Source organism: Labeo rohita, chromosome 25, assembly GCF_022985175.1.
Source record: "Labeo rohita strain BAU-BD-2019 chromosome 25, IGBB_LRoh.1.0, whole genome shotgun sequence".
In the NCBI taxonomy this organism is placed as follows: Eukaryota; Metazoa; Chordata; class Actinopteri; order Cypriniformes; family Cyprinidae; genus Labeo; species Labeo rohita.
Genome location: NC_066893.1, coordinates 11,409,303 through 11,480,637, shown reverse-complemented (window position 1 = coordinate 11,480,637; position 71,335 = coordinate 11,409,303). Strand labels below are relative to the sequence as shown.

At 35.0% G+C, this 71,335-nt stretch overlaps 6 protein-coding genes and 1 long non-coding RNA gene across 15 annotated transcripts in view; 2 read left to right on the top strand and 5 right to left on the bottom strand.

Moving 5' to 3' along the window:
* Positions 1-8,706, top strand: part of arid3b (AT rich interactive domain 3B (BRIGHT-like)) — a 41,285-nt gene extending 32,579 nt beyond the window's left edge. Inside the window, exons 7-9 of the mRNA XM_051098908.1 lie at positions 4,529-4,834; positions 4,922-5,011; positions 6,822-8,706. Of these exons, the coding sequence (XP_050954865.1) occupies positions 4,529-4,834; positions 4,922-5,011; positions 6,822-6,982 (557 nt within the window). The 3' untranslated portion in view covers positions 6,983-8,706. The remainder of the gene's footprint in view (positions 1-4,528; positions 4,835-4,921; positions 5,012-6,821) is intronic.
* A 6,280-nt stretch (positions 8,707-14,986) lies between these two features.
* Positions 14,987-34,494, bottom strand: LOC127156331 (myosin-11). Of its 5 annotated transcripts, none has more exons than XM_051099090.1 (24): positions 34,391-34,494; positions 32,496-32,718; positions 32,025-32,288; positions 31,871-31,935; positions 29,488-29,767; positions 29,263-29,360; positions 29,009-29,132; positions 28,771-28,896; positions 27,172-27,297; positions 26,990-27,094; positions 26,641-26,829; positions 26,303-26,532; positions 25,242-25,509; positions 25,050-25,142; positions 24,761-24,880; positions 24,598-24,671; positions 23,178-23,262; positions 22,987-23,077; positions 20,709-20,791; positions 20,531-20,632; positions 20,387-20,427; positions 17,006-17,072; positions 16,722-16,913; positions 14,987-16,002 (listed from the first exon to the last, which is right to left on the bottom strand). In XM_051099090.1, exons 3-24 carry the CDS (start codon positions 32,196-32,198, stop codon positions 15,907-15,909), a joined length of 2,829 nt encoding a protein of 942 aa, XP_050955047.1. In that variant the 5' UTR covers positions 32,199-32,288; positions 32,496-32,718; positions 34,391-34,494; the 3' UTR covers positions 14,987-15,906. The 5 variants fall into 5 exon arrangements, with proteins under 5 accessions (XP_050955047.1, XP_050955050.1, XP_050955049.1 ...); XM_051099093.1 differs by having other exon boundaries at positions 16,722-16,880; XM_051099092.1 differs by having other exon boundaries at positions 29,263-29,357.
* A 140-nt stretch (positions 34,495-34,634) lies between these two features.
* Positions 34,635-37,411, top strand: etfbkmt (electron transfer flavoprotein subunit beta lysine methyltransferase). The gene is made up of 3 exons (XM_051098973.1): positions 34,635-34,985; positions 35,129-35,259; positions 36,940-37,411. Exons 1-3 carry the CDS (start codon positions 34,696-34,698, stop codon positions 37,293-37,295), a joined length of 777 nt encoding a protein of 258 aa, XP_050954930.1. The 5' UTR covers positions 34,635-34,695; the 3' UTR covers positions 37,296-37,411.
* Positions 37,412-37,567: 156 nt separating this feature from the next.
* amn1 (antagonist of mitotic exit network 1 homolog (S. cerevisiae)) lies at positions 37,568-42,733 on the bottom strand. The gene is made up of 7 exons (XM_051098972.1): positions 42,522-42,733; positions 42,291-42,420; positions 42,086-42,215; positions 39,951-40,168; positions 39,462-39,518; positions 37,883-37,994; positions 37,568-37,798 (listed from the first exon to the last, which is right to left on the bottom strand). The coding sequence occupies exons 1-7, from the start codon at positions 42,608-42,610 to the stop codon at positions 37,725-37,727; spliced, it is 810 nt and encodes a 269-aa protein (XP_050954929.1). The 5' UTR covers positions 42,611-42,733; the 3' UTR covers positions 37,568-37,724.
* Positions 42,734-44,848: 2,115 nt separating this feature from the next.
* On the bottom strand, positions 44,849-50,129 carry si:ch211-106e7.2 (uncharacterized). Its single transcript, XM_051100297.1, has 3 exons — positions 45,362-50,129; positions 45,212-45,271; positions 44,849-45,040 (listed from the first exon to the last, which is right to left on the bottom strand). The coding sequence occupies exons 1-3, from the start codon at positions 50,097-50,099 to the stop codon at positions 44,880-44,882; spliced, it is 4,959 nt and encodes a 1,652-aa protein (XP_050956254.1). The 5' UTR covers positions 50,100-50,129; the 3' UTR covers positions 44,849-44,879.
* Positions 50,130-58,456: 8,327 nt separating this feature from the next.
* Positions 58,457-66,289, bottom strand: nfybb (nuclear transcription factor Y, beta b). The gene is made up of 7 exons (XM_051099001.1): positions 66,179-66,289; positions 64,485-64,581; positions 63,525-63,658; positions 60,886-61,083; positions 60,656-60,734; positions 59,032-59,111; positions 58,457-58,950 (listed from the first exon to the last, which is right to left on the bottom strand). Exons 2-7 carry the CDS (start codon positions 64,579-64,581, stop codon positions 58,918-58,920), a joined length of 621 nt encoding a protein of 206 aa, XP_050954958.1. The 5' UTR covers positions 66,179-66,289; the 3' UTR covers positions 58,457-58,917.
* A 1,407-nt stretch (positions 66,290-67,696) lies between these two features.
* On the bottom strand, positions 67,697-70,898 carry LOC127156367 (uncharacterized). Of its 5 annotated transcripts, none has more exons than XR_007825742.1 (5): positions 70,407-70,898; positions 70,109-70,191; positions 69,768-69,817; positions 69,085-69,582; positions 67,697-68,444 (listed from the first exon to the last, which is right to left on the bottom strand). It is a non-coding gene; the product is annotated as an uncharacterized LOC127156367 (long non-coding RNA). The 5 variants fall into 5 exon arrangements; XR_007825743.1 differs by having other exon boundaries at positions 69,461-69,582; XR_007825741.1 differs by lacking the exon at positions 67,697-68,444 and having other exon boundaries at positions 68,752-69,182; positions 69,461-69,582.
* Between the last annotated feature and the right edge of the window lie 437 nt (positions 70,899-71,335).

The window sequence follows — 71,335 nt, the reverse complement described above, 5'->3', positions numbered from 1 at the left end:
TAAAATATATTTAAAAATGTAATTTATTTCTGATTCAAAGCTGAATTTTCAGCATCTTTACGCCAGTATTCAATGTCACATGATCTTTCAGTTTTGTAGTGTGCATCTAACTGTATTTACTAAATGTGGTCTGGCATATGTAAATACACCTGTTAAAAATATTCTAGCTGTACAGTGAAATTTACATTTAATTGATTTCACTGTTGAAATACATATATTTCATTGAATTGTCACACTATACTTAAATCAGTTTTAATGTTGAATAGAATCAAACCAAAACCAGGCAGGAAGTGTATGTAGGAAATGAAGCAAATTTCCTGTGATTGGGGGAACTCAGAGTGTAAAAACCATTAAGAGACTGCATTTTCCTGTGAGGCGCTGCTGACAGCAATAAACCTCAAGGGCCGAAGTAAATGAATCACTTATCCTGATGTGTAATACAGGGAACTATGTTTGCGTCAAAATATCTTGCTTCACAATTTCACCAAGAACAAATTAATCCCCAAGTTGACTTTTTCTATTGGATATTGATAGCCAGTGGGCATACTAGCAAGTAGCATTTTAGCAAAATAGTTTTTAAGTCTGGTTCAATAGACTGCAACAATCACATTAATTTTCGCCATAGGGGAACTGGGTCCAGCTGCATAAACTTAGATTCTGTTTTAAGACAGTTAGGGCACTATGAAATCCGTTTTATTTTTTGTACAAATTCCATTTGAATTTTTCTCTGTTTGAATTTTTCTGCACTCCTTTTTAATGGTTAATTAAATGTTATTAGTCAAAAGGCATGTCTAATTAATTAAGATCAATTTATTAAAAGTTTAACAAAAATTACATATTTAGGCCCTTATGAAATGTTTTATTTTTGCCCACTTTGTTTTATCTGTTCTAGCCTGTCTAATTATTTGAATGCATAAAAACAAGTTTCATTTGTTCTTACAATCGCCCTGTGAAATGTTCTCAAAAAGAAATCTCAGAAAGTCAGTGTTTCTGGTTATTAAATTAAGGCATAAAGCATTCGTTTCATTTAACTTTTAATGAAAATTCTTATTTTTTTTTGGTAAATAAAGACGATTTACATATTCTTACAATTAACATTACAAAAAGATATGATTATTCCTTAAAAATAAGGTTTTAATAATTTTAGTAGTAGTATTACATACATTCTGAACAATAGTAATGTATTCCTGCCTAAATGTCTTCACATTAAACCAAACTTTTATTTTGACAGTTTTGCGTGTGTACCTTTAAATTTCTACTTGTATATGATATAACGGTAGTTTTATTGAAATGAAACTGTAAAATGCTCACAAAGTGACTCTCAGAGCTGCTCTGGAGATGTTGTTCATGTATTTATGTCCTCTTTTAATGAGACGTACACTAATAACACCACAGGTGTCGCACGTATTTCAGTACGAGCAGTAAACAAAACCGCGCGTCTGTGCCATTTTTTAACAGAGACACACAGAATTCATATTTAAATAGCCGTTTTGCAACTTACTGTTTACAAATATTCCATATCCTTTGGCGAGCTGTTTCGAAATGCCGAAATGAACTTTGTTTTGGCCTGATTTTGTTCGAAATTACGTCATATCAGTTCATTCTTCAATTTCATTTGAAGTGTATCAGGGTCTTTACTCACCCTCAAGCCATCCTAGGTGTTTGACTTCCTTCTTTCAGACGAATGCAATCACAGTTATATTAAATATAAAAAATGTTCTGGCTCTTCCAAGCTTTATAATGGTAGTGAATGGCTGTCGAGAGTTTGAAGTCCAGTAAAGTGCATCCATCCATCATAAAAAGTACTCCAAATGACTCCAGAGGGTTAATAAAGGCCTACTGAAATGAAGCGATGACTTTGCGTAAGAAAAATATCCATATTTAAAACTTTATAAATTGTAATCTCTAGCTTCCGCTCTTGTACAAGTGTTCACGAGAGAGTGTTGTTCCAGTGGATGTTCCAGATTATTTGATCCCCTGCTGATTTTGTACATTTGCCCACTGACAAAGAAATGATCAATTTATAATTTTAATAGTAGGTTTGTTTTAACAGTAAGAGACAATAACAACAAAACAATCGAGAAAAACGCATTTCAAAAAGGTTATAAATTGATTTGCATTTTAATGAGTGAAATAAGTATTTGATCCCCTATCAATCAGCAAGATTTCTGGCTCCCAAGTCTGTTTTATACAGGTACCGAGCTGAGATTAGGAGCAGTCTCTTAAAGTGAGTGCTCCTATTCTCAGAATCAGATTCCAAACTCTCCACCAATGCCAAGACCAAAGAGCTGTCCAATGATGTTAGGGATAAGATTGTAGACCTACACGACCATCGTCAAGTAGCTTGGTGAGAAGGTGACAACAGTTGATGCGATTTATTCACAAAAGGAAAAAAAGCAAAATAACTCCTTCGGTCTGGGGCTCCATGCAACTTGTCACCTCGTGGAGTTTCAGTGATCATGAGAACTGAGAAATCAGCCCAGAACTACACAGGAGGATCTTGTCAATGATCTCAAGACAGATGGGATCATAGTCGACAAGAAAACAATTGGTAACTCGTACATGAAGGACTGAAATCCTGCTCAAGAAAGCACGTGTACAGGCCCGTCTGAAGTTTGCCAGTGAACATATGAATGATTCAGAGGAGAACTGAGTGAAGGTGTGGTCAGATGAGACCAAAATCAAGTTCTTTGCCATCAACTCACCTCATCGTGTTTGGAGGAGGAGGAATGCTGCCTATGACCCCAAGAACACCATCCCCACCATCAAGCATGGAGGTGGAAACATTATGCTTTGGGGGTGTTTTTCTGCTAAGGGGACAGGACAATCGTACCGCATTAAAGGGACGATGGACAGGGCCATGTACCGTCAAATCTTGGGTGAGAACCTCCTTCCCTCATTGAAAATGGGTCATTGACACGGCCAAGGTAACAAAGGAGTGGCTCAAGAAGCAGCACATTAAGGTCCTGGAGTGGCCTAGCCAGTCTCCAGACCTTAATCCCAAGGAAAATCTGTGGAGTGAGCTAAAGGTTTGAGTTGCCAAACGAAACCTTAATGACTTGGAGAGGATCTGCAAAGAGGAGTGGGACAGAATCCCTCCTGAGATGTGTGCAAACCTGATGGACAACTACAAGAAACGTCTGACCTCTGTGATTGCCAACAAGGGTTTTGCCACCGAGTACTAAGTCATGTTTTGTGAAGGGGTCAAATACTTATTTCACTCATTAAAATGCAAATTGGTGTATAACTTTTTTTGAAATGCATTTTTATGGATTTTTTTTGTTGTTATTCTGTCTCTCACTTACAATTTTGCAATAGTTCACCCGAAAGTTCACCCCATGATTTACTCACCCTCAAGCCATCCTAGATGTGTATGACTTTCTTCTTTCAGGCAAATACAATCAGAGATATATTTAAAAATGTTCTGGCTCTTCCAAGCTTTATAATGGCAGTGAATGGGTGTTGAGATTTTGAAGTCCAATAAAGTGCATCCATCTATCATAAATAGTACTCCACACAGCTCCGGGAGTTAATAAAGGCCTTCTGAAGTGAATCGATGTGTTTGTGTAAGGAAAAATATCTATATTTAAACTTTATAAACCATAATCATAATCTCCTCTTAGCTTCCACTAACTAAACTCGGGTGAGAATATGCTAGTCTCGTGAGAACCAAGTTTTGTGTACAGCAAAGAAAAACCAATCTCCTCTTGGCTTATATTAAAATTAAAATGCAAATCAATTTATAACTTTTTTGGAAATGCGTTTTTCTGGATTTTTTTTTTTATTCGCTCTGTCACTATTTAAATAAACCTGCCATTAAAATTATAGACTGACAAACGTACAAAATCAGCAGGGGATCAAATTATTTTTTTCCCCTACTGTAGGACGTAGGTGTACAGTAAGCTCTGGTAAGAAGTGATGAATGCAGAAGTGCAGACGAGAGCAAAACAAAGCACCAGTCATGAATTAGAAGTTCAAAACGAGGATTTGTAAAGAAAAATGTTAGAGGATTTTAATATAAGCCAAGAGGAGACTGGTTTTCCTTTGCTGTAAACAAAACTTGGTTCTCACGAGACCGGAGTAAAGTTTTAAATATAGATGTTTTTCTTACACAAACACATTGATTCACTTCAGAAGGCCTTTATTAATCTCCCACAGCTGTGTGGAGCACTATTTATGATAGATGGATGCACTTTATTGGACTTCAAAATCTCAACACCCATTCACTGCCATTATAAAGCTTGGAAGAGTCAGAACATTTTTAAATATAACTCCGATTGTATTTGTCTGAAAGAAGAAAGTCATACACATCTAGGATGGCTTGAGGGTGAGTAAATCATAGGGTAATTTTCACTTTCGGGTGAACTATTGCTTTAAATAACCTGTTTAGATATGGAAGTACTATGTTTCATGTTGGTGTGAGGCAACAAAGCATGTGATGGATTGTACTGTCAGGAATAACATTATGGACGTGATTATAGTAACAGATATAATACTAAATTTCAAATGTTTTGTTTTCATTTCTCAGTCCCAGAGGACGGTCCAGCCTCCATGTTGCCAGGTCGTCTCCCCTTAGCGCTGGCTCTTGGGCATCAGCAGCAGCTGGCACGCGCCGCCACCCTGGAACAGCTGAGGGAGAGGCTGGAGACCGGCATGGGCGCCGGAGTGGTGAACGCGGGGGCCTCCGCGCTGGAAGGGCCCGAGAGGAAGATGGCGCGTCTGGCGGAGGAGCAGCAGAGGCTACTGCAGCAGGCTTTCCAACAAAACCTGCTGGCCATGGCGTCACAGGTGAACCCCGCCAACCTGCGGATGAACAACGCCACCAACACCCGTGGTGAGTAATGTGATGTTTTTATCTAAAACGTGTTCAGTGGCTTAGAAAGTAAGATGTGTGTCACTGACGTTTGGATTTTGTTTTCAGAGGAAAAACAGGACCTGTCTCTCAGCATTTCTTCGAATGGATCTGCTAGCATTACCGTGTCTGTGGAGGTCAACGGGATTATTTACTCAGGTGTGTATTATTGTATTTGTGCACGTGTGGGATTGTCCAATTTTGTATAACGTGTTTAACCTCAGGTTACTCCAAAACCCCCTTTCTATTGCTTTGATATAATTCGACTCTCGTTGAAAAAACTGCCAGTGCATCAGCCCCTAAGACTTAACGTTTAATTCATTCCTACAAAAAAAAAAACAAATCAATCTTAGACTGAGATTTGAATTGTATGTAAGCATACTCTGGTTACAGATAAAATACATTTCAACACTGGCAAAAATGTATTTTATTTTAATAACCCAGCTGATTAAACACTTTAAAATTTGAAGCAATCCAATAAAATTAAAAAAATCTGTCCATTTTTATTATTTTTTATTCCCAACATTTTATTTCTGCTCTAGGTTTTCTTTTATTTTTATTTTTTTTAAATCTAGCAATTTTACCTGGCATTGAATCAAGACTGTGATTTGAATAGTATGCAAACAGACTGTTTATTTTATTTTATTTTATTTTATTTTAAATCCATAATAAAGTTCGGTTGCCACAAAAACATTTTTTATTCTCATTTAGCTCATTAAAGTACTACAATAACTACAATTAAAACTTAAAAGTCACATTTACCCCAATTTTTAGTTACGCGGCGTCAATATAAAAAATATACAAATGTAATTGTAAAAAAATTTCTGGCTTCCAAAAATTTTATTTTTTGTTTTATTTTGAAATATGAAATGTGACACCATGGTCACTATGGGTAGTTTTAGTTGTTTATTTACACAGCGCAATATATAAAATATACAGACAAATAAAATTTGAAATAAATTATTTTATTTTGTTTTATTGCAGGCCTGAATTTTTATTTTATTTTATTAATTTTATTTTATTTTTGGGGGCCTGAAATGTGACACCATGGTCACTATCGGTGGTTTTGCCAGATTTATTATACTTAACAAAAACTATAATAAAGTTCAGGTGCCACAAACAATTTTCTACACATTTAGCTACTTAAAGTACTAAAATAACTACAATTAAAACGTAAATGTACGTGGGGCAGTATAAAAAATATACAGACGAATATAATTTTAAATAAATTATTTTGTTTTATTTTTATAAAAAAAATTTTTTGGAGGCCTGAAAATTTGTTTTCGTTTTATTTTATTCCATTTTGTTTTCCTTTATTTTATTTTGTTTATTATATTATATTATATTATTTTATTTATTTTATTTTATCCTTGTGTTCATTTTGATAACTCAGAGTAATAGTTTTATGTAGCTGATTAAACACTTTAAAAATTGAAGCAATCCAGTAAAATTTAAAATCTAACATTTTGGGATAAGTTAGGGCTGTCCTCATTTTTAGGGTTTTTATCACAATTCTTTTTTTTTTCTGCATTTCATTTCTGCTCTAGTTTTTTCAAACTGACAATTTCACCTGGCATTGAATCAACTCAGGTTTAGTTTTGTTTTTAGTTTTTTTTCTATTTTGTGAGATATTATTTCTTTTAAAATAACAAACAGTTTGCATGTTAATTTTATTCTTGTGATTGTAAAATCTGAATTTTCAGCAGCAATAATTCCAGTTCTTAGTATCTCATGATCCTTCAGAATTGCTGATTTGCTACTGAAAACAGGAAAAAAAAAAAAAAAAGTTACTGCTTTTATAACATTTATAGTAATTTTAATACTTTTATTCAGCAAGGTTGCATTCAATTAATCATTTTCCTAAAATTAAAAAAAATACTGACCCCAAAATTTTGAACAGCAGTGTATAATACATAAATATTTCAGTGTTAAGTAAATTAACGAATGCATTTTTCAATACTTTTTACAGGATCCTTATATGCTCAGAAGTCTGTAGCCGTTCCCGCCGCTGTCACAGCCATGTTCCCAGGCCAGACCTCCACCCTCAGTCCCGGCATCCCTTCATCCTCCTCCTCTTCCTCCTCAAAGGGCCCTGACTCTGTGGAACCAGCCACAGGAGTGTCACCCTAACAATCACCAGCTCCCTAAACCAAACATCCAATCAGTCCAACCCAAACTCCAGTCTCTCCTCAGAGCGGCGCGAGCCGTTCTGCCCTCTAGAGGCGACGTTGCAAATCACGATCTCCGCCTCCTGCACAAACCGCAGCTGTGTTTTCCTTCCAGTAAAGGGAGGACCACACACATACACACTCTCGTACAAACTCATCAGCTGTTAAAGCTCATCACGGACCCCAGCGGCTCCTTTCCACATGTTTTCTCAGGACTGAGAAGTTTTTAAAGATGTTTGATATAACCGAATACCTCAGCTGTCTTAATCTCAGTGCTATCGTGAGTGGAAACACAATCTGCAATCACGCCTTTCATAGTGGTTCGCTCACTGATCTGCGAAGCAATCGTGGCATGATTGAAATCTACTTCTGCCAAAGTCACATTCGTGAGGTTGTGGTATGACTTATTTTTTGCTGTCTATTAATTCTCTTATTTAAAGTTTGCTGAATTTACCTCATCTGCAGTGAATTGAAAAGACTCAGGATCGATTGTGATACTGCTGTGTTGCTCTTTGACGGATTTTAAAACGCGCTCCAATCACGGTCGAGCGTCGCAAAGTTGGTTTGGTAAGAAAAGGGGTCACGGAGATTGTTTTTCCTCCTTTTTTTAAAAATTATTTACTTGATTTTATTGTTTTCTATTTCCGTTTTTTAGTTTCTAGATACAGAAATATTATTATGATTTGAAAAGAGTTTTGAGTTTGAAATTGCGTTTTACACAGCTGAGAGGTTTTGGTTTTTTTGTTCTTATTTAGACATATTTACAGACAACAGTTTGGTTGAACAATTTTTCTCTACCTCAGACACAAGACAATGTATGGTTGAAAAGAAATTACGTGGACACGCACGCTTTGTGTCGCTCGTGTCAGTCATTTCTGTGCGTTGGACGATCATGTACGGGCTCGTGAATACGAGAGCCTCGATTTAATGTGCTATTCTTGCATACGAGTTCTTTAAAAACAAACCAGGTCACGGAAAAGCAGGATAACGTTCAAATCGGAAACGATTGGATGTTTTTTATTTTGTATTTTAATTGTTGAACTTCAGACCTCACGTATCTTTCCATATTGGAAAGCGAGTTTCTCAGGAATTTTTTTTTATTTTGTTTTTGGGTTTTTTTTTCTTCATAAAATTTTGACTTCAGAACCTCCTGAAACGAATGACACTAGATATGACTCGGTCAGCGTGGGACTGAAATAGCTACCTCAGTCAGGATTTACCTCGGATGTAGTTCAACCGGCTGCAGTGCGTCACTGAAATACTGCAAAACGTCTCTCAGGTAATGAATTAGCTAAATACCTCAGTTAATACGGCAGTGCGAGATGAGATTCTTGTTTGAAGATTTTACAATGCAGTATCTCATATCCATGAAGTATTGATTATCATATACTGTCTTCCATTACACTTCCAGTAGCAGTCGAGGCTTGTTGGCTGGTTATGTTTACGTACTCATGCCGATTTAGCCTCGTCGACGATTAGCTTGACATTTTAGCCGTTTATAATCCTGCGTTTGCTTGACCCTGGGACCTGCTGGGATACGGACACTTTTAGTTTGTTCTGTTTTTATTTCTATATTCTTCAGATGACGACATAGCTGAAAACCAAAGACCATGTGTTTGTTATCCTCTTTGATGACCTCACTGTATAAACACATGCAACTTTACACGATGAAATTAAAGTCTGATCTGATGCAAGATTTGCTTTGTTTTGTGTTTTTTCTTAGTCTGTGTGTAAAATATGACTAAAATAAAAATCTGGCAACTCACATTTAACACAATATTATTTATTTAATTTTTTTTAAATAGTTCAAAGTCTGAAATTTTAATTTTATTTTAATTTTGGATGCCTGAAATGTAACAATCACATTTCAGGCCTCCAAAAGTAAAATAAAACAAAACAAAAAATAAAATCACATTCCAAGCCTCATAAAATAAAATAAAATAATCACATTTCAGGCCTCCAAAAATTAAATCAAATCACATTTTAGGCCTCCAAAAATAAAATCACATTCCAAGCCTCCTAAAATAAAATAATCACATTTCAGGCCTGCAAAAATAAGATAACAAAAAAATAAAATCAGATTTCAGGCCTCCAAAAATTAAATTATATTACATTCAATTAAATTAAATTAAATTAAATTAAACTCAGTTAAGTGAAAACACATGTCAGGCCTCCAAAAGTAAAATCACATTCCAAGCCTCCTAAAATAAAATAAAATAATCACATTTCAGGCCTCCAAAAATGAAATTCAGTTAAGTAAAATTACATTTCAGGCCTCCAAAAATAAAATAAAATAAATGAAATGAAATGTGACTGAAGTCATGAGGCCTGAAATGTGATTGTTATTTTATTTTATTTATTTATTTTCATTTTTGGAGGTGTGTTGAAGGCGAAATGTGTTGATTTGATTTGGTTTGGTTTTTGGAGGCCTGAAATGTAATTATTTTGTTATATTGCATTTATTTTTGGAGGCCGAAAATGTCTTTATTTTATTTTATTTTATTTTTGGAAGCCTGAAATGTTTTTATTTTATTTTATTTAGTTTTGGAGGCCTGAAATGTTTTTATTTTATTTTATTTAGTTTTGGAGGCCTGAAATGAGACACCATGGTCACTATGGGTGGTTTTGTCAGGTTTATTATTGTTAACAAAAATTATAACAAAGTTCAGTTCCTAGAAAATATTAGCTACTTAAAGTACTAACTCAAATTAAAAATTAAAAACTGACATTCAAAAAAACCCTGATATATTACAAAAATAATTCAAATATAACAATAACTACTTTAAAATAACAGGAAAGATGCAGTTCATGTCTTAAAACACCAAGAGGCAGTGCATCAATCTTTTCCTTTCATAATCAGATGGTTATGTCCACACCTCAATCTAATTGAATCTGATTTTGTAGATCTGACTTCATATTCCTTAATAAAGCCTTTGATGACTGATGAGCAGAAGTGCATGTAATAATAAAATGCATGCATATTAACATCTATATCTGCTTAAAACAGCAATTCACATTAACAGACTAGAGATTTTGATCCACGCGGAACTCGCAGTGGATGTGACAGATGCTGTTTTGCGGGGGAGGTGGGATGGGATTGTACTGTTGATGCCCTTTTAATAGGCACAGTGTTGGACACATGGCATAGTTGTCCTTGACCTGTCACCAGTATAGTGTCTCTTCTCACCATCTCTGGCGTGTCCCGCCCCTGTCCTGTGCAGGACCACCCTCTAAACTCATCTCAGTCTCTCACCAAGGGAGTCAGAGGATTATACCCTGGATATAATCAAAAGACAGATGTAGGAGATGAAATACCACAAAGAATCAATGGGATTTTGTTTGGACTGAATGACAATTTGGAATTTGGAAATTCTTCGGACAACCTGATGAATGGTATTTCACAGCCAGGCTTGCTGATTCACCTTGGGAAACTGATATTTTGACAAAACACAGACTTGACGAAATCAGTTTTGATGTCTACCTAAGAAAAGACACAAGTGTCCTGTAGAATATTTGAAAGAAACCAGTCGTTCAACCCTAGAGATGCATACAGATGAGAGATCCTGCTTTGACTAGTGGAGTTTACAGTTCTGAAGTTATCTCTTTGGAAATACATGATGTTATTTCAGAAGGTAAAGATGAAGTGAAAGCTCCGGTGTCCCTTGGTTATTATGCCTACTGAGGAGGAGGAGAACTCTGGGCAACCTGTGTGGCAGTCCGTCCTACTGTTTGGCTGTAAAGGAATGATCGAGGGAATCATTGTCCTCTTGTTTCTCTGGCTGCTGGTTCAGGTGCTTTTCACAAAGCAACATGAAGGTATGGTAGACCTAACCTACTAGCACACTTGAGATGTGAAACCAACCATTATTTTGATTATTTAGATTTCAGATATAAGTAGTGCAGTTCACGTCTAGTTTTTATTGTTCTGTTACAGAACACTGACTTTATGCGGATTAAATAGTTTCCTTTGTTTGGGGATTAGGACTTAACAGTTGTTCCGACATTTGGAATGATACAGATTAAAATGCTGTTCCTCTGTCTCTTCAGTCCACTTGCAGATTCTTTTGAGTGTGGGTTTGGTGGTCCTGTGTTTTTCCCTTATCCTGGGCTGTGTCATTTGTTGGTTAAAGACCAGACGCAAACCACCTGAAGATAAGACTGTGGGGACACCCTCTCATCCTGATTCTGTGGATCACACAACTGTAGCAGCTGGCCCTTTATCTGGAACCACAATTACCAACTTGCAGTACGAGGAGCTGGAAGGAGAGATTCAAGACTATCCATCTGCTTTCGAGAGCTCTACACCATCAGACGAAGAGCTGACTGCTGTCTCTGGGGTTAACAAGTCATGCTTCCAAATGAGACGACTCAGTTCTCCAACAGTCTCCATGGCCAGTGGCCGCTCCTCTCTCCCCTCTTTCCCAAGACTTAGTCTTCTAACAAAGACCCGGAAGGTTCTGGAACGGCACTGCAGTGTGGCTGGAGATAGTTACTCATTTAGTGAACATAGAAGGCTCACTATTCCCAACCCACGATCACCCTGTGCCCTTTCTCCACTTCAAACCCAAGGTCTACTGCAGGACGAACCTTTAATTCCTAACTATGGTTCAAATTATTGCAGTGAGACCTCAGATCCCTTCTTGCACTTCACCCTGACCTTCTCTTCAACACAGAACACACTCACTGTATCCTTATTGGGTATAACCGGTGCAGTCTATTGTCTAGAAGAAGTGACTGTCAAGGCTAGGCTGCCCCCAATTTACCCTGGACCTCTGGATATATCTGCCCAGGATTACAACCTTAGCTCGGGACTCTATAAAAAGAACTTGGTGATCAATGTCGGATCTCTAGAGGGGCTTAAGAGTTGCATGCTTAGGCTGGCCATCTTCATGCAGGATGATCCAAAGACATCCCTATTTGAGGAGCTGGAAGTTTGCTGCAGTAGTCTGGACTGGACACCAGATAGGCCTGTCAACTGTGTTAGACAACTAAGGGAAGTTGTGGACAAGTCCAAGAAGGACACTTCATAGCTCTTGCTATGAGACTAGACTGTCTTAAACATCAACCCAGACAACTGAAATACCTACACCTCATGTTCTCTTTCAAAGGACAAGAGTTGCTCATTTTTTATTCAGCATGTTCAACTTTAACTGGATATGAACAATGATGTCCCTCTCAGAATAACACCTCTCAGGAATCAAAAAGAGGTCACAAGGTTGTTGGTCAGCTTTTCATCTTGTTGCAGTACCAGACTGTGGTCCATTGGCTTACTCATTCTGAAAGCAGACAATCTTACCAACTAGACTCCAGGTGAGATTACAACTCACTATTCTCACCCTCTCCCAAATGGTACCCTTGGCCTAATATCAGTTGGACTGTTAGCTATACAAGTTTAAAGATCACGATGACCACACTGAAGTCCAGACCAGTGGACCTCTCAAAACGGGTATTGAGAGTACTTAAATAGAACATCATCTACAATTCTGAAGGGCCAGAGTTTAGCTCTAACTTTAACCCTGTCCTGGAGGGCCAGTGTTCTGCAGAGTTTATCTCCAATCCTAATTAAACACACCTCAACCAGCTAGCCAAGGTCTAACTAGGCATGCTTGAAACTTTCAGGCAGGTGTGTTGAGGCAAGTTGGAGCTAAACTCTGCAGGACACCAGCCCTCCAGGCCTGAGTTTGGAGACACCTACCTTAACCAAACGCACCCAAACCCAAAGTTAATCAAAGTGTTGAAAACTACCCGCAAATAACAACAGGGAGATAAACTGGGATTGATACTAAAGTCTGTAAAACACTGCCCTTCCCAGGAATGAAGCTGAAGAGTCTTCTCTCTGAAGAGTCTTCCACAAAATTAAGAAAATGATAACCTACTACAGTGTATAACGGCGGCCAGCTGATAAGAGCTGTGCAGGTAAACCTTACTCCCCTGATCTCAAGAGGCACACTTGCGACTGACACTAGAGGTTGCAGCCTTTAGTGTTTTTGTTAGTGTCTGCCTCCCATTCTAGCGGTTTTAAGTCCCGCTCTAAACGGGATAGTTAGGAACAGAGGGGTTACATTGGTGCCATGACCCAGATGGGAGTGAGGTTTATGGGTGAGTGTAACAGAGGCCAGCTAGTAAAAGGTCTCACTCACCTGATCTCAAGAGGTGCAGATCATGTTGAACACTCTGAAGTTTGAACAGCAGACCTCTCAAGTTGTAGAGTCTTATCTCTTAAGAGTCTTCTGTAAAATTATAAACAGGCTACCCTACTACTGGGGTAGCCAACTCTATGTAACAGAGGCCAGCTGTGCAGGTTAACCTCACTCCCTTGTTCTCAAGATGCACATTGAGACTTCAGCATCCTTGTTAGTGTGCCTGCCTCCCATGCAGGCGACCTGGATTTGAGTCCAGCTCAGAGCAGGCCGGTTAGAACCGAAGGGGTTAAATTGTTGCAATGACCCAGATGGAAGTGAGGTTTAGGGGGGTGAGTGTAATGTAGGCCAACTGGTAAAAGCTGTGCAGGAAACCTCACTCCCCGGTTCTCAAGAGCCGTGCTAGCAACTGACCCTAGAGCCTGCAGGCTTTAGAGTGCTTATTAGTGTGCCTGCCTCCCATGAATGCGACCCTGGTTTGAGTCCTGCTCAGAGCGGGGCGGTTAGGACTGGAGGGGTTAAATTGGATGGGAGTGAGGTTTAGGGGGTGAGTGAGTGTAACGGAGGCCAGTTGGTAAAAGCTGTGCAGGTAAACGTAACTCCCCTGATCACAAGAGGCGAACTATCAACTGACCCAAGAGGCTGCGGTCTTTAACGTCCTTGTTAGTACACCTGTCTCCCATGCCGGAAACCTGTGTTCGAGACTTGCTTGGAGCAGAGTGGTTAAGACCAGAGGGGTTAAATTGGTGCCATGACCATGATGGGAGTGAGGTTTAGGGGGTGAGTGTAACGGAGGCCAGCTGGTAAAAGCTGTACAGGTAAACCTCACTCCCTTGATCTCAAGAGGTGCACTAGCGTGTTAGCCCAGAGAGGTTACATCTGCTCCTGGGTTTACCATCCTGCAGAGTTTAACTCCAGCCCCAATCAAACACACCTAGATTAGTTAATCAAGGTGTTAAGGATTACTTGAAAATAACAAACAGGTGTATTTGAACAGGGTTGGAAGTCTGCAGAAAGTAGACCTCCAGGAGCTGGGTTGGTTATCCTTGTCCAGACTTACAGACATTTTCTGTCCCAAATCCGGACAAAATCATTTTATTATTCAGAAGGGTACAAGCTAGTATCAGTGTGCCCTTTATCCAAGGCCATAGTGTTGAGGGAGTAGACTTCTACCTAGCAGTTTTTGTTAATCATATCACCCAAATGTGAACCTGAAAGAGGAATGAGCTTAGCATTTGGGACATGGCCATTAATAGGCATAATTCCATTTTTGTGTTTGAGTGGGGTCAAAAATAAAACACACTACTTTCTTCCAGTTTTAAATTCTGCATTCACCAAATTTCACATAAAAACTCACACAAAGCTTAAAATGTCAAGGGGTGCCATATTGTCCAAATACAATGCAAAATAGTTCCAAGAAAACTGTTTAATGTCCTGGAAATGCAGGAAAGCATATTGCACCACAAATCCTTCCTATCAGATAAATGAATGCATTTATCATGACAGCACGCCTGCCATATGCATACAGCGTGTCCAGCTTACATGACTGTTATGTAAAAGCTAGAGGATTTTTCCATCATAAACTAAGCCTAAATATTTGCTTTTAATGTTAGGGATTAAACGCTTGTCTTACGAGAGTCAAGATCCACAGGAGATCAGCCTATTTTAATGACATTGTAGTTTAATCCCCCTCCCTCTTCAATCCTTCAGACAGCAGTTACATCCCTTTCATTTCAGACCTGCTCAAACCTCAGCAACGGCTATGGCCATGAGGTCATTTACTTGTACAGCATTTGTCTCCATAGATAACACATATGAAATCTAATGGTGTTACATAATTTGTACGACTGCATATTAACACTGGTTTTGATATTTAATTACTCACCCTCATGCCGTTCCAAACCCGTCAGACCACTGTTCATCGTCAGATTACAAATTACATTATTTTTGATGAAATCTGAGAACTTGACCCTGCACAGACAGCAACGCAACTGACACATTCAAGGCCCAGAAAGGGAGTAAGGACATCATTAAAATAGTCCAAGTGAATAGTGGTTCAACAGTAATGTTATGAAGCTACAATCTTCGTACATGAGGGTGAGTAATTAATAACAGAATTTCTTCATAATGCATATTTTGTGAATATTTCGTCTTTTTCTTTTGGCAGAGGGGCACCTACTCAGTGACACTGGGCATGTTTGTGTTGGTTTGAAAGCCAAGCAGAAACTACGCAACATCATGTTTTTCAACCATAAGTGCAAAATGAAAAGCTGACATAACCTCAAGTCTGACCCAACCATGGACAGAAATTAATAACCTTTATTATACTGGCATTCGGTATGCTGTTCATGTTTTGGACATGAATATCTTTAAATAATATATAGAACTAAATAATATTACTATTACATTGCTGTTGTAAAAACTCAGTACAAATGTTTGTATCAGTGAACTCGAATATCAAATAAAATAACCTCTGACTGTATTCAAAACAATAAAAAGTTAGTATTTATGGGAAAAGTGATCAAACTGATAAATAAAGTCTTTCATATGACATCATGTTGGATTTTCGTGTCATTTAAAAATTAACAATAGCGAAAAACTGGCAACATGCCAGAAAATTAGTTTTTTAATAGCTTAGCTGTACTGTATAATTCATAATGAATATGATGAATGCTGCATTTAGTAAAGTCGTCAGTGCAGTATGAATGGATTTTCATCACTCCAGAAGCTGGCTCCCCTCTCCTCCTCAAATGGACCCTTCCGTATCTTCCAGCTCTGAGTCACAAACCTCAACCTGCCTTGCATGGAATGTTCCATCACTGCAGCCCAGGGGAAATCGGTCCTGTTGTAAGTTTGGTTGAGGAGAAATTACTTTGGCTGGACCAGCAAGACAGAAAAGAAACACAGTTACACCACAATAAATGACTGCTAACATCCTGAGAAACTAAAATAATAGGACCCTACACAAATTTCCAAAAGTTGAACAATCAAATTGACCCCTAATTTCTATATATAATTGGACTGGTTACACTTTTCACCTTTAGATCTCCCACTGCTGACATCTGTGAGGGAAGTAAGTGTGGGACATTTCAACATTTCATTTTTTTTTTTTTTAATTCACCACGTATTAGACAGGGTTCACTGATTTTAATATCGCACCACAGCGCTAAAGCTGTTTATCCAATTGTAGTTCTATTTTAAGTGCAACATCATTCAAAACAGGGTTTCTGATGTGTTTTATCCCCGCTTCTGACCACATCTCCACAGACGCCCTCCTGCAACCCTAAAAGCTGCTTATGTGCCCCTTCATCCCAGCATGCTCTTCGATTAAGACAAAATGTGAAATCAGGACACTCCAATTAGAGTCTAAGACTTGATGTGCTTATACATGGAGTTGTTTTGTTTGTAAAACAACCCTCTCTATGTAAGATATCACAGATTTTAATTGCACGACTATGAATTAGTCTTAAACTATTGTAGAAACAGAACAATCATCAAATATCTTATTAAAATATGAATGGTAGTGGAGGGTTTTATATAGGTTTTACCATCATAACATACCTGGATCGTCTTGTTGTGCTTCTTCAGGTTGGTTGGCTGTTTCTGCTTCTCCCCTTCCTCTGACCTTTTTGAGCCCCCATGAGAGACAGGGATCTGGGATGAAGATCTCTTTGCTGCCCCCTGCTGGAGTTCTTGCTCCAGTTTCTGTGTTTTTCTTCCCTGATGGTTTAATGTGTCAACAGTATTCCAGTTCTAAATATGTCACACAGCTGTTATTAATTTATGTATTAAAAGGCCAGAAGTATTCACCCCTTTAAAATGGTGTAAATATAGGAGATGCTTACCTTAATACTTGTATCATTTTGAACGCCGTTTTCGACCAACCCAGATGTTCTTGGGAACACTGGAGACCTTAGTAGTAGAGATATCACATACGTAAACATTTTGTCAAATGTCAATAAAACTTGATTTACGGGCTTCTCTCCAAGGTGCGTTTTAATGTCTGCCCCTGTCAAACGTGAATTATGACACTGGGAAAATTCCGGTGTTCCCACCCCCACTCCTCTTCCTGAGCCTGGATTCATGCAGGTCTATTGAGTAAGAGTTAGCAGCAGGGCTACTGTAGTTAACTAACACTAAAACCATAAAGTTTACAAGGGGTTCCATTAGTCAATGTTAGTTAATGTATTAAGTAGCATGAGTGAACGTTGAGCAAAACATTACAGTATTTATTCATGTTTCTTAATGTTAGTAAATGAAAATGAGTCATTCATTGTTAGTTTACAGTGCATGAACTAATCTTAACAAGCACAACTTTAGATTTTAATAATGCATTAGTAAATGGTGAAATTATCATGAACTAAAATGAATAAATTCTGTAGAAGTATTGTTCATTCTTCGTTCAGGCTAACTAAAGTAGTTAACTAATGTTAACTAATGAAACTTTTTGTAAGAAGATTTTACAATGTGACATTTGTTAACATTAGTTAATGTATTAACTAACATGAACGAACAATGAACAATACATTTATTACACTATTTATTAATCTTTGTTAATCTTAGATAATACAAACACAGTCGTTCATTGTTAGTTCATGTTAGTTCACAGTGCATTAACTAATGTGAACAAACACAACTTTTGATTTTAATAATGCATTAGTGAATGCTGAAACTAAGATTAAAAAATGCTCTAGCAGTATTGTTCATTCTTAGTTCATGTTAACTAGTGTAATTAACTAATGTTAACTAATAAACCTTATCGTAAAGTGTTACCACAATAACAATAACAAACACATTTCTTACTTGAAGTAAACGTTAACATACAACAACACATTTTTTTTAAAAATTCAGCTAATTAAGAGGAAAAAAAATCATTTTTGTTTAGTTTAAATTGATGTACTAAAATAACTAAACCCAAAAACTATTTTTATGAAACTGAAAAAAATGAATGACAAAACACAACAAAATTATTACAACTTTTATTAAAATTAAAATGGAATGGAAAATATAAGAATAAAAACTAATTCAAAATATTAATAAAAAACTATAATAGAATCTAAATGATACTAGAATTAAATAACAAAAAAAAACCAACTAAATATCTATAGCTAGTTAGCTTGCTAAATAAATAAATAAACTTTTTTTTTCTACACCAGAACTGTTTGTTTTCAGTAATAAGTAGGTAACTGAGTAAGTAACCCTTACGAAAATTAACCACGGGTTACTATAGTTATACCATGGTAACCACAAATTAATCATGGTTTTGCTACGCTAACCATAGTTTAACCATGGTATTTGAGCTAAAACTGTAGTTATACAATTGGTAATCAATACGCGAAAAAAAAACATGATTACTACACTTTTACTATAGTAAAACCATGATTCATTTTCATAAGGAAAATAAATAAATAAATAAAAATAATATTGGTGTCACAAAAGGATTTCGTAAAGTGACATTCTCAAATATCACTTTCAAATATCTTCTTTTTTTGTTACCTGAATTCTAATGACATATCAGTCCTTTATTCCCTCAAAATTGGACTTAATAACTCGCTATTGCGAGTTATATCTCACAATTCTGAGAAAAAGTCAAAATGCTGAGAAAAACATTCAGAATTCTGACTTTATTCCTCGAATTCTTGTTTTATTTCTCAGAATTTCGAGTTTATATCTCACAATTCTGATTTTATAACACAATTTGCAAGTGTATATCTCACAATTGTGAGAAAAAAGTCACAGTTGTGAGAAAAAAAGTCAGAATTTTGAGTTTTTATATTGCTATTCTGACTTTATTTCTTGCAATTGTTTATATCATGCAATTCTAAGAAAAAAAGTCAGACAAACAATGCCGCTCTCACACTACACATCATGTTCTCACACAGTGAAAAAAACATTGTGGAGCAAAGAGGAAACTGACAACACGCCGAAAAAAAGCCAGAGCAGGTTACTTCTGGTATAAAACAAGGTCTCGGCTTTAAAATGTTGTCTTTTTTTTTTTTTAAAAAAGAAATTTGAATAATAAATACTGTTTTGTGGCTCTTTAATAGTGTTGTAACAGATCACTGTATTGCCTCAGTTCAAGCAGCACACATTAACCGATCATCTTTTCATATATTTACTTACAGCATGAAATAAACATGAATGAACATCAGAACGTATTTTATTTAAATCGCAGAAAGACGTCAATTCACAACATTTTTCAGGTTTAAGTCCACTAAAGTTAATCTACTTTGCTGTCTGATTTGTTTGTCGTAATTTGTTTGTCGATTTAGCATTGTGATTGGTCAGATCGCCTGTCAGTCAAACTCTCTGCAAACGGTCAATTCTGACTTTATAATATATTATATTTATCTTACTATTCTGAGAAAAAAGTCACAATTGCAAGAAAAAAAAGTCAGAATTGTGAGTTTTTATCTCAAAATTCTTTTATTTCTCACAATTGTTTATATCACGCAATTCTGAGAAAAAAAGTCAGAATTGTGACTTTATATCTTGCTATTCTGATTTTATTTCTCAGAATTGCAAGTTTATATCTCACAATTCTGACCTTATAATGTGCAACTGCGAGTTTATATCACAATTTTGAGAAAAAAAGTTACAATTGTGAGTTTTTATCATGCAATTCTTAGAAAAAAGTCAGATTTGTGAGAAAAATTCGCAATTACCTTTTTATATTTTTTATTCAGTGGCGGACATGGGCTTCCATAGGTTAGCAGTCAAACAAACAAACAAATTAATAAATATATTATTGCTGTTACAAAAAAACATTTTTTGTTAATACAACATTCTCAAATATATCTTTACTTTTAAATATTTATTTAGTGTTTTCTGTAACAGAACTACTGGTTCTCAGTTAAACTCCAAATTAAAACATTAGGTAGTCTTTTCCCTTCCATTTTAATTTCAAAAACCTGAAGGACCTGCTTCAATTTGATATAAGGAACAATCAATAAAAGCAGTCAAACAAACCTCGACTGATCATGATTAATAATGTGCTCATTCAGTGTGTCTGACTATCCATTTCATCGACTCACTACTATTTTCTCCATAGATTTTCAGTTGGGAACAGAAGGAGGGGGAGGGGAGAGTGATGGAGCCTCCGAGTCTGGGATTTCCCCACTGTCTCATTTTTATATAGGAAGAAGCGGAAATAAACCCGCCTTGGGGAGGAGGATAATGAATCAAACTGACTGACAACTGACAGAGTGTTACGCTGATTGACTGACCTTTCTCCACGCTGCTCCCTCTCTCTGAAAAGACTTTTCAGCTGGAGCACAGAAAGGAGACACAAACAAGCATAGAGAAGTAAATACTATTACATTTTTTGTAATTAAGTGTTTAGGAGTTTTACTCTGCACACGGTGTAGCACCTGCTCTGTGACCAGCCTCCTCTGTTGGTTAGGATCTACAAAGTCTGAACTGACAGGTTTCTGTTTTTTAGTCTCTGGTGGAGATTCTTTCTCTGTTTTATCCTATGGAACAAAATTTGCGCATTTATTAATGAATGAACACACTGACACACATGTGCAAACAAACATCAGTCAGTACCTGATAGAGAAGTTCAAGATCCTGCAGTTTTTGTAAGGCTCGGTTTCTCTCCTGCTCAAGCGTTTCAGCTCGCCTTCTGCTTTCTGGAACCACAACATAAAAGCTGCTGGGTCATTCTATAATTAGGGGTACATTTAGAATTTGACAATGTGAAGAAAAGAATTTATTTTTTCCCAAAAACCCAAACATGACCTTACATAGCTGCTTTGAAACAATCCATATTGTATAAAGTGCTATGTTAATAAAGATGATCTGTAGGAATATGTGCATAAAATACCATCTATGTTTGTTACTGTCCACCATGTTACCTTTACTGGGTAACACAGTTGACAGGTAACTTAGTTGACATTTTTAGTGTTTTGGGCCTAAACTCAACATGGAAGCCTAGAACTACTGAGCATATGGTATGTTTAGAAATATAGTTTTACAAACAAAACATAAGTTTTAGCTAAATTGTCTTGTTAAAATTTGCAGCAATAATACTTGGGTAACACTGTTGACAGTCAATTAATCCACTCTTGACACTATTCGGGGAAAGAGAGAGAACATAACTTCTAGTGTTTCATCCATGTGTGAAATATTATCATACTGTGCAAATTATGTGAGAATGGGACAAACCATTTCTTTCTGAGGCGGGTTTTCTAGTGGGCAACTTAGTTCACAATGGTTTTTCGGACACAAATAAAACAAGTTATATCACAATAAGCACTTCTTATTTTTGAAGCACACACCCAAATGTCTTGATAACCTAATCTAACTGAAGGCAAAACTGAAATTAATTTATATTTGAGGTCATTTTCATGCTTACATGCAGAGTAGAATAAGCAACTTTAAAAATCGGACAGCTGAATACCAGAGATGTGTGATATGGACATCATTTTTGAACAAAAGATATGGCTTTTTCAACATACAGTAGTGTGATTCGGAAAAATATAATTTTGTACTAGAAAATTTTGCATCAGGGCTTTATATTGTTATTAAAAATATACTCCACGGACATGAGACGTATCCACAATTACAGAACGACCCTGCTGTTCATGCTAACATTCCTGTTGTACAAAATGTGCATTATTCTGTTATTTTGGTAGGAATGTTTTTCCAGTTCACAAGGGGGTGACAGAGTCACCTACTTAAAAAGCTGTGCTTTTAAACAGCTATAAACATGTCAACAGTTTCAATTTATTTTAGTTTCAAACTACTGCACCTTTACAGCAGATCCTAATGCTAATATGCTACAAAGCACCTTCTGGTGTAAATACTATACCAACGTACGCTGTGTTTTAAATTCTGACACTTCCCCGTTGAAAAAAAAACAGCATATGCTGGTTAGGTAGGTTTAAGCTGATCCTGGACCAGCACATAACCAGCTAAGAACCAGCATAAACCAGCAAAGGACCAGCTAAAACCAGCATCCCAGCATCAAATCCTACCTAACCAGCATATGCTGTTTTTTCAACAGGGTTTTCAGAACACAACAGCATGTAAAATCGTTCTAGAGATGGGACAATACGTCGATTTGTGGATTGATTCTGAAATCTTCTGAATGCATCGCCCTTCTCTTGAGGGGTATATAACTGCAGCTTGGAGATCTCCAAATGGGGGCGGGAACTCCAAAACAGGGTGGGTGCTTCAAAATAGGGCGTGGCTTCCTCCCTTTGACAGACAGGCACATGACACGCATGCGCAATTGACTTTACCCCCAAACCCCCCCCCAAAATCCAATGGGAAAAGTCTTTGCGTGACGAGACCCCGCCCCATTTTGGAGGTTCTGCCCACTTTTGGAGTTCCCGCCCCATTTTGGAGATCTCCGGTCTGCAGTTTTATATACTTGGTTCTCTTTGGAATCGATTCTGAGCTTAGATTTTAACAGCAGACGGCGCTTGAATCTAGTTTTCGGCTAAAGTCATGTAATTTCACTTCGGCTCAGAATGCTTTTATGACGCATGATTATTGTAAACACAGCCCATTGTGAACACCCTTGTAATTTGCTTCAACCTTTTCAAATTGTATAAACGATTATTTTAGGTTCAAGTGCGTGTAAGGATTTGGAAACAAGCAGAGCACGGCTGTTTCTAAAGCAAGCAGTGCCATCTGCTGTTCAAAACTAACCTCAGAATCGATTTGAGAAAGAATCGCGATGTGTTCGGAAAATCTTGAATCGATGCTGAATCATTTCTCGATTCGTGTTGCAACAATTTATCGTCCCATCTCTAAATCGCTCTATTAATGTTTTATTAATTATGATACATTTTTGGCCTTTACTCAGTTTAGTAAATACCTTCTAACAGGGTCTTTACTGACACTAAGTCCTCATGACTGCATTCACTGTCCACTTCCTCTCGCAACTGCAGGCCTTTATGTCCAAAAATCTGCCGGGGGTAAGAAGCACACAGACATGTGATACTGAAACCTCGTCAGATTAATCTGTTCTGCCGTGAGAAAGTTTCAACGTCACAGCTGTCGCTGTACCTCCTGCTCCAGGGCAGATATCTTGATCTGAGCCTCTGCTTTCTCTGTTATCCTCTGTATGTCCAGATTCTTCAGATCTTGATCCCTGTGGTAGAAAGAATAAAAGAGCTGATGACATGAAACCTGTCATACAGTTTATTGTTCTAAAAAGGAACAATAAGCAGATGTTTCCGGTTTTACTAGTTTTTGAAGCACTGGATGGTCACAGACCATGACTGTTAAACCCCCAACTGGAAATAAATGGTGTCCTTTGTCCTTAAACAGTCACATGCATCATTCATTCAAATATGGCCGTTATTTTTTTTATTTATTTTTTTTTTTAGCCAACATTGGCTATATGGATATTGATATGTTACATATATTCAATCCGTATATATGTGACCCTGAACCACAAAACCAGTCATAAGTAACACGGGTATATTTGTAACAACAGCCAAAAATACACTGTATGGGTCAAAATTATTGATTTTTCTTTTATGCCAAAAATCATTAGGATATTAAGTAAAAATCATGTTCCACGAAGATATTTTGTAACTTTTCTACCGTAAATATATCTAAACTTATTTTTTGACTAGTAAGATGCATTGCTAAGAACTTGATTTGTACAACTTTCTCAAATATCTCAACCAAATATTGTCCTAACAAACCATACATAAAAAGCTTATGTATTCAGCTTTCAGATGATGTATAAATCTCAATTTCAATCACATATTCAATCAAGTCACATATATAGATAAAAAATATTTGCAAATATACTTTACATATATATATATATATAATTAAAACAATTCTGTTTTAATATTTTCACATTGACAATGTAATTAATATTCTATTTATTAAAGCCAAGTATGAATCTCATCAAGTTAGTGTTTTTAAGCATTTTACATTTATTCCAAATTAATAACTCAAGGCATTAACAATTTAAACAATACATTTTATTTGTGCACTTATGTTCAGCTATTCTTTTTAATGGTTAACTTTTAGCTATTTTTGAATTTTTCAGATCATCAGTCATCAAAGCTTAGTAAATATTGGTCACAGACACTGAGATTTACTTACAATTTTTACAAAGCGGATTATTCACTAAAAACTCCCAAAGATCATATTTTCATGCCATTTTAAGTCTTATTTTGACGTAACGAACACAAGAGGCGGGATTTATTGCATAAACCAATCACAGCCAATCATAACCAGTCATATCCAATCATATTGTGATGGAGGCATTGCCTGTTAGACAATGTTTCTTTAGAAAAATGAGTGATTTATACACTTTTTAATGTTATATTATGTATTATTGGAACTGTTTTATCTCTGTACTACGAATTTTTTTGTCATCCAACATTTTGAGGAGACACTGCCTCCCTTGCCTCCTCTGAGGAAATGCTGCGAGTAGCAATGATTGTGAGTAAAATATACATACTTTTCTTTAATTTCCTGATCTTTCTTTCCCAGAAGCTGCTTCAGCCTCTGGACTTCAGCACTCTGTTGTGCCACCTGTTGTGCACAGTTTGAAAAATCATATTTCTGTCATTGCATCAATCAACCAAGATGACAAAGATCTCTGTCAGGTCTGCACGTCCTACCTGATCACGAGCAGACTGCAGCTCCTGTAGCTGTTCCTCCATCTCAATATCTCTGATCTTCAGCATGTCCCTCACCTTCAGCAGCTCCACCAACTCTCCATTCATGTCTTCAAGAGACACCTTGGACATGATGTTTTTTAACATTAAGAGGTTAAAAAACATTGTTTGACCTACAAGTTGACATTGTGACCAGGCAGCTCTTTAAATGCATATTATATATTTAATCATAAGGGATTTTTTGACCTTATTTGAGATAAGGATGGATGTAAACAAAGAACAAAGGACATACAGAGTTACTCATGAGTCTCTGCTGTACATGGCTTTGGTCCCTTTCAGGCTCTATCTGTCGCTTGCAGGCATCTAGTGGCACTTCAGGCTCTCGCTGTAAGACAACATAAAGATATACTAACATAAACCACAGCAACACACTTGCCAAAAGTCAAATTAGACCAATGGGCCAAAAAATTAAAACGAAAGTTACGTTGTCATTCCCTCGCTGTTGACTCTTGAGCTCATCAAGTTCTGTCTGTGTTGAGCATAACGTCATCGCCACATCCAGCCATCTCTCGTTCCAGTGAGCAGCCAGTTTCTTTAACTCCTCCTTTTCCCGCTCAAACCCCGCCCTCATTAGCTGTTGCTCCTCCTCTTTGTGCTTATGCTCCGCCTCTAAGATTTGGACTTTCTTTTCCAGGTCTTGACATTTTAATCGCAGAGTCTGATTTTCTTCCTCTAGATTGTCTTGCAGTTCTCTATATATGAAATTAATAACCCGGATCAGAGCCAAAAAATCTGTACAATCAATATTAAAGGATTAGTTTACTTCCAGAATAAAAATTTCCTGATAATTTACTCATCTCATCTCATGACATTCAAGATGTTCATGTCTTTCTTTCGTCAGTCGAAAAGAAATGAAGGTTTTTGAGGAAAACATTCCAGGATTTTTCTCCATATAGTGGACTTCAGTGGGAGGCAATGGGTTGAAGTTCCAAATTGCAGTTTCAATGCAGCTTCAAAGGGCGAAATACGGGCGTTATCTAGGAAAACAATTGGTCATTTTCTAATAAAAATACAAATTTATGTACTTTTTAATCACAAACGCTTGTCTTGCACTAGCACTAGTCGCATCTGCAACTTTATGCCATTCCACTGAGACTATGTAATAATGCAGAGCTAGTGCAAGATGAGCATTTGTGGTTAAAAAGTATATACATTTTAATTTTTTTGGAAAATAACAATTTGTTTCGCTAGATAAGACCCTTATTCCTGTGCTGGGATCGTGTAGAGCCCTTTGAAGCTGCATTGAAACTGCAGTTTGGACCTTCAACCCATGATCCCCATTGAAGTCCACCATATGGAGAAACATCCTGGAATGTTTTCCTCAAAGCCCTTCATTTCTTTTTGACTGAAGAAAGAAAGATATGAACATCCTGAATGACATAGGGGTGAGTAAATTAGAGAAATTTTTATTCTGGAAGTGTACTAATCCTTTAATAATCATTTCCACGAAACACTGAAGTTAGATAATGGACAGTAGTGTCTGACCTGTGCTGGCAGCATCTTTCTCCCAGCTCTATCATCTTCTCGTGAAGTCCATCATCAAATGTTTTCCTCATTTCCTCTTTCTCCCCTATCAGCTGCAATCGCTCAGTCTCCAGTGCTGTAATCTGATTGGTTTGTATCAGTTTCTCTGCCTCCAGCTCGTGTAGCTGGTTAAGGGTCACCTGTAGTCTCTCTGTAGCCTTGGTCAGATCTGACGACAGCTTTTCGTTCAACTGAAATCCCAAAGCATTCAGAAAGTTGTTCAGAATACACCAAATAATGAAATATTTATGAATGATGGCATATTTTGTATACAGATTTGGAAAAGAGTGACCTCTGACCTCTTTAATGGAAAGCAGCTCTTCCTTCATCAACACGGTTTCCTTCTTCTGTTTGCTGGCCTGGCTCTTAGCTTGAGACAGCTCTGAATGGAGCTCACACATCTGCTCACTGAAGCCTTGTTTGCTCCTCTGCTCCATTTGCAACTGTAGATCCAAAGCCTGGATCCTCTGATGCAGCTCTGCTTTCTCCTTTACAGATATAGAAGGGTCAGTGTTTATACCGTATATAAAACATCTAAATCAGTGCTTCTCAACTGGAGGGCTGTGACCCAGAAAAAGTCAAGGACAGAATAGGGAATCAATGCTAAAAGCTAGTAATAGTAAATTAATATGAAATGTGATGTCAGACCTGGACAAGACGGTCTTTGTTCATTAAAGTTCCGGATAGTTTGACCTTTAAGTCATTTAGATGGTCTTCTAGCCTCCGGGTTTTGGTAGAAAACAGGTCTTTTTCCTAAGGAAGGGAAATAATATTTTTGTCTGGAAAATAATGAAATATTAGAGAGTGCAGAACAGTTTTTTTGGTCATACCAGCTCCATTTGTCCCAGACGGCTGCAGGCATCATTCAGCTGGTCCTCTAGCTCTTTCTGGGCCTTGATGGAGCTACTCAGTCTTTGTTCCAACTGTTCTGCTTGGTTAATGGCCTCTTGCTTACTCTGTGTAAATGTTTACACACTTTTTAAATCCAAACTTAAAAAATTCTTAGCAAAATCATAGATTTTTTTGTGCATGTAACTTCAATCACAAAAAAAGTAAACATTTAAAGGAACAGTTCACCTCTAAATGTTTTTAATTTTATTTTTTTATGTTGTTCCAAACGTGTATGACTTTTTTGAACAATGTTTTATTGTCATAAAAGTGTTGTTTTGAATCAGAGTTAATTTAGTATCATTTATATACACTATTTTTATCTTTGCAGGTATCATTTTCATTCTAGTTTGATATTTAGTCATTTTGTTATGTGCCGTTCAAATGTTTGGGATTTTTAATGTTTTTAAAGAATTCTCTTATGCTCATTAAGGCTGCATTTACTTGATCAAAAATGCAGAAAAAAAAACAGTAGTACTGTGAAATATTATTACAGTTCAAACTAATGGCTTTCTATTTGAATATATTTTAAAATGTAATTTATTCCTGTGATGTTAAACTGAATTTTTCAGCATCATTACTCCAGTCTTCAGTGTCACATGATCCTTCAGAAATCATTCGAATATGCTGATTTATCACTTTTATTATCAATGTTGGAAACAGTTGTGCTGCATATTATTTTTTTGGAACCTGCGATTCTTTTTTCAGGATTCTTTGATAAATGAAAAGTTAAAAAGAACAGCATTTATTTAAAATAGAAATCTTTTCTAACAATATAAGTCTTTGCTGTCAATTTTTTTTAGCACTTTAACACATCCTTGATGAATAAAAGTATTAATTTCTTACAAAAAAAAAAGAATACTGGAGTAATGAAACTGTAGTAATGATGCTGAAAATTTAGGTCTGCATAACAGAAATAGATTTTTAATTAAAATATTTTATAAAATAATTGTAAAATATATTTACATAGAAAATAATTATTTTACGCTGATATTGTAAAAAATTACATTTTTTTTTCTGTATTTTTGATCAAATAAATGCAGCCTTGATAAGCATAAGAAACTTCTTTAAAAAAACATTAAAAATCGTACTAATCCCAAACTTTTGAATGGCAGTGTATATAAATATATATGTATATATATATTCAGGTTTCATTTATTATTATTTAGTTTTAATTCAGGTTTAATGTTTACTTATTTCCACCTTTAGTGTTTCAGTTTAAACTTATTTCAGTTAACATTTTAACAGTCAACATTTCTAATTTTTATTTAGTTGTTAATGTATATTTTACTGTATTAATTTATTTTATTACATTTTTTTCAATTAACAAATTTCTAAAACAGTATTAGCTGACAACAATAGCCTCATTTTGGAACCTATAGACAAAAATCTTCTGTTGTGTTTCATGTAAAAAATCATACAGGTTTGGAAAGACCTGAGGTTGAGTAAAATTACTACATTTTCATTTTTGGGTGAATAATTTCAATTTTAAAAAATACATTTTTATTTTAATATGCAATTATTTAAAAAATTGGTTTAACCTCTTCAGAGGAGTGGAGCTGTCTCAGTGCGCTGTCCTTCTCATACTCCAGGTTATCTGTTCTCTCCTCAGCTTCTCTGAGAGCTTCTCTGAGCTTCTTTATCTCCTTCTCAACCTGCCTCTGTCCCTGATGGAAGCAGCAGCGTACAAAGCCTTCTTTAGTTCGAAAGTATCAAAGCTTGTTTCTAACGCAGTTATTGTTATTGTGATTATGTAACGTTTTTTGTCATACACAATACCTCTTGGAGGGTTTGGTCTTTTGCAGCGGGCAGAGTTTTGTTGAGAGGGTTTGGTGATGTGGGTGGAGATCTTCTCTCCAGGTTGGACCTCATCTTCAAAATGTCCAACTCAAGCTGCAGAACTCTTTGTTTACATGGAGTGAATTAAAGATTAATTAAAGACAAAGTTCAATTAAAGACAAACAAGGAAAATCTAGTCAAAATGTGAGAATTTTTTCAAATTTATTCCATGCATAAGCGCCAATTTAACTCACTTGTCATGTAATTCCCCTCGACGGCGGCTTTCCTCAAATCGACTCAGCTCTGCAGCTTCCTTGTCTTGTTCAAGAGCACTCACTGCTTCAGACAGCTGCTGTGGAGGAGGAAGATCAACAGCAATGAGGAAAAAAACTGTACTTTGATATACCTTTTCTGTCCCATCAAACTAAACACAATTGCACAATTCAGTGTCTGCAGATCTCAAACTGTTTAAACTGTACCTTGTGCTTCATCTCCAGAACATTTGAGATGCTCTGGTTTTGTTGAAGCTGAGATCCTTTGGTTTTCAGAAGGTCTGTCTGAGCGTCCAAGTGACCTCTGGCCTCTCTGAGCCTCTGGACGAGCTCAGCCCTCCTCCTGCTGCTTTCCTCCAGAGCGGCTCTGAGCTCAAAGTCCTCAGCAGAAGAATGTGATCGCGGAGCTCCTTCTGGAGCCAGACGGGATGTAGATGACCATCTCGTCATACCCAAAGGGTCCCTGTGTTTCTGGCTGCCAAGAGTGCTGGTTCAGAGAGATGTCGATATTTTAAGAGTTTAAATCAAAAGTTTACATCCCCCTTTCAGAATCTGCAAAATGTTAATTATTTTACCAAAATAAGAGGGATCATTCAAAGTGCAGGTTATTGTTTATTTAGTACTGACCTGAATAAGATATTCCACATAAAAGATGTTTACATATAGTCCACAAAAGAAAATAATAGTTGAATTTATAAAAATGAAGCCGTTCAAAAGTTTACATCCTCTTGATTCTTAATACTGTGTTGTTACCTGAATGACCCACAGCTGTGTTTTTTGTTTAGTGATAGTTGTTCATGAGTCCCTTGTTTGTCCTGAACAGTTAAACTGGCTGCTGTTCTTCAGAAAAATCCTTCAGGTCGCACAAATTCTTTGTTTTTTTGCATTTTTGTGTATTTGAACCCTTTCCAACAATGACTGTATGATTTTTAGATCCATCTTTTCACACTGAGGACAACTGAGACAACTCATATGCAGCTATTACAGAAGGTTCAAACACTCACTGATGCTTCAGAATGAAAAACAATGCATTAAGAGCCAGGGGGTGAAAACGTTTGAAATTTGAAGATCGGGGTAAATTTAACTTCTTTCGTTTTCTGAGAAACATATATCTTCTGTAGCTTCTGAAGGGCAGTACTTAGTGAAAAAATGTACACATCTTTATTCTGTTCAAAAGTTTACACCCCTGGATTTTAATGCATTGTTTTTCCTTCTGAAGCATCAGTGAGTGTTTGAACCTTCTGTAATAGTTTCATATGAGTCCCTCAGTTCCACAGTGTGAAAAGATGGATCTCAAAATCATACAGTCATTGTTGAAAAGGGTTCAAATACACAAAAATGCTGAAAAACCAAAGACTTTGTGGGACCTGAAGGATTTTCTCAAGAACAGCAGGCAGTTTAACTGTTCAGGACAAACAAGGGACTCATGAACAACTATCTCTAAACAGAAAACACAGTCGTAGATCATTCAGGTAACCACACAGTATTAAGAATTAAGGGGGTGTAAACTTTTAAACGGGGTTATTTTTATTAATTCAACTATTATTTTCTCTTGTGAACTATATGTAAACATCTTTAATATGAAATATCTTTTTCAGGTCAGTACTAAATAAACAATAACATGCATTTTGTATAACCTCTCTTATTTTGGTAAAATAATTAACATGTTGTAGATTCTGAAAGGGGGAAGTAAACTTCTGACCTCAACTGTATCATTCATCAGCTGGACAAATTGTTGTTCCTCTGTGATGTTACCATTGTGGTGTGATGACTTCACTATTCTAATAGTATTAGAATGAGTACTAAAACTTATTATTATTAGTTTTATTATTATAATTCCCAATAATCCCCAAGATTTCCTTACCCTCAGCCCATCAAAGATGCAGATTACTTTGTTTCCTCATCAGAGCAGATTTGGAAAAATTTAGCATTAGATTACTTGCTCACCAGTGGATGCTCTGCAGTGAATGGGTGCCATCAAAATGACAGTCAAAACAGCTGATTAAAACATCACAATAATCCACAAGTAATCCACACCGCTCCAGTCCATCAGTTAACATCTTGTAAAGTGAAAAGATGCATGTTTGTAATAAACAAATTAATCATTAACTTTGAACCGTTGCTTCTGGACAAAATACTAGTCCTTAATCCATAGTAACATTTCCTCCAGTGAAAACCTGTTGTTTTCTCACATCAAAATCCAACAACATATTTGTTTAGAACTGTTCCCTCCTGATTCAGATTACTTTTACTAGATAAAGCAATATTATATAGAGGACTTGCATTTTGTTCGGAAGTTAAAAACATCTTAATGATAAATTTGTTTCTTACAAACATGCAGCTTTTCAATTTACAAGACATTAATTGATGGACTAGTTTTTGTGTAATTTACTGGATTATTGTGATGTTTTTATCAGCTCTTTGGACACTCATTGTGATGGCACCCATTCACTGCAAAAGGATTTATTGGTGAGCAAGTGATGAAATTCTAAATTTCTCCAAAAATTTGTGAAGAAACAAACTCTAAATTTTGGTGTAAATTATGAACAAATTTTCATTTTTGGATGAACAATTCCTTCAAAGCACTAACCTTGTGCTGATTTTCGAGCGGTCAGTCGATCCAGATAATCCTACACAACTCCATGCTGGAGATTTCTGAAAGGACCGTCATATTTGTTACAATCTTGTAAAAGATTATGAATAAATGATTTGTTTTGATCCCCAAAGCTTCACTTTGTACATACCTGAGGTTTAAAAAGAGATCTACTATCCCAAAAGTCAAGATCCGGGAGAGCGAGGGGACTTAGAGACTTAAGAGTGCTCCGGAAAGATCTACGGCCCAGGTCAGCGTCCCATTCCTGATCACTCCAGAATCCTGAAGGTGAAAGGCTTCTTCTTTCTCCTCTCCAGTTGGCCATATTCAAAAGTGAGCTGAGATACTGTGTACTCAACTGCAGATTGTCCTACCCTTATACGAAACTATTTCACACGACCCAGATAGTTTGAACCTAGCATGTCAGAGTGACACAACAACATGGAAACAATGTCTAATATTTATTTGTTGCTATAATCTTTTTAAGCTTAGTTACTTGACAGTCAAGCAGCATCTGTGGCAGTAATTATTCATAGTGCTATTAACTGAGATAAATGTGCCACTAATGCTGTCTGTTATTACGCATTATTAAGTACGTAATTACCAAAACAACAAAACGTACCTTTTGTATCCTTGCTTATGGCTGTTTTTCCTCCTTCTGTTTTGATTTCATACACACTCAGTACTTCACACTCAGTCAGTTTCCTTATTGAGTATTCAGTGCTGTTGAAAGAGAAGCCTTGGCAGCAGGTATCTATGGTGACTGTCATATACAGGACGCTGAAAGTGTGTGTCCAGCCCACCTCTTCAGTGAATAATCATTTTGTGAGCTCACAGGACTATTTCTGGAAGGTATGATTACAATGCTGAAGATTTAACATGTACCTGACAGAGTACTGTAACTGGTCAATAACAACAATGGCATAAATTGTTCCATGAAAATTAATTGAACCAATGTATTTATCCATAATTGTCTGATAATTCTGTAAATTAGTAAAATTATCATTTTAAAAATATTGAATTTGAAATACAGTTTAGACACACCTTGCAGAATCTGCAAAATGTTATTTATTTGACCAAAATAAGAGGGATCATACAAAATGCATGTTATTTTTTTGTGTAGTACTGACCTGAATAAGATAATTCACATAAAAGACGTTTACATATAGTCCACAAGATAAAATTTTAGTTGAATTTATAAAAATGACCCTGTTCGTAAGTTTACATACACTTGATTCTTAACACTGTGTTGTTACCTGAATGATCCACAGCTGTGTTTTTTTTGTTTAGTGATAGTTGTTCATGAGTCAGAAAAATCCTTCAGATCCCACAAATTCTTTGGTTTTTCAGCATTTTTGTGTGTTTGAACCCTTTCCAGCAATGACTGTATGATTTTGAGATCCATCTTTTCACACTGAGGACAACTGAGGGACTCATATACAACTATTACAGAAGATTCAAACACTCACTGATGCTCCAGAAAAAAAAAAAAAAAAAACATGACTTAAGAGCTGGGGGGTGAAAACTTTTGAACGGAATGAGGATGTGTACATTATTCTTATTTTGCCTAAATATCTTTTTTTTTTTTTTCATTTAGTACTGCCCTTCAGAGGCTACAGAAGATACTTACATGTTTCCCAGAAGACAAAATAAGTTAAATTTATGCTTATCTTCAAATTCAAAAAGTTTTCACCCCCCAGCTCAGTTAATCATGGTAACCGGCTCTCATCCTTTTTCCTTCTGAATCATCAGTGAGTGTCCCTCAGTTGTCCTCAGTGTGAAAAGATGGATCTCAAAATCATACAGTTATTGTTGGAAAGGGTCCAAAACACAGAAATACTGAAAAACCAAAGAATTTGTGGGACCTGAAGGATTTTTCTGAAGAACACCAGGCAGTTTAACTGTTTAGGACAAACAAGGCCTCATGGACAACTACCACTAAAAAAACAGCTGTGGATCATAACAACTGTGTATTAAGCAACATGATATTAAGAATCAAAGGGATGTAAACTTTTGAACGGCATCATTTTTATAAATTCAGCTATTATTTTCCCTTGTGGACTACGTGTATACGTCTTTTATGTGAAATATCTTAAACAGTCAGTACTAAATTACAAAAATACAAGCGTTTTGTATGATCCCTCTTATTTTGGTCAAATAATTAACATTTTGCAGATTCTGCAAGGTGTATGTAAACTTTTGACTTCAATTGTATACCATGGTAGTACCATATTTAATAAACGTAACATTTACCATGTACCTGACAGAAATAATAATCGGTAATTGATTATTATTATATATTATTTGAAGTGCAGTAAAAATAGACCTAAATTAAAAGGCTGTCAACACAATTAAAGGAAAAAAAGGAGGAAAAGAACAAAATAAATAATTAGCTTTAGTACTATTTCACACAAAACAAGGAATTACCATGGTAATTTGATATATGCGATACACTTCTGTAGACTGTACACTTCAAGAAATACATTTTTTTAAACGAGTATATTTTAAAAACGTTACCTTGCTAACGTGTCCCAAAAGAGTGGTAACGGTAATTTGGCAAATATATTATCCTTTAATATCATCTTAGTTGTTATTGATTCCTAGTAAGATGTACTATTATGTTCCTTTACTATTTACAAAGTTCAGAATAAAAGTTTTAAAACGCTGCCAGCATGTATTTTCAGTTGAGCGCTCTGATTGGTGGGATTACCTCGGTGGCGTCGCAGACGTGCCCAGCCAGTCTGCGCATGCGCGACAGACATGTGGAAGAAATGTAAATAATAGGAGCAGGAGGTCATTTGACTCGTTTAAACATTATCGATATGTACAGAGGAATAATCCCGTGTTTCCGCGGTCGGAACAGTTTAAACGCATTTCAAAGAGGAATGTGTTGTTTAATGCGTCGATACGTAACAAGGGCCAGATCAGAGGATGATATAAAGAACTTCATTATAGACAACACAGAAATAGTGAGCGCCCAAAGTTTAACTCCAGAGATTTCTTTAAGACTCTTCACCCCCACCTGCCGGTTCTGGACGGAGAGACCTGAGTTATGGCCTTTTCCTGATCCGTACTGGGCAATATATTGGCCCGGTGGACAGGCGCTGGCTAGGTAACAATGTTTAGTTAACAAAATACTACTACTAATAAAGGCTATGATGTATTTTGGGCTAGTTACAATAAGATACGTTTAGTCTACCTGCGTTGTTTTGACGTTTTTATTAATAATCCAGCTCTGTGGACTGTTTTTCTCAGGTATCTCTTAAATAATCCCGAGGTGTCTGGAGGCAGAAAGGTGCTGGATCTCGGATGTGGTTGTGGAGCATCAGCCATTGCTGCCAAACTCACTGGAGCTTCCCATGTTGTTGCCAATGACATTGATCCAAGTGAGATTTGTGTTCCTGTTGCACCTCACACCTGAAATAAGAACTATTGTAATTTGTGAAATTCTTTATCAAAAAGTTTATCAGAAATTCTTGGTAAAGAAATCTAGTGTAATGTACTGCAACAATTCCTACAGTAAAAAAAAAAAAATTATATTATTCAATTTATTATTATATTATTATTAATTTATTTAATGTTTTTAACAAACATAATTGATTCAATAGAAAAAATCCAATAAGGTGTATATATTAAGTAAAAAGTACTAAGTAGTACTATGTATTATTATTTATAAATCTTTTTTTTTTTTTTTTTTTTGTGAAGTCATGAATTTAGATTTTTTTATGGTTACTCTATTGCCATTTTATAAGAAGTTATTTTCAATAATAACCTTTACACAGCTATAATGGTCTAAAGCAGGGTTATTAAACTACATCTGAAGCATCTTTATTAAAAAGTTTATAAAAAGTGGAATGTCTAAAATCTACAACCTACATTTAAAATAATATTTCATTTACATTTATTTTCAGTGTATTTTATTTATTTATTTTATGTTTTTATTTAATCATTAATAGAAAAAAATCCATTATGCTGTATCATTAAGTACTAAAAGTATTATTATTATTTATAAATCTATTATCTATTATTTATTTTATTATTTATTAATTTATAAAATTTATTTTTTAGTTATTTTATTTATTTACTCCATTGCCATTTTATAATATTTAATATATTTAATATATATATGTACATGTGTATATATATATAATATAATGATTCTTTTTAATAGTTCTTTTTAATAATAACCTTTACAACAGTTACAAGGGTCTAAAGCAGTGTTATTGTAGTTTTTAAAACTGAAACTAGTAAACTATGAGTAAACAAAAGATGATAGCATCTTTATCAAAAAGTTTATAAAAAATTCTTAAAAGAAATCTAATGAAAATAAAATAATTACAATTAAAATAAGATTTTTTTTCCATTTATTTTTATATATTTGTTTTATTTTATTTATTGTTGTTAACAAAAATAATTGATTTAATCATTGATTTAATAGAAAAAAATCTATTAAGGTGTATCCTTTAAGCAAAAAGTATTAAAAGTATTATTATTATTTATAAAAAAAAAAAAATTATATATATATATATATATATATATAGATCTAACTTTTTATGGTTACTCCATTGTTCTAAGGGTCTAAAGCAGGGTTGTTATAGTTAACTGAAACTGAAAATAAAGCCATTAATAGATGTTAACTGAAATAAAAATAAATAAATAAAAATAAGTTGCCAAGGCCTCATTTCACATTCTAATCTAGTTTAGCTTGATGTATTAAAGGTTCATGAAACCCTGGACTACTTTTTCTGAGATTTTAGCAGAGGTGTTTGTATTGCACATCATAGATGACAATCTCAGTTAGCATCTGTTAAATTTAATTGTTGGAGAAAACTGGTTAATTTTGAGCTTTTTTGCGCTATTTTCATCTTCCGGGTTTAATATCTACATGTGCTGACGTCACAGTTTGTGTGTGTATATATATATATATGAAAGAAGGGGTTATAATACTGAGGGGTCCTCTTTTATTATTTGTCAAATTGGCACATAACTTCCTGCATGTTGGTTACACCACGCTGACTGACAAACAAGATTTCTACTATTAAAATTGCTTTGTTTTGTTATTGCAGTTGCTGCCGTTGCCACAAAAATGAACTGTAAACTGAACAATCTGGACCCTTTACCTTGTGTGACAGACAACATGATCGGCTCAAAACCCGACGACTGGGACCTCATTCTTCTCGGAGACATGTTCTACGATGAAGATCTGGCTGATCGTCTGCATAAGTGGCTTCAGACATGCATAACCACACATGGAACACAAGTGCTTATCGGTGACCCGGGACGGGCTCAATTTGAAAGCCACGACATCAGAAAATTACTACATAAACTGGCTCACTTTGAGCTGCCCGACTCGGTCAAAGAGGAGAACTACGGACTAACAAATAGCACAGTGTGGTGCTACAACTACAAACCTGATCTATAACAGCAAATGTATGGAATGCATTCATGTGTAAGTATGCTATGGATGTCAATAAAACATTTTACATATATATATAGTATACATAAATAAGCATATTCTGGAGCAGATTACTGTTATTTCATACGTGTGTTTTTATTTATTATGTATTATAGTACAGTTGAAACACAGAAAATGAAAAGTAGGAAAACAAAACAATTTTACAGAAATATATTCATAAATATTAAATTACATAATGCAATTAAATTACAATGCAAACACGAAAAAGCTGTAAAAATGCATTGATTTTATCTTCTTTTTTTTTAACCAAACACTGACGATTTGTTTAGTAAATCTGACAAGGATGATGCTTATCTTCCTTGATAAGTGCATTACATTTACAATAATAAAGTTGATGTGCTGTAGTTGATGTACCGTAGGTGATCATTAGTCATGTCAGTACACAGTCCAGGACACTTGTTGGATCTTGTTGGGGCCAATAAGGTTTTGTAGTGCCTCCCTTGATTTATCTATTAAGAGATGCATAGATGCACTGAAACTTCATTTTTAGACAAAATGTATGTTGCATTTTATATTAGGGTCCATGTGAGTACCTGTAATCAGGGGACATCCATGGAAATTAAAAATTCTGATGTTGGCGCAGTTTGCAAGAACAGCAGTCACAGCAACATCAGTCAGATTGCGACATCGTATCATCTGTAACTCCTGTAACAAGAAATCATTCATGCAAAATAATAATTAGTGTTGTTTATCATTTTAAAAAAATTACTAATTGTATTTTTTTTTATTAATCCTGATTAATTGTTATCAGTCTCACCTAACTTTAAAGTTTTTAAATATACTTTTATATTGCAATAATTTCACATTCAGTCTTCAGATTAATGCAAAAACAACATTAAGACGGTATGTTTTTTATGACTGAATATTACTGATTCAGTCATAATATTGACCGAATATTATCAATTTCTGGATGTCTTTAGGAAATTGTTCTTTTTTTTCTTAATATTTAGCCATTGACTATAGCCATTCAACATTACTGTATAACTGAGAGCTATCGATTTTAACATTTATTAAACTAAAATCCATTATTTACCTGTGCCCTTCAGAATGTAGGAAAATACAGAATTGGAATTAAGTTATCAAACACTAAATACTAAATTAAATATAGATGAATCATTAAAGCTACAAAAGTTATTGATTTCCTCTTTTTTTCTTTTGTTCTTAAATTAACAGACATCACAGCAATGGGTTATTAGCTTATTTGGCTGCTATAACTTTAAGAGCTTCCGCTGCTGAACGTGACACGGATCTGACGCGCATGCTCGTATTTTCATTCGCACTTTAATATGAAATTATACAGGGTACAGCATGTGCCACCGTATTTGTGTGCACAACTGAAAAGCGCATGGGCCACAAGTACAGTATAATGGCTGACAGGACAGGTAAATTCGTTTTTACTGTCTCAAGTGACCCTGGACCACAAAACCAGTCATAAGGGTCAATTTTGTGAAACTGAGATTTATACATCATCTGAAAGCTAATGTATACAACTATTTGAAAATCTGGAATCTGAGGGTGCAAAAAATTATTAAAAAACTAATCTAAATATTGAGAAAATCACCTTTAAAGTTGTCCGAATGAAGTTCTTAGCAATACATATTACTAATCAAAAACTGAGTTATATTTACGGTACAAAACATACAAAATATCTTCACGGAACATGATCTTTAATTAATATCCTAATGACTTTTTGATATAAAGGAAAAATGTATCATTTTGACCCATACAATATATTTTTGCCAATTGCTACAAATATACCCATACTACTTAAGACTGGTTTTGTGGTCCAGGGTCAAAAGATCTTATTAGACCACAGTTCAGTGTTGTTCTACAGAAGAACAGGTGCCGTGGAGTGCTCATCTGAAATTTGATGTGGTCGTAAAGACGTTCTGCGACTAAATAAACGCACTTCTTGTCAAGAAAAAAAGAGACAGAAGCAGCAATTGTGAGCGGGGTGGCCAACCCTAACCCTGACCACCGTTAAATATTTTTAACGCCGTTAATTTGGAAAAACTAATTGACTGCGTTAACACGCTACTTTTGACCCCACTAATAATAATAATACAATATTAAAATGGTCTTAATGAAAAATTTAAAATGAGTATGTTGTACCTTTAGGCTGTGTGAACAAACTCCAGTTGCAAGTCCAATGACTCCTTGATCAGTTACCTTTAAATAGCGTGAATGTACAGGTAGTAAATATTTGGTGAAAAAAAAAAAAAAATTGATTTTGGTATATGCATTACCAGTCAAAGTTTGGAATAATTATGACTTTTTATGTTTTTGAAATAGCACTCTAATGCTCACCAAGGCTGCATTTATTTGATTAAACATAGAATAAAAAAGTAATATTGTAAAATATTATTACATTATCAAATAACTGATTTATATATGGATCTATTTTAAAATGTAATTTATTCCTGTGGTGCAAAGCTGAATTTTCAGCATCATTACTCCAGCCTTCAGTGTCACATGATCCTTTAAAAATCATTCTATTATGTTGATTTGAAGAGACTTTTTTCAAAAACATTTAAAAATCCTAATTATTCCAGACCTCTGACTGGGTAGTGTACAATATGCTTCCAAAGCAAGGTAAATTACCTCTGTCCCAGAGAAGTAAATGCTGTGCAGCATCCTGCAGTTCTCCCCCAGCTCCAGTAGGGCTCTGTCACTGAGAGCAGTGCAGCCACGCAGGGAAACCACTTCTAAACATTTGCAGTGTCGCGCCAGAGCTTGAATCCCTGAATCTGTTACAGCCGTGCAGCCTGTGAGATCGACTACCTGAAGATAGGGGGACCGGGATGCCAGCACCTCTAGACCTTGGAGAAAGAGAAATACAGCAAAAGTTGAAGTCGTGAACAATTTAATTTGACCAACAGTGCAATCATATATATATTTAAGTCTAAAATGTATAGTGTGAGTGTTAAATTCGAAGATAACGGGTAAACTGATAATAAGAGAGCCTGACAATTGCTTTTCTGTTTCATTATTAGTCAAGTAATAAGTGTACTTTCATTTTTAGTATATATTGGTTGGAAGGTTTTATAATACTTTTGAAAGACGTCTCTTTAAAATACAGTACTAAAAATACAGTAAAACTGAAATATATTTAATATTTAAAATAACAGTTTTATTATACTTTAAAATGTAATCTATTCCTGTGATCAAAGCTACATTTTTTCAGCATCATTACTCCAGTCTTCAGTGTCACATGATCCTTCAGAAATCATTTTAATAGCTGATTTGCTGCTCAAGAAACATTTAAACATTATCATTGTTGACAGTTGTGCTGCTTAATATATTTGTCACTTTTGATCAATTTAATGCAATATTTCTAATGTTTACATATATTTTAAAATACTAAATATATGCATTTAGCTCTAGATAGATTTCTATCCAATTATTAGTGACCTTTTCCAGTTGATCATGATTAATAAAGTTGAGTATAACTAGCTTAACTAATGTTTCATAAAATTAAAAATATTATTAATAATTAATCCTCTAATATTTTCAGGTTTAACCATGGGGACACTGTTATTACACTACCAGTCAAAAGTTTTTAAACTGTAAGATTTTTAACATTTTTTAAGTCTTTTCTGCTCACCAAGCATTTACATTTACTTGATACAAAGGACAGCAAAAACAGTAACATTTTAAAATATTTTTACTATTTAAAATAACTTTTCTATTTGAATATATTTTAAAATGTCATTTATTCCTGTGATCAAAGCTACACTTTCAGCATCATTACTCCAGTCTTCAGTGTCACACGATCCTTCAGAAATCTTTCTTATATGCTGATTTGCTGTTCAAGAAACATTTTTTATTATCAATATTTAAAACATTTAAAAGGATTCTTTGACATAGAAAGATCCAAAGATCAGCATTCATCTGAAATAAAAAGCTTTTGTAACATTAAACACTATACCATTCAAAACCTTGGAGTCAGTATAATTTTTTTGTTTTGTTTTTGGGAAAGAAATTATAAAAATACTTTTATTTAGCAAGGATGCTTTAAATTGATCAAAAGTGATGTTAAACACATTTATAATGTTACAAAAGATTTCTATTTCAAATAAATGCTGTTCTTCTGTACTTTCTATTCATCAAAGAAACCTGAAAAAAATCAGCTGTTTTTAAATATAATAATAACATGTTTTTTTTTTAATCAGCAAATCAGATTATTAGAACGATTTCTATAGAATCATATGACTGGAGTAATGATGCTGAAAATTCAGCTTTGAAATCACAGGAATAAATTACTTTTAAAAATATATTCAAATAGAAAACGGTTACTTTAAATAGTAAAATATTTCACAATTGTTCCATTTTTGGTGTACTCTGGAATACATAAATGCAGGCTTGGTGAGCAGAAGAGACTTCTTTAAAAAATGTTAAAAATCTTACTGTTCAATTAGTGCATTTACTCTAAATACCAATTTATTCATTTATAAATAAATTTATTAATAGTTGATTGTTGATTCTTCAGTTAATCTTTGTTATTTTAGTACTATTTAAATTCTATTATAGAATGTATTAATATTTTGAATGTATTATTATTTTCAGCTTTTACTTATAATATCTAATATTTATATTTTGTTTCATTTCTGCTTTATTAAATTTACCGAAAACATTTTTAATACTTTTACTTAACAATAAAAACATTTGTTAATTTGCCAACTATTTACTATCACAAATGAACCACCATAAACAGCACTACTGTGTTAAAATAATACCCTCAGATGTGATATCTGCACAGCCTCTTAACAGTATTGTCCTCAACTGTGGGCAGTGGATTTGCTGAAGCGCAGAGTCTGACACCTTGCAGTTCTGCAGATCCAGTGTGTGAGTTCCACTGTGCACGAGCTGAAACACAAATCAGACACATGAGCATTAGATATTATCATCATCACAAATGCTCTTGGGATGGGGACGCGTTACCTGACTGATGTTGGAGTCGGTGACCGTGCCATAAGACATCATTATTCGTAATAATCTGTCTTTAACGGCAGCAGGCAACATCCTGATCTCATCATAGTCATCAGAACGCTGAGCAACACTAAAAGCACACCTGTGTGCACAAAAACATGTTTATTATCACCATATATGCTATAAAATGAACAGAATGAACAGTGTCAATCGCGTTAAACACTCAATAAAAACGTTACTCACAAGCTCATAAGGGAATCTATGGTAGCCATGTTTCGGTCGCGTACAGTGCTGTTTATACACCTTTTTAAAGCTAACTGCGAAGATATCATATGTAATATACGTTCATTTTGTTTTTTAATTCAACCACAGCGTAAACTTTCTATCTAGCATCTTCGTCGCTACGTTGTTTTTGTTTTCACTCCTTCTCGAGTATCAGAGTGGGCGGGTCTCATTTGTAGTAATACGTCATTCATACGCGACAAACATAAGGGTTTGAGGTTTTGTTTTTTTATATATATATAATTAAAAAAAAAAAAACAAACCAAAAAAAAAAAAATATATATATATATATATATATATATATATATATATATATCAAAGATACACATAAACATTAGAACAAGTACAAGTGGTTTTTTTTTTTTTGCAATTATGTACATATTAATACAAATATATACATCTCACAACAGAAGTAGAAAGAGTATACAGAGAGAATAATAAAAAAAAAAAAACACACACAAAAGAACAAGTGCATGTACATGAGTAAAAAGGATCTATGCCAGGGATAAAAGAAAAATTAAAATTAAAACATTTAATTAACCAAATTAAATTGACAGTGCTTCATAAGTCTTTTTAGCTTTTCTCTTTCTAATAAAATGTTCACAATTTGGCTTAGCTTTAGTCCATTTCTTAAGTAAGCTGTTTTCTGGTAATGTTTTTTTTTTTTTTTTTTTTGTTTGTTTGTTTGTTTTTGTTTCATCATCAAACAACAAGACAAGGCAACATTGCACATTTCAAACTGCAAATTCAACTGCAAATAAATAAATAAATAACAGCAGAAAGAGAAAACACACAAAATGAACACAAACATAAAAAAAAGTTTAAATAAATAAAAAAAATAAAAACAAAGAAATTCCAGGGCAGTTACATAAATTTGAAAAGCTTTAAAATTTGTTTTGTTTTTATGAGTTTCTTATTTTGAGATCTCACATTAGAGAGGGTTTCAAGGTTAATTTTAAGATCAGTGTTACAAAATGTAATACATAATGGTTTCTTCTGACTTACTTTTGACTTGTGAATATAAAACTTTGCTAAGATAGTTAAGAGATTTATAATATAAACCTGTTTATCAGAAAAAGAGGGGTTTTGAAAACAAAGTAAAATATCATGAGAATCTAAATTAAGGGGTTTGCTTAATTTCTTCGTTATGTCTATTTAAAAGTCAGTCCAAAATGAAATAGCATAAGGGCAATAGAAAAATAAATGTTCAATACCTTCTAATTACAAAAAGTACATTTATCACAAACACTATTAATATATCTGCTGACAGCTACATTTACAGGGTAACATCTGTGAACAATTTTGTACAGTCCTTCTTTTACTTTATTTTAAACAAAATAAATATCACAAAAGTTAACACTTGTGTTTTTTATATAGAAGATTTGAGGTTTTTTATAGCTTTTCCGTTGGAGGGAATTCTTTTAAGTGATAAGAAAAGTAAAAACAAATCAGAAGCAAATATTTTACAGTTAGGTTTAAAGTTAAGACATCGTGCTTTGTGAATGAGGCGTTTTCCCATAATACAAATACAGTACAGGCGTTCGAAGAATCGAACAAAATTTCATCTAATTATACTTTTTAATTTTAAATACTTTTCTTTGTTATTCTTATGCATTCTTTTTAAATGTAAACGCATTTTAAATTGTTTTGCATTAATGTCTGTCAAAGTTTAATATTTAAAGCTAACTTACAAAAGCTGTATAAAAACACCAGAGCCTCAAAACATGGTTTATTACTATGTTTACTAGGTTTTAATATTGCCCGTTTCTGGTAATCTAACCTATTACCAAAGGCGTTTCTTGAAATGGTTACTATTAAAATAATGTTTACTCGTTTTATCACTGACCTCAGTGAATCATGGTTTAGCAGAGCTTAAAAACCAGAAGCAAAATGAAATGTATTTGTAACCAACCGTTTTTATTAAAAGCTCTTATACAATTGTACAAAAATAGATTGTCAAATTTTTACAAACCAGTGTAATCCAAATAAAAGCACTACAATATACTGAATAACAATAATGGAAAAAAAAAAAAAAAAAAAAAAAAAAAAAAAAAAAAAAAAAACTTTCATAAACATTTCTTTTCGGAAATGTAGTTAATGTAATAAAAACTGTTACACAAATACTGAACGAGTAGCAGCTGTTGAACTGGATGACCAGTGTGCAAATGATGCATATATAATATAACACAAATAATCTTCAAGTACACCCTAAAAATGTATTTGCACACTTCCAATGTGCATCAGTTGAGATTTATCATTCACAAGGAGTAAACACATGACAAAATAAGCCCATTTGCTGTCATTTTAATAGAAAAAAAATCAAGCTTTTTCACTGGAATTCAAGCTCTGCTTGGAGCCAGTGTCCTTCTTTTTTTGATATTTCCTCTTGAACTCTTGGAAAAGGCTACAGGAACCCGAGACATCGGCAGCCTGGATGGGTTGAGTGTGCTTTTTCCTCAAGGGGCTGAAACTCCAAACACCTGCAGATAGACAAGCACAAATCCATTTAGATGAGTGCCATTCAAAGTTATGTGATAGGCAGATACAGGACTTAATTTTGTTACCATTATTTTCATTGATCCTTATTCAAAAGTGGTCTAATACAAATTTGTTACATTTCAAGTGAACAACTTGAATCTTGTGTTCAATACCTTGGGTTGGCACAGGGCTAGTTTTCATCCTTTTAGCTTCTTCGCCTTGATCGGACATCCCTTAAGAAAAAAGGAACAAGAAATTATAAGTACACATTAGGTAAAGCATAAAAAGTAATAATAATAATAGTATATATTCTCAGAAGTTACCATTTTTTGCACTCTGTGACTTGTCGGCTTGAGCGCAGTTAAGTTCAGCTCCATCTTCAAAGTTAAAAGACTCTGGCAATACTTTGAACTCCAAAGCAGAATCTTCATCCAGTGGCATCAAAGAAGGGTTCCCCAACTCGTATTTACTATTCTCGGGTGAATGCAATAATTTAGCTGGCACGGTCTTCCCTCTGATAATAAATTTGTTCATAGAAATTTGTTGCGTTATCTGCTTATGTGGTCTCTTTCGCTTATTCCCTTCAGACAAACGGACGTCACTCTTTACATTACCACTTGGATTGAGTGGTTTTCTGACTGAGGTAGATGAAAGTCCATTTTTGTCGAGTGCAGAAACAGGATCCAAGGGCAAGGTTTTACGCCGAGCCAAGTTTTGCAAGGATGCTCCTTGTATTCTCTCTTTTCTATCCATATCATCATCATTATCTGCTTCCACAGATTTGCGCTTCACGGACTTGCTCTTATCTTGAATCTTCTGGTAAGAGCTTATAGTTACTTGAAGAGTTTTTGGAGGTTCTTCACAACTTAATTTCTCTTTTGTTCTCTTACTTAGCTTTAGTTTGTTTCTTTTTCCAGAAGACGAGCCAAACAGTGCAAGACATACCGTATTAGTCTTCAAAACAGTAGCTGGGGTATCTTGCTCAATCTCATTTATAGAAGTCTTCAAATCAGGATCTGGGTTGTCTTGCTCCATCTCATTCATAGGCGTTTCATTTGTTGCACATTTTGTGGGCGGTTCATTTATTTCCTGCTCTGAAGTTTCAGTCTCTACCTTGGACACCTCTTCAGAACTTGAAGTGTCCTTAATGATCTTTGTCCTGTCTGCAGTAGGATCGTACAGCAATGGGTTTTCGTCTTCAGAATCGTCTGTGACTTCAGAGTCATCGGTTCTTTCAAGAGCAGCATCTTCCGTTTCCACCTGTTCGCATTCACCTGGATTGTCTGTAGTCGGCCGCACCTCTAAACTTGTGCTGTGGGCCTCAATTTTAATCTCTTTCTCCTTCAACTCAGCTTTTATCTGGCACGTGCACAAAGAGTTTTTTCCAAATTCTAAACTTTGAAACCATTTAGCAAGACAACAGTAAGACTCCAACAGTCCATCACCAATCCTCTCTTTTGGCTTCACATCTTCTAGGAGTGGTTCTTTTTCTGACTTGAGCTCCATGACTTGAGCTTTCACCTGGTCGTCAGTGGAAACACGAACTGCAAGGTCTTTCTGAAAGTCCTTATTTTCAGACTCGCCGGCAAACCATAGCTCAGCCATTCCGTGAGGGAGAATGTTGATCTTAATAGAGTCTAAACTGCCAATCTTCTCAGTCACCTCTTCACTCTTGATCACAGGAAGTTCTTGACTAGCTTTTGGATCAGTCTCAGATTTTATGATCTCATATTTGAGCATACAGTCAATTTCAGGCATTACTTCATTGAACTTATTTTGCATTTGAGATGGTTCTTCAATCACAGGATTGAGTTTTGGTGGACTTGCACAGCTACTTTTGCTCGCTGATCCAGCAGTCAACATTGGACTTTTAGCTCCATCAGTCTCTTCCAACCTCCCTGTGTTTATCCGTACATTTGTTGATTTGGGTGAATTCTCTGGTGGTGCAAAAGTGTCTTCATCTTCCATCATTTGAACACCAAAGCATTGCTTAGCCAAATCATGAGGGAGGACATTAATCTTCATACAAGCTGAAGTGTCCAACTTGACAATCTCCCCTTCGTTCATTTCCACAGTAAGTTCTTGACCAGGTTTTGGATCTGTCTCACATCTCTTATCCGAGAGTACATAGTCAATTTCAGGCATTTCTTCATCTGGTTGCACTCGAGATAGTTCTGCAAGCACAGGATGAAGCATCGGTGGATTTGCATGGTCAACTGGGCTGACTGATCCACTAGTCTGCACTAACTGACCAGCAAAGCATTGCTTAGCCACTTCCTGAGTGAGAACATTGATCTTAATAAAAGCTGACGCATCCATCTCGACATCTTCCTCTTCATTCATGTTCACAGGACGTTCTTGACTAGGTTTTGGATTGGTCTCGCATCTTAGAGTCTCATTTGGGAGTACACAGTCAATTTCAGGCATTTCTTCATCAAATTCATTTTGGGTTTGAGATGGTCCTGTGACCACTGGATAAAGTTTTGGTGGATTTGCATTGTCTGATTTATCATTGGCTCGATTACAAAAAGGGTCATCCAGCCTTAATGTTGGAGTCTTTGGTGTTGCAGCAATGTCTTCATCTTCAGCAAAGCATTGTTTGGCCAATTCCTGAGTGAGTACATCAAGCTTAACAGAAGATGAACCATCCATCTTAATCTTCTGTTCATTTGTTTGTACAGAAAGACAAGGTTGTGGATCAGGACTAAGCGTCGGTGTGTCGATTGTGCAGTCACTTTGGCTGGACGAGTCATCAATCAAGATGGGACTACTGGCTCCAACACGATTACCAAAACTGTCCATTTTTGACGTTGTAGATGACTGTTTACGCTTTTTCAAACCAACACGTTTTTCTATACATTTTTGATACATTCTTAAAGAAGCATTTCGTTTTTCCAACGTCTTCACCAGATTTGTCATGCCCTTCAGTGGATTAACAGTATTTGGCTGACAGTTGGTTTGCTCTTCAGTAAGCAGAGGAGACAAGTTATCAATCACTGGTGGAGACTGAGCATTCAAGGCAACAGGAGATTGTTCGCGACTCCTATTCTCAAAGGATATTTGTTTATCTTGTCGTACTTTGTCAGTAATCTGATTATGTTCAGCGACAGATGATTTATAACGGGCTGAGAGCGATGCTAGAACCATGGATGCTGAATTTTTGGCCTTACCCTCGAGCATCTGCCTTCTTATTTGTTCTTCCGTTGAGATTTTGTCAAGTACTGGGGGTGTGTTCAACAAAGACGCCTTGTGCTTGTCTGGAAATGCAACACCGTTACGTTCTTTTATCTCATTAGCAAAGCACGGTCTAGCCGATTCATGAGGGAGAACATTCATCTTAGCGGCTGAAGCATCCATCTTGTTAGTCTCCATTTCATTCACGTGCACAGGCAGTTCTTGACCAGGTTTCGGGAAGGTCTCACATCTCACGTTCTTATCAAGGATGACACAGTCATTGCCAAGCATTTTTTCACTGGATCCAACTTGCATTTGAGAAGATAAAACAATCTCCTGTTCTTCTGCAACCACATGAATGGGCTTTGGCGAGTTTGTGTAGTCACTTTGGCTAGTTGATTTGGCCGACACAACACTCTTGGCTCCAAATTGGTTAGCCGAACTCGCCGTTCCATTCGGGACATCTTGTTTATCCAAACCCTTCACAACAGTGGCCTCCAGAGAATTTGTAATAATTGGTTGACTGTTGGTTAGTCCTGCAACCTGATAATCATGCTTTGGTGAACAGTTGATGTCAGGCACAGATGGAGATTGTCCATTAAATGAAACAGGCACATTTTCACATAGACTCTCATTGTTTGGTGTTGGTTTGTTTGCTGGTACTACGTTCTCCACCTCTGATGGTAATTGTTTATACCTAATCAGTGATGGCTTTTCAATGGTTTCTTGCAATTTGCTTGGTGCTTCTTGTTCTGGGACATTTTGTGAAGATCTATAGAACCAAGAATAACCACATTCCTTGTCAATGTCATCAACGTTTTCATTAAGATTCAACCAAGACGACTTGTATGTCATCTTCGGTGGCTCTTCGTTGTGATTTAAAACATGAAAATCGTCAAAGACTTTGCTACGTGCATCATGGTGCATTTGCCTTAGTATCACAGGCTCATTCATTGGTGAATAGACATAAACTTCTTCCATTATACTTTGATATATGCCACTATCTACAGCTTCAGAAAACTTGCTACGATCCCCATTCCAATAAAGCCTTAAGATGTCCCTCCCAGGATCAGTTTTATTCTGATTCCCGTCTTCCATGTGCTGAACCACAACTATTAAGGCCGCCAATCGATCTAATGACCATTCAATAAATGGAATGGAGTCCAGTGTTTTCTTATCGGTGATGGTGCAGTTTTGATTTGTCTTTTCAGCTGGTTCATTTTGCATTTGAGTTGGAACGGACTTGGTTTGTTCTGCAACCACACTTTCCAACTGTGGTGAACTTGTGTGGCAACTTTGGCTGGTTGATTTATCAGCCAAAACTGGACTTCTGGCTCCAACTTGGTTACAAAGTCCATTATTCAGCCTTGGCTCTGCTGACTGTCGTTGATTCTCTCTTGTTGGGTCATTTGTTTCTCCCGTTTGGTTCACCAGAGAATGTGGAATGTTTGGCTGATGGTACACGGTTTCTTGCACAGACGTTTCGTTCATTTTCACATTAGCAGAACTGTCCGATACGTTAACGGGGGCTATTCCTATCGGAGACAATGGTGTGACAACAGCAACAGCTCTCTGAGCAGCGTTATTCTGTTGCAGGTTCTGTACACATGTAGAATACATTTGCATGTTAACATTATTTGATTTCTCAGCAAACAACTGGTAAAGTTGTCCACCAACCAAACTACTTTGGCCATAATGTGCGTTTTCTGTCGGGGGACAATAGTTTAGGTCAGATGGCAAGCTTGGGTTCTTTGTAGGAGCATTTGCGTAGTGATGTCTGCTATAAAGGTTGCTAGTGTTCACATTTATTCTAGCTTCGTTAAGACTTCTTGTAAACTGTTGCAAATTATTTTGGCCAACTGCCGAGGAGGTAGCTTGCTGCTGCATGTATAAACCGTTAGTTGAATTGAAGGCACAATGTGGTCCATTATTGTTGAGAGCACTTTGTAGATTTACATTGTTAACAGGTACAAATATCTTGCAATTAGAGGGCATGTTCCACAGAATAATTTGGGGGTCCTGTTTTCCTGTCAGCAATGCAGGGTTTGAATTAAGATTATTTTCTGGTGCAAGTTGTGGGTCTCTGGTAGCTTGAACGCTACTAGTCAAATTCTGGTTACTGGCTGTCGGTTGGCCTGAGCAGGTGAAATAATTTCCAGTGGCAGTTTGTCCGGGATATGACGGATTTGCAGCACGAGGTGGTAAACATAGCTGGTAAAAGTTTTGGCTCGTCCGGCCTCCAGGTGTAGCTCCTTGTCCATGTAAATTTTGCAGTTGTCCTGAATGCTGTGAATTGGCTTGCATGCTACTGAACATTCAGTTGGATCTCCAGACAGAATGCGGGAGTGGAATAATCACATCTCTGAAAAAAAGAAAGAAAAGAAAAGCATTAGGGTAACAAAATACTTTCAAACCAAGTACCATTAGTATTACGAAGTCTAAAGTTACACATTACTCTACATGCATAAAAAGGAATATAACTGTTAGTTATAAGATGCGAGACAGATGTGTATGCAAGTATGTGTCTGTTCAGAGTTTTATTTCCTCACCCTAAATAGCTCTATACAATGTGTGAACAAGACGAAGCACACGTTTTAAGAAACAGACAGCCTTGGAATTATATTAACATCCGGAAGTTGGTCAGCAAAACATTTAGGCTCCAAATGAGGACCCTTTCACACCAAAGATTTCTCTCGCTTATACCCCTGCCGGTTCACATTTCTACCACTAGTAATCTATCCTCACAGCACCCTTCCCCCTCATTACCACTCTGCATTTAAAACAAAAGGCACCATATTGTCCTAACGGTGCCTCACAAGAGACACTTGATGTTTATTCACACCACCAGGCATAACACAACAAATCCCAAAAGTTAAGTCCAAGAATTTTTAAAACCAAAAGCCTTTCTTAAGCCAACTTAATAACCACAATTTTGAAACAACCCAAAACAAGCCACTAGCAAGGTGTGCTAACAAAGTGAATAGTTTTGATTGAATGCAGTCTTTCACGAGAAAGTAAATAACTAAAATGGGGTAGGAAAAAAAAAAACAGCATTGCTATTTCGAGATTTCTGAGAAACCCAATTCTGAGAAAAAACTTGGAAAGTGGGAAACTAAACTTGGAATCATGAGTTTAGTGGGCAGTTGCATAAAATGCTTAGACTAGTCTTAGAAGTTAGTCGTATATTATATTATATTATATTTAACCCTGGACCACAAAACCAGTCGCTGGGGTATATTTGTAGCAACAGCCACAATACATTGCATGGGTCAAAATTACTGATTACTTTTTTTTTTTTTTTTTATGCCAAAAATCATTAGGATATGAAGTGAAGATCATGTTCCATGAAGATATTTTGTAAAATTCCTACTGTAAATACATAAAAACTTTTTTTGATTAATAATATGCATTGTTAAGAACTGTATTTGGACAACTTTAAAGGTGATTTTCTCAGTATTTTGATTTTTTGGCACCCTCAGATTCTAGATTTTCAAATAGTTATATCTCGGCCAAATATTTTCTTATCCTAACAAACCATACATCAGTGGAAAGATTATTTATTCAGCTGATGTATAAATCAATTTGGAAAAATTGACCCTTATGACTGGTTTTGTGGTCCAGGGTCACACATATACATATACACAAATAAAAAATAAATAAATAACACACATATACATACACACACATACATACATACATACATACATATACATATACTTATATATATATATATATATATATATATATATATACACACACACACACACATACACACACTTGAATACAGAGACTCCTCAAAAACAGTCATTGGCAATTATGTTCCCTCTTTAACAGCACCAAATTCCATATTTTATATTTATTCCTCATTTTTCATTCATTATTTATTCCTTATGTGCTGCAGCAGCAAATATCACAACAATTCTTCTTGAGACTTGACCTCAAAGACTTAAGGCTTGACTTGGACCTTGAACATGTCTGGTCTCAATTGGATCTGAAAAATAAAACTAAATACCCTCTGGTTAACGGTCACAATCACAGTCTTAACACACAAGCCAAATTTATGCAACTAGCCCCTATGTCTTGTAACCTCAATTCTGACTTTTCCCCCCAGAACTGCGAGAAAATAGTCCGAATTGATTTTGTGGCATAAAAAGCAGCAAATACCCGATTAATTTGTTTGTTAATTTTTAAATCAATGGCGGAAATGGCTTCCACAGGTACTGTTGCTGGCTAGATTGACGTCATAAGTTACTAAATATAAATCACGTAAATTACACGTTACGTTGGTTTATGACTGACCAGATGCATCAAAATGAAATAATTCAAGGATCTAAACTGAACACTTAATTCGGTTACATCAGCACAACATCGCAACATAGCAGAACTCACAGGAAATAGCTTTTAAATTCGTTTCTTGATGAACGTCATCTTTAACCGAAAAAAACTACATTTGAAAAAAAAAAAGTTTTTAAATGCACAGATTTCCACAGTCGTAAAACGGAGACCTCTCTAGCCCAAGAAAATCTTTTTTCATGCATTGTCTGCAAAGTCATAAAACAATGGAAACCCAAACCGCTCACTACAAGGAAGTAACGTTACTGAACTACTTACTGAACATCCGTGTAAGAAACGCTCCTCTGTCTGTGATGGATGTATTTCTTTCAGCTGCTTTTTCTAAATACCAACGTTCCTATTCAGCTCCACACGAGGGATCTTATCTAGCTTTTGATATGCACGAGAGGCGGGACTGTTATTGCCCGTGTTGCCAAGTCCATTGTATTAAATCGATTAGGCGTTGTTCTTTGTGTGTGTGTTTGTGTGTTATTGTACATTTACTAGGAAAACGTTGTGTTATTTTAGAAATACATCAAATATCAAACATCTTTCATTTTGTGTATTTCATACTTAATGTGCATTTTCCCACAATTAATCCACATTATTCAATTTTGCGCAAAAATAGGGGTGATCTGGCAACATAGTGTGACCTGAGGGAATGGCGTTTTTCAGAGTCCTGTAGTCACATCTGGCTTTGATTAGTAACGCATCCACCTGTTTCCGGGGGGCACTAATGTAAAAAAAATACAAATTATTTCAGGAAAATTAAATATTTGCCATATTGTATGCACTTCGTGTGTACATTATTCTTCTATTACATCAAATAGATATTCGTACTAGCATTTGATGTCATAGTTTAATGGGTAAATGAATTGATCAGAGACAGAAATTCAACAAACACACACACTTGTAGACTTATATTTGTGCACGTAACATGAGTCCATCTGTGGAATGCGTGGTAAATGTTTCTTTCACAGGCTTTTGGCTGCTTTATTTTTTACTAACCAGCTGTTGAATGAATGAGTGTCAAGTCCCGCTTGTTTACTACGAACCGGAAGACGCGCCCACTTTTGACGCACTTTTGGCCTCATGGGGCATAGGAAACTTGTGGATAGCGTAAAATAATTTCTGCCCACTCACGTATTTATAATGCTTTATTAATTCAATGCCAATTTTATTAATTGTTATTTAATCTCTAGTCTTGTCTACAATATAAGGCTATCCAATCACTGCCCTCAAACCCAGAATATATGACAGGTTTAAGATTTTTGAATAACCGTCTCTGGGCTGAAAATAACCTCAATTTGATCCAAAACGTGACGATTGTATCGTAAAGTAAAGCAAGGGCATGAAAGCAACGCTTACATTGTTTATTTAAACAGGCTTTTCCCATTTTTTTAACAGCGATTCTATTCTTGCATTTCTTCAATAAAAAGCTTCTATGCTACCATTTAAATCACGAAATATGCTTGGAAACAAAACGAATGCTATCCACAACTTATTCTTCAACAGGAAAGCTACCTATGAGACGTCATCAGTCAGCCATATTGGTGGCACTGAAAGTAAACAATGCCGCTGAACCATACAGATCTCGCAAATTTAGCTGATTATTGCTGTTAAAAAATCAATTATTGTCATGTTTTTGCTGTACTAATTGGTCAGAAAAAATGGTGGGAAAATTTTTTGGAGTACTATAGCCAAAAGTTGTAACAAATCAAGCAGAGGAGTGCAAAACACTGTCTGAGGAACAAACAGCGTTTGTGGTTGGCCAAACTAAACCAGGGCAAGAATCTTGACAACATTCATGTTTGTTTTTATAATTTCCAGTCAGGTAGGTGAAATATTAGGCTAATATCTTAATTAATACTGCTCGTACATATCTTTACCTCCTGTTAATTTTAGTTTGTCCAAATACTGGGCCGTTTCCTGCTTAGTAAGTCCTTCTCTATATGATTAAGCAGCTTCCACATGTTTTTTCCCATGATTTAGACAGCATAAATTAGCAGAACAATGTATTCAGTAGTACATTAAACGTGCAATCAATGCTGTTGTTTACATCCGAGGATCTCCAATATGGCCGTGCATCCTGGTAACTGACTAAACTGTGAGGTAAGTGCAAACCCTCTATAGGGAAATAACGAGAAGAGTAACTGTTTGTACTACAATAATACATTAAAATAATATGGTAAGCAGCAAAACGGGCTGTTTTGTACAGCTAAAAATAGCTGGACGTGGATAAGACTAGAAGCCAAACTCATGAAATGTAATTCACTATTTTTTTTCTTTCTTAAATTGACTTTACTTTCAGGGAAGATTTGATTTGAGTTTTAGTAATGCAAAGAAAAATTAATGAAATCATCATTCTCAAATCACATCAAAAACTTATTGTTTATACTTTCGTTTATTTTCATATTGCATCTAAAATATTAATCGCTACAGTACAATGATCAGTAACTACAATAATAACAGTAAAAAGCAACAATTTATCATCATTGTTTTGGGCCGTAATAAGCAAGGCAGTAAAATATATAGATCACACGACACAACAATGAAAGTAAACTCAAATAACCATGTAAAATGCATACTAAATTACCAGTAAAATAAACATGTAACAAATGTGAAATGTGATTATGATAAACATACACTTTGTCATCAACACAGGATTGATAAGAGGGGGATTTATGCATTTATATGAGAATTTGATTTATTAGGCCCCATCCTATTCTCCCGCGTCGGTCTGTCAAAATCTGATTAATTGATGACACTTGTCAATCATCTTTTCCAGTCAAATTTTTTTCACAGCTTAAAAAGTGTTTAAAAGACCTCCCGTCAATTATTATTAAGTTTCTCTCCTGTTATATGGAACATGAAAAGTAAAAATAATAAGCAAAAAGCTTTTTTTTCTATTTTTTATTTATTTTCTATTCTCTATGTTCTATTTGCACAGGTGTTGGCTTTCAATATTTTTTCTAATCATCTGGTTCAGACTGTTAAAGGAGACTAAAAAATTCCAGATTCTGACAGACAAAAAACATTATGAAAACAACCATGCTGTGCGTGAAACTGATACAGTTGTACAAAATATTTTTTAAAATAAACAGATTTAATTCTGGAACACAGAGAGGTTGAAGAATAAGACGAAGCTGTAATACAAATATATACATATACATAAAGAAGGGAGATTGAGTGGTCATAAATCATTTTGACAACATGATTGGCAAGAGATTCTCAAATACATGTCACAGTGGGCTGTAATAAAATTTGCTAGATAAAAAGATGTTTTGTGTAACAACATACACAAATAGACTATCAAAAAATTCAACCACTTCTTTCATACATCAATGAATTTGATTCATTGTCCTCTTCTCGCTGTCAGATGTGAGTTATGGGGCTGCAGTAAACCCCCACTTCTTGCTTGAGTCAGGACACAGTCAAAAGTGTTAAAGTGTGAACCCACCCCATCAGACAATCTGGCTGGACAGAGGTGGTGAAGCGACAGGAAGTCGCCCGAAGGGTGTAATGACATTCAGACTTTGTCTTTGTCATTCGACTGCTCTCAGCTGGATGAGAGATCACAGGCACCCCATTCATAAGAAATGTATTATTAAATAAATTTTTTATATAATATATTATTACCACCACAATATCTATTCACAGTTAAAGTGGTCATGACATGAGAAATCAAATTTGCCTTGTTCTTTGGAATATAAAGAGGTCTTTGTTCCATTAAGGCATCCTGCCAGTACAGTAGGTTAAAATGTCCTTCTCATCATGAACAAAGAATTTATTTAATCAAGCTCCAAAAACGGCTAGTTTGGATCTGAGGTGCAAGAGGACATGACCTGGGCACAAACATTTGCATAAACACCGCCTCCAGACCGCATCGACGAATAGACATCTTCTCATCTTCTTCATCAGCTTAAAGGCCGATCACATGATTACGCTGAATGTGTCGCATCGCATCAAAAGCAAATAAAAATTACACTTACTGCCGCTATCTTGTCTACGATGGATACAGTATACAGATGTGCATTCTGGAGTAAAATAATATTCGCTTTGAGGCGTTTGGTTTAAACAACTGGTTCACGCCTTTTGTACAGATATCAGAAAGATGCCAGTGTAAGGAACAAGTGAATAGCTTATTTTTTTTTGGAAATGAGGCACAGTGTGATGAGAGTTCACAAAGAAACATTTGTTGAAAGATGAAGCGGTACTAGATCTGACTGCAGCTGCATCACAAACTGTAAGTAAATTATTTAATAATGCTTTGTCTGGAAATGACTGTTTTTTTATTTTTTTTATCATGTCATCAAAACACTTACATGTAATAGCAAGGGGGTGTTGATATTGTTTCCTATGCAATGACAGTTAGCCAATCAAACAGTGGCAGATTACTAACTAAAGCCTTAAAGGACCCACCTCTTAAAAACAGCTCATTTCAGAATGAGGGTTGAAAATAATCATTTTTCCACATTTTTTTTTTTCTGCAAAAACTTTAATAACATTATAATTAAACCAAAAGGAACATATTAAAATAATTTTAAAAAATCTATGAAATTTAAATTTCCATAAAATCTTTTGTATTAAACCTAATACTTTCTTCTGTCATTTCAGGTATTTGCAGGTTTTTAATCTCAAACTGAAGACTTTTTAAGAATCTTTTAAGACCTGCACAAACAAAATGAATACCGTTTTAGCAGGGTAGGGGAATGTCTATGGTAACATATTAAACCGTAAAATGATGGTAAAAAGCAAAAGGTTTTCACAAAAACAAAACGTTTAATAAAATGTTAAACTTCACATTTTATCCTTTAAAGGAGAAGTCCACTTCCAAAACAAAGATTCACATATAATGTACTCACCCCCTTGTCATTCAAGATGTTCATGTCTTTCTTTCTTCAGTCCATAATAATTATGTTTTTTGAGGAAAACATTTCTGCATTTTTCTCCATATAATGGACTGATATGGTGCCCTGATTTTGAACTTCCAAAATGCAGTTTAAATGCAGTAAACGATGCAAATTGATTGAAAATGTATATTAATTTTCCACCAGCAGTTGGCGCTTTTGGAACGGCAAAAATATCTGTTTTCCCGGTAACGGCTGTACGCATTTTTTTAAATGAAAGCATAGCCTTGTTAAGTTTAATAGTAACATTCCCCAAATTTAAAGTGATAGTTCACCCAAAAATAAATGTTCTGTCAATAATTACTCTCTCTGATGGGCGGAGACTTGAAAGAGAAGAAATTGTTGAATAAAGTTATTTTAGTTTTCTTGTAGCTTCATAAAAATAAGGTTGAACTACTAATGTTACATGTTAAGTGACTATTTTTAAGAATGTCCTTACTACCTTTCAGGACCTTGAATGTGTGAGTTGCATTGCTGTCTATGCAGGGTCAGAAAGCTCTCAGACTTCCTCAAAAATATCTTACTTCGTGTTCTGAAGATGAAGTGTTCTGATGGGTTTGGAACGACACGAGGATGAGTAAATAATGACTGAATTTACATTTTTGGGTAAACTGTTCCTTTAAGACCCTTTTGAAATCATAGTTAAGACTTTCTTGGCCTTAAATTTGAATTCTCTTCATTCAGATGATCATAATTTCTAAACGTAATTTCTGTGTTCTTGCAGTAAGTGATGTCCTTATGTGTTTTAAAACAGTTTCAAAATTCATATTCAACTGTAAATTAATAAGAATGTAAAAACAAAATGAAATTCAGCAAGAACTGAATGTAAAATCTAGGATGTAAAAAAATTCACTGACCTAAAATGGGCCACACTGAAGAACTTAACTGATTTATTAACTGATAAATGCAGATTGTTTTTAAATTAGTTCTTGAATTACATTTATGAATACAAATTCATGAAAACATTGAAGGAAAAAAAAACATGCACAAAAATACGAACTATTTACAAAAATTACCACATTTTATTTTATGTGTTAACATCTCATCAAACTGAAATTACACATGCAACATGATTTTTTATCTATATAAAAAAAGGAGCAAAGCACTCATTCCACTAAGTCGCAGGAAAATTCACATTTGTTCTATTTTATTGCTTTGATAGAAGGGTGAGTTAGTTTTGAACCCCCTCAGGACCCCTGTTACCCCAAACCTTTACATGGATAAAACTCCAAATGTGTGATGAAAAAACAAATACCACCCAACAGACTAGTCACGTAAAATCATAATGTGTGTGCACAGACACACACGGAGCGCACACAAAAACAAGCTAAACAAACATAGAAGTCCAGCTCTGTGACCTGTGAGAGTCCGCTGAAGACCTCCATAACAGACCCCAAAGGTCATGACCTGTGGAAGTATGGAGGTCTGATTCGTGATGATTAGGTGTTGATTTCTGCACATCTTCAGGAAAACTGGAGCTGTTGCACACCTGGGATCTGCAACAGATGAAATGCAAATGCTTGACAGTGAAGACAAGAAGTGCGCCATCTTTAAACCACACTTGGTTCAATTCTGACCTGCTGATAGGAGGTGGTGTACACCATCACATTTTGTTGCTGTCCATCAGCTGTAATAATTCCTGCAGGTAGTGGGTTTGCTGAGAAAGAAAAAGATTTTATTGTAGATGGATAGATAGACAGATAGATAGATAGATAGATAGATAGATAGATAGATAGATAGATAGATAGATGAATAGATAGACAGACAGACAGATAGATAGACAGATTTCTGTTAATAAATTTCAAGTCAAACTGCATTTATTTTATATCGGTCATTTTAACATAAAAACGTGTGTTTGTGTGTATATATATATATATATATATATAATCTTTTAAAAGTTATTCATGTATAATAATAATAATAATAATAGTAATATCAACAACAACAACAACAACAACTATTATAATTATGTCTATTTTTAAAATCAGTGTGGTTACAATTTAAATTAATTGATCAATTCATTATTAATACAACACACCTGCAGGAAACATACTGTGCATATGCAGCCTAATTATATAAATTATTTAATTTAAATACAAATTAAATAAATACTGTAAATATTGTTATTTTCTATTAATAAATTTCAAGTCAAACTGCACTTTTATTTTATATAGGTTATTTTTACAATATGTTTGATAAATGTGCTGTTAATTTATTGCTGTTAATAAAAATACATAAAAAGATAATAAAAATACAAATATATATATATATATATATATATATATATATATATCAATTATTCTAATTGTCTATTTTCAAAATCAGTGTAATTGAAAATTTAATTGCTCAATTAATTATTAACACATGCAGAAAAAAATTGTATAATATGTATATAAAATAGTATAATAATTTTAATTATTTAATATAATTACAAATTAAATAAATATTGAAAATACAGTTATTTTCTATTAATACATTTCAGATTATTCAGGTTATTTTTTCAATATGTTTATTAAATTTGCTGCTGATTTATTGCTGTTAATAAAAATACATAAAATACATAAACAGATAATAAAATACAATATATAATAACTATTGTAATTTTAAACTATTATTAATTATTAATACAAAACATGTGCGGGAAAAATACTGTGTATACACAGCCTAATCACTTAAATTATTTAATTTAAATACAAATTATATAAATATTGTAAATATTGTTATTTTTAATGAATACATTTCAAGTCATACTGCATATATTTATTTATGCAGGTTATTTTTCACAATATGTTTAATACATTTATTGTTAATTTATTGCTGTTTATAAATATACATAAAAATAATAAAAATACAAATATTGTCATACAAATATTTCAGACATTCAGTTGAGTTAAAAACAAACAATAACACAGTGTACATACAATTCATACATTAGAAATGCTGATTTGGCAACTGCTTGAAATAAAACAGGCTTGTTGAAGTAGAATATGAAGTAAAAATAGATAGCTAAAATTAAAATCAATAATTAATTAACTACATAACTACATAGAAATATTAAAAGAAAAATACTACAACAGTATATAAACAATAATTAACAAGTTAATAACACATCAGTATGTAAACACCAATTAATAACAAATTAAATTCAAGTTTGGTTGTAACCACCACTAACGTACCCATGTGTAGTAATCATTTACTTACTGAAAGACTCGTCGGTCAGCTCCTCTCCCATGCCTTCGGTTACGGTTACAGTGCTTATGCCCTTCTCTCCTTTCATGGCCTGAGAACATCAACAAGACATCAACCAATAAAGAGGAAACTAAAAACACACCTCTGACCGCTGTACAAAGTGTTTCTCTTTATACCAGGCAAGTAAATAAGGCTTTTTACTTCAATAATGTATAAAGATGCCATTAAAATGTCAATGTCACCTCTCTGAACTTCTGCAGGTAGAGCTTCAGAGGCTCCACATACATATCGAAGCCCAGCGTGGACATGGCGAACAGGATGTCTTCGCCGTTTATCGTCTTGCGTTTCTCCTGATGGCATCTCTCGCTCGCTTCTGAAGTGATGAAGCTGATGAACTCGCTCACACACTCCTGCACACACTCCTTGGCGTCCTTTGCTATCTAAGGTGATGCAGAGAAAGGTTTTCTTTTGAATAACGTGTGTAAAACTTGACTTCATGCTGAATTTTTAAGTTTCATTTTTCTTTAGCAAAATAAAGGGTATTAAATAAGATGCTCTTAACGAGTAAACAGAGTGGAGATGTTACAATTCCTTGACTCAATTCAAGTACTCAATTTAAAAAAATCCTCGACTGCAATTTACCCGTTTCCAGTATCCAACAAAAAAATACCGGAAGTAGCGCATTTCATGGGCGAGAATCCATGAAGTGCATTATTAGACCGTTTTCCAAGGCTGCATGATATATTAAACACATTTAATTTTTTTTTATAAAGAATAATGCTATTGTCAATTCACAAACGCTGGGATTAAATTAAATAAATATATGCGCTTTATTTACACACGTGTAGGTTATGTACGTGCGTCCACACAAATCATTTAAAGGAGAAGTCCACTTCCAGAACAACAATTCACAAATAATTTACTCACCCCCTTGTCATCCAAGACGTTCATGTCTTTCTGTCTTCAGTCGTAAAGAAATTATGTTTTTTGAATTATGTTTTTTGTGTTAATTTCATTGGTGCCCCAAATTTGAACTTCCAAAATGCAGTTTAAATGCGGCTTCAAATGGCTCTAAACAATCCCTGCTGAGGAAGAAGGGGCTTATCTTGCGAAACAATCAGTCATTTCTTTCAAAAAATAAATTTTTTTTCATACTTTTTAAGCACAAAAGCTCGTGTAGCACAGGCTCTGGGATGCACATCTACGATGCTACGAATTAGTGATGGGTCGTTCTTGAACGATTCGTTCATTCTGAACGATTCTTTAATGTGACTCGGGAAGAACGAGTCATCTCGGGGAGTGATTCGTTCAGTCACGCATGCGCAACATCCTATTAGGTTCTGTACTGGAATTAGTTCACCTGATTCGAGTCTTCAGGTTTTTTGAGTCGTTTGTTCATCTTATGGGGCTGGCACATGATGAACGAAACCCGAAAACCTGTCAGATAAGAGGTGAGGTGAGCTAATCATAGACTAAAGACCCAGGTAAACAATGAATGAATATTTTCTGTTTCTTATAGCATTATAGTTTTGTCTTGTTTGTAGTGTGATCAACGTTTGTGTAAGCAGTAGATGTGTTAGGCAACATTTTAATTATATTTTACTAACATGAACAAAGTGACTCGAAAAAACGATTCGTTCATTTTGCTGAACGAGACTCAAAGGTCCAATTCGGTAAAATGATCCAAACTTCCCGTCACTACTATGAATCACATGTAAGTTCATTGTGTGTGTACTGAGTATGGCGAAAAACTCCATCTTATTTTCTCCTACAACTTGAGAGGAGGACATTGTTGTACATTTTTGTTTGTAAACAGCGTCTACAACTTACTTGCACTTTCTTAGTCTTTGCATTCGCTTTGTAAACATTGGGTCAGTGGTTCTACCTACATTCTGTGACCTTTCGACGTGATTCAATAGTATGTAGCGTTGTGAACGCGCATCCCAGAGCCTGCGCTACAGGAGCTTTTGTGCTTAAAAAGTATAAAAAAAAAAAAAAATTATTTTCCGAAAAACATGACCGATCGTTTCGCTAGATAAAACCTTTCTTCCTCGGCTGGGATCATTTAGAGCCCTTTGAAGCTGCATTTAAACTACATTTTGGAAGTTTAAAATCAGGGCACCAATGAAGTCCATTATATGGAGAAAAATGCTGAAATGTTTTCCTCAAAAAACATAATTTCTTCACGACTGAAGACAGAAAGACATGAACATCTTGGATGACAAGGGGGTGAGTAAATTATTTGTGAATTGTTGTTCTGGAAGTGGAGTTCTCCTTTAACTTACATGTGTGGAGCGTTTCAAACTCCATCTCTACATATTACCGTGAGTTTGTTTATTATAAAGTTCATCTGTCAACACAACTTGCACCATTTCATCAGATTTGTAAAGTAAATCATTTATAAACCTACGCAAATACAGGAGAATACAATAATATGTGTACAATATATAATATGTGTAAAAACAGTCATCAGGCCGTTGCCGCCCTGTGCAGTCATTTGTTATAATGCATGATGTATGTTAGTTCTAATTGTTTATAATACATTATGTATTTTTGTTCAATAAAATCATATGATTACTTACTTTTGATATTTTATTTGAACTAATTATTGTCTCATTGCTATTATATTTTACTTTAAGTAATTTTAAAGTCTATCATTCACTTGGGTCTATTTTAATCAACACACACAAAAAAATGATTAATTACTTGATTAATCAGAATAATCGGACGATTACTTGATCACTAAAATAATCGTTAGTGACAGCCCTACCAAAAGAGAGGTGATCAAAGTGCATCTTTTTATTCATAAACCAGTAAATAACAAACAAAAAAGCATTTCATTTTTCCTTTTCCAAACCAAACTGCCTTAAAAATGACTTACTTTTCCAGTTTGTGGGATTGCATTCTTCATGATTCGAGCAACGTTGGCGATGGGGAGATAGATGTCTTGTTCACGTAGGTTATCTTTGCTTCCATTGCCATCCTCATGGTCATTGAGACCCTCATCACCTTCATCTTTACAAAAAAAATAAAATAATAAATGTTTCTTAAGCATCAAATCAGCATATTAGAATGATTTCTGAAGGATCATGTGACATTGAAGACTGGAGTAAAGATGCTGAAAATTCAGCTTTGTCATCACAGGAATAATTACATTTTAAAATACATTCAAATACAAAAAGTTATTTTAAATCGTACTAATATTTCACAGTATTACTATTTACTGTATATTTGATCAAATAAATGTAGCCATGTTAACAAATTTCTGACCAGAGAAGTATATATAATTTAATATTAAATAATTAATTTTTAATAATTTAAATTTGACATTTAATAAGTATAATGTACAATTACATATTTTTGTTATATAAAATTGCAGGGAACATTTACAATAAGGTGTCATTTGTTAACATTAGTTAATGTATTAACTAACATGAACGAACAATGAACAACACATTTATTACACCATTTATTAATCTTTGTTAATGTTAATAAAATACAATTTGTTCAAGTTAATGTACAGTGCATTAACTAATGTTAACAAAACCTGTGATTTTAATAACGCATTAGTAAATGCTGAAATTAACATTGACTAATATTAATAAACGCTCTAGTATTGTTCATTAACTAATGTAGCTAACTAATATTAACGAATGAACCTTATTGTAAAGTGTTACAAATTATACATAATTTAAACAATTAAGTTAAACACTTTATTTACATTTAAAATACTTTATTATGTAATTGCATACATTTTTTTTACATAATAATTGCATCATATGTTGTATAATGTATTAAATTATAAATCATAAGTAATAACTTAAATGTCTTTAGTCTTTACCTTCTGGAGCTTGAGCTAAAACAAAATGACTACCAGCCATATATTCTCCTGTTATGCCAAGTTGGGAGGCATCTGTGGTTGAACTGTCTCCGTCCATCTGAAACATAAATTAAATGGTACTGCAGCTGTAAATTATTGGTTGTTTCTTAAAACCAGGTGAGCAGCATACCTAGACAGCATTTTTGGCTATGCAGTGCACTACTAGACTTGTATAAACATCATTTTAAACATAACCTTTATTTTATTCAGTAATAAACGTTCATAATAGTCATCTGTAAGTGAATTGCATAAACATACATTTTTCATTTAAAGGATTTTAAAACACAAACTCAGGGTTAATTACACTACCAGTCAAAAGTTTTTGAACAGTAAGATTTTTAATGTTTTTTAAGAAGTCTCTTCTGCTCACCAAGCCTGCATTTATTTGATCCAAGATACAGCAAAAGCAGTAATATTGTGAAATACTTTTACTATTTAAAATATCTGCTTTCTATTTGAATATATTTTAAAATGTAATTTATTTCTGTGATCAAAGCTGAATTTTCAGCATCATTACTCCAGTCTTCAATATCACATGATCCTTCAGAAATCATTCTAACATGCTGATTTGCTGTTCAATAAACATTTTATTATTATTATTTACTATCAATATTATAACAGTTGAGTACATTTTTTTCACAATTCTTGTCAACATCAACATTTATCTGAAATATTTTTTTTTATAACATTATACACTATACCATTCAAAGGCTTGGTCCGTATAACTGGTCTTAGTATATATATTTTTATTTTTTTTGAAAAAGAAAGTACATAAATTCATACTTTTATTTACTACTACTCAGCGTTTTTTTAACATAATAATAATAATAATAATTTTTTTTTTTTAGCAGCAAATCAGAATATTAGAATGATTTCTGAAGGATCACGTGACTGAAGTAATGACGCTAAAAATCAGCTTTGAAATCACATAATAAATTACATTTTAAAAAATATTTACATAAAAAGCAGTTTTTTTAAATAGTAAAAATATTTCAAAATCGTACTGTTTTTGCTGTACTTTGAATCAAATAAATGCAGGCTTGATGAGCACAAGAGACTTCTTTAAAAAAAAAAAAAAAACATTAAAAATCCTACTGTTCAAAACCTTTTGACTGGCAAAATATATATTATTAAATAATCGTAAAAATGCAATTTATGTATTAAAGGAAGTCAGTGTAGTTTAAATATGAAATTTAATAAATAAAAAGCGAATTAAAAATAACAGGGCATATTATATCAACACACTGATCCCAGAACACATTGTAGGTGTATGTTATTTTATTGGCTAAAGAGCTCGCGGATGCTAACAATGAACATGCACTAAATAAACACAAACCACACTTTCCCAGCTGTATCATTCAGATAAATTGGTCAGATGAGTTATTACAACTGATGGACATAATAAACAGTAGAGGAGGGCAGAGAACAAGGCAGGCGAGCTAAAGCAGCCGTAGATCCGCTCAAATTGGTCGTAGTAAACAAAGGGGCCGCACACGATGACGCGCTTTTAACAATTATTCCTTCAACAGCGAGCTGCTTTTCATAAAGCGCGCTTAATTTCCCGCCAACTAATAATAAAACACTCGCGCGCGGAGATTTCCATTCGATGTAACGAAATATGGGTTAGCAATCATTGGCCGGAGCCGCACACTAACCTGCGATGAAGCCCTGGTTGGTTCTCGTCTCAGTTCGGCCGTTTGGTTGGACAGAAAATGGCTGCGGAAGAGCCAGTCCCTGCGCAGGACTCAACAGTCCGGGAGGACGAGTCTCACTCGGACACTAGGGGGCGCTGCAGCACTTCTGTTTAAAAATAAACAATAGCGCCTTCTGTTGGTAGTGGTTGTACACCGACCTGATTAGCGAACACATAGACATTAGCTTACCTTACGAAACACTAAAAAGTTCCAGGAAACATTAAATGGTTAGTGTTATTATTGCTAGGGTACATAGTTTATATTTGTGGAGATGAGTGAGTTTATGTATGTCATGGATCATTAGAGCCCTGTAACACTGTGTTCATTGGATCACGTCAATACACTGTGTGCATAATTATTAGGCATGTTGATAATCTGGTCATATTTTTTTTACCAAGCACATTTTACCAATTCCAAACCACAACAATCTTAATAACTACTATTAATTTTGTATTTAATCATTTGTGAGTGATATATAACTGTCCGTGAAGGCTGGAACTGAAAAACTCCTTATATTCAGGTGTGCATAATTATTAGGCATGTTTTCTTTTACAGATAAAATGAGCCAAAAAAGATATTTAACCCAGACTGAAAAGTCCAAATTATTAAATGCCCATGAGGAGAATGCAATACTAATGCATTACAAGAATTTGCAAAGTTAAGGCTTGGACAGCGAAATGCTTGTTGAGTCTGCATGGTCAGAAAAAACAGGTGGAGAAGAAAAGATGCATGTTAACTGCAAAAGAATTAGGAATTAAGGTGAAGAATTTGGTGTGACACCATCAGGAACCGTTTCCAGTTCTCCAGCGCCACCATTTTCCAGAACTGCAACCTACCTGGAGTCTTCAGAAGTGCAATGTGTCAGGTTCTCAGAGACTTTGCTTGGTAAAAAATCCTAAAAAAATGCCCCTGACAAGCATCACATCCTCTTGCAGTAATTTTGGGAGTTCATGTTTAGTCTCCTATCCTGAAAAGTCTGACTTGCAGAGATGGACTAAAATGAACTTCCAAAACTTACTGCCAGATTTTGGAAGATAAATTCCTGAATCAGAGGTACAAGAGGATGTGATACTTGTCCTTCAAGAGTCACTCTCAACTTATCTGTCTATAAAGCCTATTAAAAAAAAAAAAAAACTGTCTTCATGTATTTCACAACATGTAAGCTTGTTATTCTTATTAAGTCAGGGGCATTTTTTAGGATTTTTTACCAAGCAAAGTCTCTGAGAACCTGACACATTGCACTTCTGAAGACTCCAGGTACACTGTAAAAAAAAATTCTGTAAAAAAACGGAAAAAGTACTGGCAGCTCATCACCTGGACTTTGTACCGTAAATTTACAGTCTGCCACCGGTAAAAAAAACAGGACTTTTTCTGTTTAATGGTGTATATATATATATATATATATATATATATATATATATATATATATAAAGCAAATAAATCCAGCACAATATACTAATTGAACATGGTTTATTTTTACTTCATGTAAACATTCTTAAAAATGCATTCAATGGCTTTTGTTTGCCTTAAGTGGGTTAGGACTAAACAATATCAAATACTCAATTCATTTAACAATGTGTCAAACAGTGAAAAATGCCTGTATTGTAAAAGACAGTTTAGCTTTGAACAGTAATAATTTAAACAGACAGAATTAAAAAAAAACAAAAAAACATGAGCATCTGTACAATACAGGTGTTGTACTAAAAAGTGGTCACAAAATTTAAACTTCAAACTGTAAAAGTCAAGATTCGAAACTTTTTTTTCCTTATAAGAGAAAACAATATTGTTTAGAGGGATAGTTAACACAAAAATGTTAATTCAGTCAATTGCTCAGCCTCATACCTTTCCAAACCCATAAGACTTTAATTCATTTTTAGAACACAAATTAAGAGTATTTTTAGTTATTTCTGGGTACTTTCTGTCCCTCTGTTGATTGTCTATGCAACTACCATTTTCAAGGTTCAGAAAGGTATAAAGTATGTGACTCCAGTGGCTTGACAACAGAATTTTTAAAGTTCATTGTAACAGAAATATCATTGAAGTGATGCAGTTGTGTATTATTTTCCATTTAACTGCATGTTTAATGCAAGTGCCATTTTTTTTCAATTTAAAAACTCAAATATTACATGGATTTTCGAAATTGTTCATGCAAGAGTCTTGGAGGAATGTGTAGCCACTTGGTTGCCTTCATCTCAAACCACGTTCAGGATTTCTTCACAGGAAAATTCTAAAAGAAATGGATATGACAAAAAATGAAATGAATTAAACTGAACTACAGAGTAATATGCAGGTTGGAGTTGAAAAGTAGTCATACAGTATTTTAAGTTCATTAAATCAACTGCAATCTGTTACGTCCCAGGTCTAGGGTCTAGGAGTAACATAAATAATGGTCTTCACACTGAAACCTTTGATCTTTCGTTCTTTTTTTTATTTTTTTCAAAATAAGAAGCTAATGAACTTCAGGGTTGGGCCAAGGCCAAAATAACAAACAAAAATTGAAACTAACTTTCCCAAAGAAACTTAATACCCTAAAAGAAAAAGTCAAACAAAAATACAGGGACTAAACTAACTCCCTGACTATTTGAAAAACAGGAGAAAACGAATTTTACAAAAGAAAAAGGGCACCCAACCCCTACAGCTTCTGTGCGAAAAAGAGTGTATTTACAATATTTACAATAACGGGCAAAAACACAGCCACATTAAAAGAAAGAACAAAAAGAAACAATCGGTGAAAAACTGTACAAGGAAACACTAGGTGGGTAAAGTGACAAAAACTGTACAACAATATTTACACAAATGTCCCAATACAATATTTCATCTTTTCTTTACAACACAGTTTCCAAATAGCAACACCAACAACAACCCACACTCCAGCTCTGCGACGCCTCATTTTTAAAAGACGCGGAGTTCCAGATTCACCCAACCACTGGGCACGTACCGGCACGTTCAATTAGGGCGGGGCCACCTGAGAGAAAGACAGAGTGAGAGAGCGAGAGAGGGAGAGCATGCATGCAAGAACGAGAGCCATGCATAGAGCACATACGTCTCAACGTAACAAATCCATAATACTTTCCAATTGTTTAAACATAGCTTAACTTACATTTCCAATAGTGTCCATTTGTATCGGTCATATGAGCTTGTCAAATCAACTATGTCCTAAAATATACTTCATTATTTTCAACTAAATAAACAGCAACACGACCAAATGCTTCATACACTTTTTATAACATACGTGTTGCTTACTTCTGTATGAACTCCAGAATAAATGCCGTCTCCTCTGGGTATTTTGTAGCTCACAACCGCAACAGGAAAGAAGATTTGTTCATTAACTTCTCAAACGACAGCAATCTTGAACTGCCCATCACCTTAAACAAAAAAGACATTACAAAATGACCATATACATAACGACAAGCATCTTTGAACACCTTTGAAGAAGTGTTCAGCAAACAACTTCACATTGTTGTAAAAGTCAACAGAATAAATGACTCAAAGACTCAATTTCTTTTCAATATTGAACACTAATGTTAAATGAAACAGAATACAAACCCACCTGGTTGCCTTCATCTCAACCCACATTCAGGATTTCTTCACAGGAAAACTCTAAAAGAAATGGATAATGATAAAAATGAAATGAATGAAACTGAACTACAGAGTAACATGCAGGTTGGAGATGGAAAATCAATCATACAGTATTTTAAGTTCATTAGATTAACTGCTAACCCTAATACTTGCCAAATAAATATTTGTTTATAAATTGCTTAAATTACATTTCCAATAGTCTCCATTTACATCTGTCATATGAGCTTGTCAGATCATCGGTGTCTTAAAATATACTTCATTATTCTCAATTAAATAAACAGATACACATTTCATAACATACGTGTTGCTTACTTCTGTATGAATTCCAATGTAAGTGCCGCCTCCTCTGGGTATTTGTAGCTCACAACCACAACAGTGGTCCTTAACTTGAACATCTTAGACACACAAGGATGATAACATGCAAAAGTAATCAATCCAATCATTTTGGTAACGTTAGCACGTTTGTCTGTGATGTGGCTTCCGACGCATCAGACAGCAAACAACTTCACATTGTTGTGAAAGTCAACAAAATAAATTACTCAATAACTATTTTCTTTCTGATACTTAACACTAATGTTAAATAAAACTGTTAATAAAACAGAATACAAACCCATGATAAGAATGCAGGTGTGCTTGAGATTCACAGTACAGCAGCAATCACGTCCTGTCATTTAAAAAGAAAACGAAAGAAACACAACGGTCATTTTGACATAATGTCGTGTGCATTTGTCCATTAGAGTGAGAAAGATAACGTTACCGTACTGCTGACCTGAAGCGGCATATTCTGGCGCGGATACCGCGCGTCGGACGCCTCTGTTTACACAGTCGCTTCACAGACAGCTTGCTCGTAACGTTAACCTTACCGAATTAGTTTGTGTTTTGCATTTATCTTCCGTGTGTGTGTAAAACAGACAATAAAAGGTCAAAACTTACCTCATTTGGCAGAAAACTCCACGACGAAGATGTCTGACGATATGCAGAGAAATGTTAGGTGCGGTGTTCTGACAATTTGTGCTACCCTGTCAGATTTTGCTACCTCCCATTAAAACAGATGGTAGCATAATTCGACAGCGAAAAATGCTACCTATCAGATTTGCTTCCAGCATGATATTAATATTGTGTGAGGCTTTATTAACGTGTACACCTACCCCAACCCTAAACATAACATTACAGTATGAAAAACACAGTGTTGGTAGCACAATCTGACAGGTAGCATTATTTGTTAAAACACCGGCGGCTCCGACGTTCATTCGCCAAACAAGCCAGACAGCAACTAAGTAAACGTTACCTAAACAATTTATCTGACATTTAACTCGTTTACCACAAAGAGTATATGAAAAACATGTTTCCCAAATTCGAAGGCCGACATTAAAATGAAACTTTGACCGAGAAACTCTCCGCGTCTTCTCTTCACTGTTTTCGCGCATATGTAAGCCACCAACGTTCTTGTTCCCACAATGCAAAGCGTAATTCAAAAATACGGAAAAACATCTGTAAAAAACGAAAACGGAAAATTTCCTGTAATTATTAGGGTATATC

Coding starts and splice junctions, on each gene's coding strand:
- si:ch211-106e7.2 (XM_051100297.1), bottom strand. CDS start 50,099: ATGCAGCAGCAAGCTACCTCCTCGGCAGTTGGCCAAAATAATTTGCAA. Junction 45,272..45,361: donor GTCACAGAGTGCAAAAAATG/GTAACTTCTGAG, acceptor TTTTTTCTTAAG/GGATGTCCGATCAAGGCGAA. Junction 45,041..45,211: donor TAGCCCTGTGCCAACCCAAG/GTATTGAACACA, acceptor GTCTATCTGCAG/GTGTTTGGAGTTTCAGCCCC.
- nfybb (XM_051099001.1), bottom strand. CDS start 64,581: ATGGACGGAGACAGTTCAACCACAGATGCCTCCCAACTTGGCATAACA. Junction 61,084..63,524: donor CAATCCCACAAACTGGAAAA/GTAAGTCATTTT, acceptor GCATCACCTTAG/ATAGCAAAGGACGCCAAGGA. Junction 58,951..59,031: donor ACACCACCTCCTATCAGCAG/GTCAGAATTGAA, acceptor CATCTGTTGCAG/ATCCCAGGTGTGCAACAGCT.
- LOC127156331 (XM_051099090.1), bottom strand. CDS start 32,198: ATGGCCAACTGGAGAGGAGAAAGAAGAAGCCTTTCACCTTCAGGATTC. Junction 27,095..27,171: donor GTCTGGGACAAATGGAGCTG/GTATGACCAAAA, acceptor TCCCTTCCTTAG/GAAAAAGACCTGTTTTCTAC. Junction 16,003..16,721: donor AGCACAACAAGACGATCCAG/GTATGTTATGAT, acceptor AACTTACAACAG/GACCGATTTCCCCTGGGCTG.
- etfbkmt (XM_051098973.1), top strand. CDS start 34,696: ATGTACAGAGGAATAATCCCGTGTTTCCGCGGTCGGAACAGTTTAAAC. Junction 34,986..35,128: donor GGTGGACAGGCGCTGGCTAG/GTAACAATGTTT, acceptor TGTTTTTCTCAG/GTATCTCTTAAATAATCCCG. Junction 35,260..36,939: donor TGCCAATGACATTGATCCAA/GTGAGATTTGTG, acceptor TTGTTATTGCAG/TTGCTGCCGTTGCCACAAAA.
- amn1 (XM_051098972.1), bottom strand. CDS start 42,610: ATGATATCTTCGCAGTTAGCTTTAAAAAGGTGTATAAACAGCACTGTA. Junction 42,216..42,290: donor CCGACTCCAACATCAGTCAG/GTAACGCGTCCC, acceptor TTTGTGTTTCAG/CTCGTGCACAGTGGAACTCA. Junction 40,169..42,085: donor TGCAGATATCACATCTGAGG/GTATTATTTTAA, acceptor TCTTTCTCCAAG/GTCTAGAGGTGCTGGCATCC.